At 42.1% G+C, this 71795-nt stretch overlaps 3 protein-coding genes across 6 annotated transcripts; all 3 read left to right on the top strand.

Annotated features, from left to right (window-relative positions):
• The first annotated feature begins 15682 nt into the window (after window positions 1-15682).
• Window positions 15683-51391, top strand: LOC146697657 (uncharacterized). Of its 3 annotated transcripts, none has more exons than XM_085476474.1 (7): window positions 15683-15710; window positions 16004-16051; window positions 45535-46143; window positions 46228-46260; window positions 46367-46423; window positions 47194-48354; window positions 48460-51391. In XM_085476474.1, exons 1-7 carry the CDS (start codon window positions 15698-15700, stop codon window positions 50469-50471), a joined length of 3933 nt encoding a protein of 1310 aa, XP_085332600.1. In that variant the 5' UTR covers window positions 15683-15697; the 3' UTR covers window positions 50472-51391. The 3 variants fall into 3 exon arrangements, with proteins under 3 accessions (XP_085332600.1, XP_085332599.1, XP_085332598.1); XM_085476473.1 differs by lacking the exons at window positions 15683-15710; window positions 16004-16051 and adding exons at window positions 43565-43583; window positions 44444-44497; XM_085476472.1 differs by lacking the exons at window positions 15683-15710; window positions 16004-16051 and adding an exon at window positions 44410-44497.
• Window positions 30881-38069, top strand: LOC146697658 (uncharacterized). Of its 2 annotated transcripts, XM_085476497.1 has the most exons (8): window positions 30881-32363; window positions 33101-33160; window positions 33901-34033; window positions 35274-35491; window positions 35593-36230; window positions 36360-36669; window positions 36782-36950; window positions 37466-38069. In XM_085476497.1, the coding sequence occupies exons 4-8, from the start codon at window positions 35281-35283 to the stop codon at window positions 37590-37592; spliced, it is 1455 nt and encodes a 484-aa protein (XP_085332623.1). In that variant the 5' UTR covers window positions 30881-32363; window positions 33101-33160; window positions 33901-34033; window positions 35274-35280; the 3' UTR covers window positions 37593-38069. The 2 variants fall into 2 exon arrangements, with proteins under 2 accessions (XP_085332623.1, XP_085332622.1); XM_085476496.1 differs by having other exon boundaries at window positions 31124-32363; window positions 35593-36669.
• On the top strand, window positions 32374-33060 carry LOC146697659 (zinc finger protein Rlf-like). Its single transcript, XM_085474038.1, has one exon. The coding sequence runs from the start codon at window positions 32494-32496 to the stop codon at window positions 33058-33060; it is 567 nt and encodes a 188-aa protein (XP_085330164.1). The 5' UTR covers window positions 32374-32493.
• Window positions 51392-71795: the final 20404 nt, after the last annotated feature.

Here is a 71795-nt window from a genome sequence, read left to right as displayed (position 1 = left end):
ATACTGGAGACAAATCTCTGCCTCTTCTATCTGCTGCTCTCCACAAAGGAAATCTTTATCAAAACCATCTTCTTACAGTCTGTCTGTCACGTTTGAAGTAATGAGCAGACAAATAATAATGAAAATATCAAATAATTAGTTGATTTATTTCCCATGAAATATTTGTTAAAGTCAAAATAAAGTGTTAAGAAATTATTTGAAGCGCCTCAACGCTATGCTTTATATTAACTAAAGCGTCATATAATTATATATTATCTCACACTGCAAGCCTACTTGTTGTTCCTAGAGTATTTAAAAGTAGAATGGGAGGCAGAGCCTTCAGTTTTCAGGCCCCTCTTCTGTGGAACCAGCTTCCAGTTTGGATTCAGGAGACAGACACTATCTCTACTTTCAAGATTAGGCTTCAAACTTTCCTTTTTGCTAAAGCATATAGTTAGGGCTGGACCAGGTGACCCTGAATCCTCCCTACGTAGGCTGGGGGGATTTTCCTTTCCAGTCACCTTTCTCACTCACGGGAGCTGTTTCCCAAAACGTTGGCTGCATCCTCCGGAGGCCGCATTTGAAGGCCGATTACGTCACAGCAAGGCGACGAAGGCTGTCCCAATTTGTTGACTCCTTCAAATGCGGCCGACAAATGCGTCCTTCATTTCCCCGAATTTGAAGGATGGGTCGGGTGTGTCCTTCGTGGCCCACCATATCCCAGAATTCATAGCGCGGCCCAGCCAAATTTCAGCTGCCAACAACGGCGGCCGCTACTAAGTTTTAAAATTACTCTTATTAATCTTTCTGGGTCACAAAATAAACTTTTAACATATTTTCAGGCGAGAAAGTAGCCGTGTAAACATCAAATATCTGCTCGGTTTATCAAGATATCGCACATTTGCAAAAGTGCTTCGACGTTTTCGGAGACGTCTGTTAGCCACCCGCTCGATAGCAAGCCGGGGGGTTCAATGGTCACTCAAGCCGGCGAGAGCAGCGGACTCCCGGCTTCATCGTTTTCAGACCCTCGCTCTTTCGCTACTCAGGTTAAACATGATATATATGTCACTCGGATAACTTAAAAATGTAATTGTTTTCCTTTTTTCTGTGTTTTATTTGTTCGTGAGTAAATCAGTTTGGCTGAGATCAAAGTTATTAGATTATTAGATTAAATACAACTTTATTAATCCATTGGGTGGGTTCCTCCGGGATTTTCACACAGCTGAATAAGCGTCAAACAGAAAACTGATTGAACAGAAGTGTGAGACGGTCGAGAATTTATGCCAGTGTCCTGTTATATTTTAGATAGCAAGAAGCAGACGGCCGAGTTTATTAAACTCCACTGACACAGCGGTGACGCTAATCTGAAGACTAGACCGTCCCATTTCACAGCCTTGCACTTCCGGCCTTCTCGGTCTTCGAAGGACCCGGCCCACGTAGACAGCAAAGTCCTCCGAAGGATGCAGCTGCCGTTTTGGGACACAGCTTATGTGTTACTAGACCTCTCTGTAGGGCTGGGCGATATGGCCTAAAAGCTTAAACACTTAAAATCCTTAAAATAAATAACAATCATATAGGAAATAAAATTGTCTTGTGTAAACTGTATGTGGTGTTAAATAGGCCTATACTACTATACTTTAATGTTGGTCAGAAGGGTGGTACTTGAAGAGCCATATATTTTATGAGGTGGTACTCATTGTGAAAAGTTTCAGAACCACTGATCTAGAGCATATTAAACTGAACAAAAATATAAACACAACACTTTTGTTTTTGTTCCCATTTTTATGAGCTGAACTCAAAGATCTGAAACATTTTCTACACACACAAAAGACCCATGACTCTCAAACATTGTTCACAAATTTGTCTAAATCTGTGTTATTGAGCACTTCTGCTTTGCCGAGATAATCCATCCCACCTCCCAGGTGTGGCATATCAAGGTGCTGATTAGACAGCACAAATATTGCACAGGTGTGCCTTAGACAGCCCACAATAAAAGGCCACTCTGAAATCTGCAGTTTGATCACACAGCACAATGCCGCAGATGAAGCAGCTTTTTAAGAAGAGTGCAATTAGCATGCCAACTGCAGGAATGTCTACCAGTGCAGCGTCTGCATTACTGCAGCTGCAGCCCCAATCCGTCTGTCGATCTCCATTAAACTATGGACACCGAATTATCATTAATTAACATCTACACTATTGTGTCTGTTTTCAGCAGCACAAAGCACAGGGCAAACTTCAGAGTGCTGATATTTTCACTACTCTTTACTGTAGCCACCACATTCACCTTTAAAGGCTTACAGACACACACTCACTCGTTCACTTGCACACTTAAATACACAGAAACATGTACAAAAACTTATAAGCCTCTGAGGAAGACAGAGTAAAGGCAACTTTTTTATGCCTTAGTTTAGACTGCATTTATATCTCATGTTATTTGACTTTGACCGTACTTAAATGTGTATATATAAATGTTTGCATTTAAGAAAATGTTTTCTTTAAACATTTATGTTAATATAACATGTGGTGGATAGTCCTTATTTGATTTTTAATACTGATAAAACAAAAAAAAAATAATATTTGACCCTAAAAGCATATGGGTATATGACCTAGTGGTATTTAATAGATGTACAATAGAGCAGGTTAGCTCATAAGTACTTGGGCATTTATATGGATACATGTTTTAAATAGGAGGATTATGTAGATTTTCATGTGAAAATTAGCTCAAAACTTTATTTTCCTTACAGAGTCAGACTGTCTTTAGCATGTCCTAAGGTTATGAGGGGTTTTTTTTTTTGTTTCTTTTTTTGTTTTTACAATGCAGCACCAGAAGGATTGATTAGAAATAAGATTGGGTATTAATGAATTAACTTGCTATTGATTGAACTTGATGATGGTTTTATTATGTGAATACTGCTTTTGAATATTTATGGTAGAGCAATACATTTACCTAAAAAGCTAGAAAGACAAATGTGTGGCACATACAAGAACCAATACTGTCTCTGTCGGAAACCAAAAAAACTAATACAGCTTTAAAAACAGCTGCACTGACAGGTGATGTGTCTGACATATTTTTAATAGAACAAAGGACATGGGGATGACCCTCGATCATTTATTTATATGACCTGAGGTTTATAAATACGCAGCGATATCGAACCATGGGCCTATCTCAGCAGGAGGGATGGTTTATTATTATTTAACGCCTGCTCAAAATATTACCCACTTCTTTGTTTTGCTCATTTATAAAATGAGAGTGAGTTTTTAAATGTTTTTAATAACCCTAGTAATACTAGTAGTCCATTCTAAACATGTATCACAGGGTAAGGTGGATAAGAAAAAAAAGTGGAAGTGAGTGTGCTACGTCCTGTTTTCTTAGGTTATGACACCCCCGAGTGAACATGTCAACCAGGATCTAGCAAGCACACAAGTACGACCATGACATAGTTTCCTCCTCACCGAAATTACGTCTTAACTATAGGTCTAAATGTTGACCTCGCACATAGCTCTTTATTTGCCAAATATATTATAAGATATTTCAGAGATTTTTATAAACACTCACTGTATAGAGGCCTCTCGAGACAAAAATACGCAAAGAACACACAAAGACACTATGTGTTTTATCGCTCACTGGTGCATGACATTTCCGCATCAGTTACATAAAGAGCAGGCCCGGCCCTAACCAATCTGGCGCCCTAGGCAAGATTTTAGGTGGCGCCCCCCTACATCGGCAATGTAGTGTATGTACTCACAAGAAACTGAATAGCTTTGTCTTTGACCTTTTTTTTTTACTTAAAGAAAGCAAATTCACAATCAGAATAATTAACAAGATTAAAAAAATATATGAATAAATAAATGAATACAAAAAATAAAAAATGAATATATGAAATACAATAAATTTTACATACATAAACACAATAAAACGTGTCAACAAGTTGGATAAAATAAATTAAAAATACAATGTAAATAAGGCACTGCACAAAACAAGATATTAAATAAACCAGTATGACTTTAACAACTATATTACAAAAAAGGGGATCCTACAGAGTTCTCTAGTTGTGCTTTTTAATACTGCATTAACTAGAATGACTTACAAATTACTGTACACCACCCCCTCATCAACCTCACATCACCTGCTACTGCCTTACTCTCCTAGTCTTTCTTGCAGCAAAGTCATCTACAACATCATCATATGACAACTGATTTGAGACCACATGATTTATGCTTATGATGTAAAGTCCACTGAGACGTTCTTGCATCATAGTAGATCTCAGGTAGGTTTTAATGAGTTTGAGCTTAGAGAAACTTCTTTCAGCAGCAGCCACTGTAACAGGAAGAGTGGCAAAGATTCTCAGAGCAACCCACATGTTGGGGTAAATTTCTGCCAGCTTCTTCTCATGCAGGAAGGTCAAGAGTTCCATGTTTGTCATGTTCTTTGATGGCAATGGTGGGAAATTCTGCATTTCCATTGCAAGTTCTGTGCCATTAATGTCCGGCTGGCTGTCATGGGTCAGAGTAGTACTCAGTGTTTGGCACTGCTGTAGCAGCTCTTCTTTTTGTAAGTTGTGGAAATCGAGGAGTACTCCAAACTTGTCATTCACCTCTCCAAGGTTCTGAAATCTCTCATCAAGTGAAGAGATGGCTGTATCCACTACCACATTAAAAAATGTGGTTTCCATTTTTTAAGTGCATCTTGTATGGGCTCATCTGGAGACTCATAACCGAAGTGCCTTTTGGTGGTTCTCAATCGCTTTTGTTTGAGTTCAGCCTCCACATTCATTTCTTCACACATCTCCTTTGCCGTTGTCTGTGCATCAGAAAATCCAGTGTTTCTGTAGCTGGTGAGGGAATCTTTGGTTTTCTTCAGCAAGTCGACAGCCACATCTAGCTGCATGGAGGGCGACTGCATGAGTTTACTCACATACTGGATCTTGCTGAGAATGTCATACCAGATGGCTGTACAAATGCAAAAACAATAGGATCCAATCTCCTCAGCCAAAGACTGGGCTTCAACTCTGACCACAGGGTCTGTAGCTGTTTCCCTCACCTCCAGAAGAGCCTCTCTGACTTGCCGAGCCTGATATCTGACTGCCTCAATGCTTTTTATCCTGCTTTCCCATCTGGTCTCAGCCCATGATTTCAAGGTGGTTTTCACATGTTTCAGGAGAACACCCCACCTATGGGTGGAGGCTGAGAAGAGCTTGAATAATTTTGCTAAATGCCCAAAGTAGCCAAGGGCATCTGGTGAGCTTTTTGCAGCATCAGCTACTACCAGGTTTAAAGTGTGGGCACCACATGGGACCAAAAAAGCTCTTGAGTTTAGCTGAAGCAACCTTGCCTGAACACCTTTATTTTTTCCCTTCATGTTGGCCCCATTGTCATAGGACTGTCCTCTGCAGTCTTCAAAAGGAATGTTGAGCTCCTCTATCCGTTTTAGCATGAGAGTTGACAAATGATCTCCTGTTGATTCCTCTGCAACAAGAAAGCCCAGGAAATGCTCTTTAACTTGTGGTATGTCTTCTTGTGACACTATCCTGACTATGACAGAGAGCTGTTCCTTATGACTCAGATCAGGTGTGCAATCTAGTTGCACACCTAGTTGTTCTTGTAACCGAATTATGACGCTTATCAGAAGGTTGCTTTCAGTGTGTAGCGCAGTCACGAATGACTACACGGAATAATTAATGCCTACAGGTTTAGTATGTCTACTCTCGTTGTTCATATTTGTTATAAGACTGTCGAATAGTAATTAAAACAATAAAGACCTATTGTGCCAGTATCACCATGACTCTTTCTTGTTTGTTCAGAATAACGACTGAGAACATGGCATTTTAGCGCTACCAAAAAGTGATTGTGGCCTATAACTTGTCACTGAAACAATATTTCGGCTTCAAACTTGTTGGATATATTCCAGAAGGGTTACATGTGATATATTATATCCCAAACACTCTCCAAGAACTGCTGAATAACTTGTACAGGAACAATAAAACTGATAATATGCCATTTTCAAGCTGCCAAAAGGTGATTATGGACTATAAATTGTCACTGAAACAATATTTCTGCTTTAAACTTGTTGGGTATCATCCAAAAGGATGATATGTGGCACATCATATCCCAAACAGTCTCTAAGAAATGCTGAATAACTTTTAAAGGATCATTAATACCCATAATGTGCCATTTTAAGCCTGCCAAAAAGTGATTGCCACCTAAATCTTGTCACTGAAACAATGTTTCTGCTTCAAACTTGGTGGATGTCATTCAGAAGGGTCCTATGTGATATATTATATCTCAAACACTCTCCAAGAGCTGCTGAATAACTTTTAAAAGAACATTAATACCGATAATATGTCATTTTCAACCTGCCAAAAAGTGATTGTGGCCTATATCTTGTTAATGAAATACTATTTCTGCTTCAAACTTGCTGCATGTCATTCTGAAGGGTCCTAATGACATATCAGTCGTGTCTTATGCAGTGATGCGAATAACAGTGTTACAAGTAACAGCCTTACTAACGCCGTTACTTTTTTCAGTAACGAGTAATCTAACTGATTACTATTCCTATCGTTACAACGCTGTTACAGTTACTAACAAGACAATGTGGTCCGTTACTATTTTTCAACAAACAGACGGTTGAAGCTGTGTTCAGCTTACAGCATCTTATATCAGCTGCAGGAAGTAGCTGTAAGTAATCTGGACGCTACAGCTTTAAGCAGCTGCGCTCCCGCAGACGGTGATCACGATCACTGTCTAGCACAACACCTGGAGCTCAGGGGGCAAAACAATCACATGAGTGCTGCTGTTTGACTGAGGAAGAATAAAGCAGTCGTGGTAAGCCAATCACATGACCACTTAAAGACAAAGCAACAAGGTGATTTATACCAGTTTATAAACTGTGTTGATAGGCCAGTAAAACCAGAGTCATGATAAAAAAGATATACGCGGCGTTTGTTCCTCAATAGTTTCGTCACGTTTACTGTCTAAGGACAGCACAGCGAGACCTCTCTGCTTATGAGAGACAAAAACAAAAGAAAAAACGGGAAGTTTTAGGAGTGACAGCGAGAGAGAGAGAAAGAGAAATAATAATAATGGATTGCATTTATATAGCACTTTTCTAGGCTTTACAATTCCACTATTCATTCACTCTCACATTCACACACTGGTGGAGGCAGCTACAGTTGTAGCTACAGCTGCCCTGGGGCAGACTGACAGAAGCGAGGCTGCCATATCGTGGTGTTGCCTACTGGTGTTGGCCCCTCTGGCCAACACCAGTAGGCGGTAGGTGAAGTGTCTTGGACACAACGACAAAGACTGTCGGAGCCGGGGCTCGAACCAGCAACTTTCTGATTACAAGATGAACTGCCAACTCTTGAGCCACGATTGCTCAAAGACAGCAGAAAAAGAGAGAGAGCGAGTTTTGAGATGTGAGAGATTTGTGACGTTTAGCGTGTTTGCAGTGTGTAGTTAGTGTGTTGTGTTGTGGATAGTTTTGTGTTGTGTGTCAGAACAATGAGGCGACTGCTGTCTCCAGGTAGAAACAGCAGTGATACACCTGCTCTGCTGCTGTCAGACCTGCAGGTATCAGGCTGTGATGTTCTCCTTTATAGTGGACAGCAGTGGCAGTCCTAGCCTGTTTGACGCCCTGGGCGAACACTCCCTCCCCCCCCCCCCTCCTCCTCCCACACACACACACACACACACACACACACACACACACACACACACACACACACACACACACACACACACATATGAAGAGAGAGAGAGTATGCATAGTATGCAAACAGCTACCAAACAGCCATCATAATTCGTCATACAATGAGAACAGGACAAATCAGCAACTGACACTGACTAATTAATATTCAAATCTGTAACATAATGTATTGTTTGCAGTTTAGTCTGTTACTGTTACTTTTTTTTACCATTTCTTCTTGGAGCAACTGTAATCCACATAATTTCCTTAGGAATTAATAAAGTATTCTGAATATGATTCTGAATGTTTTAGGATGACCTGCCATTATCCAATGACACATCTGCTTACCTGCATCTTTTGCTCGTTTCTCCTTGTAGGAGCCATAATTAAATGTATTGAATTTTAATGATCACTGGGTTTTCATTTGTTTGGTTGCCATGGTGATGTGTAACGGGAGTCACATGGGTGCTAGCGGTGACATATAGGCTGTATCCCAATTCAGGGTCTGCAGCCTTAAAGGCCGCATTTTAAGGCCGATTACGTCACAGCGGCGCGACGAAGGCTGTCCCAATTCGAAGGCTGCTCGAAATGCGGCCCTGAAATGCGTCCTTCATTTCCCTGAATTTTAAGGATGTGGCGGTGTAGACTTCGTGGCCCAACATATCCCAGAAAGCATAGCGCGGCGGTGGGTGTGGATAATTTTGCCGGAAAAAAAACGGCGGATGAGGGGCGGCCGAAGAGTAAACTTTAAGTACTGAATATCATGTCACTTATTTATGTGCAAATGTTTAATAACGAAGAACATTAAAACATTACTGTTGGCCACATGTCGGCAAAGTTATGTGACATTAGTGACGTTTGTACTAACTTGGTTTTACAGCCTTTACTTTAAAATATACGTCGTTCAATAGCTGAGCTTAATCTCACAGAGAATGATCAAAGCTCATGTAGAAACAAACAAACACATGAACAAAAGATGTTCTCCTTCATCTCTGTCAAACAAAGCTGTATGACACGTTTCCAGCTGTTAGTATCATGGTTGCTAGGCAACCTGGGCAGCGCAACGGAGGCTAGACCGTCCCATTTCACAAGCCTCGCACTTCCGGCCTTAGCGGTCTTTGAGTGCGCGGCCCTTGAGGATCGTTGAGGCTGCGTACTTTAAGGCTGCAGACCCTGAATTGGGAGACAGCCTAAGAGTCAGTCTGTTTTTCACTGGTTTGGTTTTGACAGAGAGGAGGGCTGGGTAGCCATAGTTTTTGTTGACCGCAGCACAACGAGTTTCCCCTTGTTACATTAGAGATGTGATGTTTTAAGAGTTTGAATCGCGAGCCGATCACATTGCTCTGTCAACTTTTCAAGCACTATAATAAACAAGCAAGCAATTCCACCTCTCACATTATTGCGTAAAGTTGACAGCGCGTCAGGCAAATAGGCAGGCTCAATCCCCGGCCTCTAGCGACTGTGGAAGTCGCTACACTCCTCCTCTTTTCTCTTTTTTTTAAACTGACCACCTGATGGCTTTGAATTTTTCTTGTCCATCTTGGTTTTAATTTTGTACTCCAGTATGAACACAAATCCCCCAACCCGAGGATCACCACAACATAACCTAACAGACCAACACCGTAGTTCACAGATTCGTTTTGTCTAAGGTGTATTTCTGAGATTTAGCATAACCCAGGATTCAAATCATGAATACATGATGGGCTTGGATTTACATCATTATGAATGAAATGTGCTCTATTTCGAAGCAGCTGGCCCCTCCCCTTTCCACGGGTTGTGTGTGAGACTTTAAATCATCAGACTGTAAATTTTAAATTGTTATTGATCCTTTTCCCCGAGTCCTAAAGTGTAGATTTATTTTTTTACTCCTGTTACTTTTAGAATCTTGTAACTCAGTTACTAACTCAGTTACTTTTTTGAAGAAATAACTAGTAACTATAATTAATTACTTTTTCAAAGTAACTTGCCCAACACTGGTCATATGTCACTCCCGTCTCCGTGTTACCTAAATTTAATGTCAAGTCCGCGTCTCTGTGTTAGTCTTCCCGTTTTACTTTACGGTCCCCTGTCTCCCAACAGTGTTCCTAGTTTTGCTTCAACCTGATCTCGTCATGTTTGATTACTCCCAGCTGTGTTCATCTTGAGTCCCGGTCTGAGTGTCTTGCATTTGGGTCCTATATCCTGCCGGCCACACAGCACTAACCATGACAGTAACCAAAAACAGTGCGATCTGTGTACAGTTTATGTGTAACACTAACACATAAATGTAGATTATGAAGGAACATTGAAGGAACCTCACAGCAGAAGCATTACTCCCAGCCTATAATAAGATTGTACTGTATATTATTATATATAATGTTTTTTTCTCTTTTATGTTTACAAATGTCAAGAAGCCAGAAGCAAAGGGAGACCACACGAACAAGGAAGGTTTGTTTATTACATAACAATATTTGTTCACCCCCCAAAAATACACATTCAAAGCACCACAATATTATTGTGATATCACACAGAACTGTCACATGATGTTAAACAGAAGCTGTCAGCTGAGGTCTGTAGGCCGGCCAACCACAATGAAGCAGTTTATTTCAAGTTGTAGATTCAGGTTCTTCATATTTTTGGCCACCAGATGTCACCAGAGAGAACTGTGTTGAAAAGCTTCGAGTAATGAAGCCTTTTTTTGATATAAGCTTCAGATCTTTCAGAGAGCTTTATTTGTCCATCGCTACTCAACAGATTAAAGTCAGAATCACAGCGTTCATTGTGCTGACAGAGGGAGACACAAAGGAGGAGACTAGGCCAGAGTGGACACGCCTGAACAGAATCTAACTGATGAGTAGGGATGGGTATTGATAAGATTTTCACGATTCCGATTCCATTTTCGATTCTGTTTAACGATTCGATTCTTTATCGATTCTCTTATCGATTCTTTTTAAAAAAGGAGAACACTAAGGTCGATTAGCTTAGAACTTTGTTTTATATCTTCTCTTCAGAATCAGAATCAGAATCAGAAAGGGGTTTATTGCCAAATGTTGAGCAGGTTTACAACATCAGGAAATTGCTGCGGTGCTTCAGTGCAAACATAGTGTCATAAGTTGCGCTTAAATAGACATGAAAAAATAAAAGTAAGAATAAGAATTAAAAGTGCTACGTAGAAGATATATACATGAGATATACATGAGTGCAGGTGGTGATCAGTGCCAAACATGGAATGATGCAGTGACACAGCGTAGGGTCATGTGTTAGTGGCGGGAACAGTCATACGGTTATTGTTCATGTGTCCAACAGCAGAGGGGAAGAAACTGTTCTTATGGCGAGAGGTTCTGGTGCGAATGGACCGGAGCCTCCTGCCTGAGGGGAGCAGGTCAAACAGACTGTGTCCAGGGTGAGAAGGGTCAGCTGAGATCCGGGCTGCACGCCGCAATGTCCTGGAGGTGTGCAGGTCCTGCAGAGATGGGAGTCTGCAGCCAATCACCTTCTCAGCAGAGCGCACAACACGCTGCAGTCTCTGTTTGTCCCTGATAGTGGCTCCAGCGTACCACACAGTGATGGAGGAGGTGAGGATGGACTCGATGATTGCGGTGTAGAACTGCATCATCGTCCGTGTTGGCAGGTTGAATTTCTTCAGCTGCCTCAGGAAGTACATCCTCTGCTGGGCTTTCTTGATGACGGAGGTGATGGTGGGCTCCCACTTCAGGTCCTGGGTGATGGTGGTACCCAGGAAGCGGAATGAGTCCACAGAGGTGATGGGGGTGTCAGTCAGGATGATGGGGGGGAGTGGGGCTGTGTGCTTCCTGAAGTCCACAATAATCTCCACTGTCTTCTGGGCATTCAGCACCAGGTTGTTGTGGCTGCACCAGGACACCAGACGTTCAACCTCTCTCCTGTAGGCAGACTCATCCCCGTCAGAGATGAGCCCAATGACGGTGGTGTCATCTGCGAACTTGATTAGCTTGACAGACTGGTGGGTGGAGGTGCAGCAGTTGGTGTACAGGGAGAAGAGCAGAGGAGAAAGAACACAGCCCTGAGGGGAGCCGGTGCTGATGGTCCGGGAGTCCGAGACATTCTTTCCCAGCCTCACATGCTGCTTCCTGTCCGTCAGGAAGTCAGTGATCCACCGGCAGATGGGATCAGGCACATTCATCTGGGAAAGCTTGCCTCGGAGATGGTCTGGAAGGATGGTGTTGAAGGCAGAGCTGAAGTCCACAAACAGGATCCTGGCGTAGGTTCCTGGGGAGTCCAGATGCTGCAGGATGAAGTGTAGGGCCATGTTGATTGCGTCGTCTACAGACCTGTTGGCTCTATATGCAAACTGCAGGGGGTCCAGGAGGGGGGCCGTGAGGGTCTTGAGATGGGAGAGAACTAGGCGCTCAAATGACTTCATGACCACAGATGTCAGAGCCACGGGTCTGTAGTCATTTAGTCCAGTGATCCTAGGTTTCTTGGGGACAGGGATTATGGTAGAGGACTTGAAGCAGGCAGGCACATGACATGCCTGCAGTGAGGAGTTGAAGATGCCAGAAAACACTGGGGCCAGCTCGTTTGCACAGTGTCTGAGGGTGGCAGGAGACACACCGTCTGGGCCGGGAGCTTTTCGAGCATTCAGACTCTTAAACTGCTTCCTCACACCTGCTTCATGAATATGAAGAGTTGTGGTCGGAGGAGGTGGTGTGAAATCCTCTTTTGTGTGGGGTGAGGAGGGGGGTGTTGTAGGTGAACAGTTTGAAGGTGGTGATGGCTCTATGGAGGGGGGAGAGGTGGGGGAATGAGTGTCCAAAGTGTCTCCATTGTTGGGGCCGTTGGAGGTGTGAAGGCTGCCTGATGGCTCGTCAAAACGGCAGTAGAAGTCGTTGAGGGTGTTGGCTAAGAGCAAGTCATCAGTGGAGTGGGGGGTTTTAGGCTTGTAGTTTGTAATATTCCTAAAACCTTTCCACACAGAGGCCGAGTCGTTCTCTGAGATCTGCTGCTGCATCTTCTCAGAGTGCTGATGTTTAGCAACGTCCACTTCTTTAGTGAACCTGTACTTGGCCTCTCTGTAGCAGTCCCTGTCTCCGCTTCTGAACGCCTTTCTCTTTTCCAGCCACAGCTTTTTGAGTTTAGGAGTAAACCAGGGTTTGTCATTGTTATAACTCACCCTGGTGCGTGATGGCACAATGCTGTCCTCACAGAAGTGGATATAGGAGGTGACAGTGTCCGTAAACTCGTCCAAGCTGTTAGAAGCAGCCTTCATTGTGTCCCAGTCTGTGGTCTCCAAACACGTGCGAAGCTCCTCCACAGCCTCGTTGCTCCACAGTTTTTTGGTCCTCACGACAGGTTTGGAGAGCTTCAGCCTCTGTCTGTACGCGGGGATTAGGTGGATCATGACGTGGTCAGAAAACAATCTATTTCTATCTTTGAACAAGATAGAAATTTAGGAGTAACATGGCCTTACAAACCCAGCAGTGAGATCTTAAGAGATCCAGCCTACGGCTCTTCAATGTGGTGTCACAGGGACCCCGGGGAAAAAAATTGTAAATGTAAAATAATAAAATAAATATTCTTCTGTAGCAATAACAAAGTATAACATAAATTATTCAGTAACAATTACACAAGAATATCCAGTAATGTCCCTGCCTACAATTAAACACATTCACTTACCGAAAATCATCTGCTGTGGCAAACGGGTGCAAGCCTTTGACCACAAACTTAGTCACTGCTCGGTAACATTCGTCTATCCTGGCTTGAAAGGAGACGCTACCGGTAGACTGCAGCGAGAACTGCCAGCGAGCGCCAGCCAGACTCTGTCTCTCTCATCATGGTCACCTAAACGCACAGTAATGGCAGATAAGGCAGATCGCGCTAACATAATATGCACTGTTAGCTGATTATTTACCTGCCGCATTAACGGGAGAGGACGTACAAACGTTACCGCTGCTGCTGGGTTGAGATTCACGAGTCCGGAGCGGAATTAAAAACACGACATTCATTTAAGGTCATCGTGTGTTTTGTGAGCAAATGCTTTTGCATATTCGTAGTGTTTCCTCCCTTAAATGAAGTATCTACTTTGCAAGTATTGCAAGTTGCCCTGTTGTCATCCGTTCTTGTAAAGTATAACCAAACTTTCTAGCGTCTGAGCTGCCATGTTTCCTGCCAGGTAAATGACGCTCCGCAACGTGGTGACGTCATTCGGGGCGACTGGAATCGATAAGGGAATCGTTTGCAAAAATGGCAAACGATTCCAAGGAATTGAAACAGTGGGAACCGTTTCTCAACAAGAACCGGTTTTCGATACCCATCCCTACTGATGAGACAGCAGAAGTCAAACAGAACATAATAGGGTAGATGGAAAATTATCATAAAAGATGACAACTTAAATATTACGTAAAATAATGACACAGACTGCAAACAAAGGGAAACTCAGAAAGATAAAGAAACAAAGTACTGAAAGAATTAGAGCCAGAAGCAAAACACAAACTAGATCTGAAAATCCAAATTATGAGCTCAAAACATCCCAAAAAACTCAAAACACTGAGCCGATGACACGATGCTTTCTTCTGATCAAAACACTGTTTGGATTCACTCACACGTTCCCTTCATTAGAGGCAAAATGATGCAACAAGATAAAAAGTGATTTAAAGGAATCCTCACACTGGTCTTGGATATACAGGCCTAAAACAAAACAAACAAACTCAACAAGCTCAGTTACCAAATTTTCTTCACATTACTATTATGATGTCTTTGGTATTTACATTTATCAAAGTTAACACTATTTCTGTAGTACTGCTTGTTGACCACCAGATGGCGGTGGTTTAAAGGGCTTCTGTTTCTGCCACACCTGTTTCACCTGTGGAAACTGTGTGACCACGGAAATATCTCCAGATGTAAATGAGCTACATTTAAGACAGAAAGCTCATTAAAAATAAAACTTTTCACTTTTTCAGCCACGAACTTCTGACTTTTCAAGGTCAAACAAAAATAGATTCACAGATACTTCTATGCAAAATAAAGTAGAACATTACATTTGTGACTTTCTGATTCACAAATTTTTGCATGAATCTGAGTTTTTTAATTAATTAATTAAAATATAATTCATGTAATTAAATGTAATAAATTACATCTTTAAAACCCAGCTGCCCAGCTCTTTATTTCTTTACTTTTACCTCCAGTGACTCTGTTACTCTGTAATGTTTGTCTAAATTAAATTAATAACCGTCAGCTGGTTTTATTAATTTGATCTGTATTTTCTAAACAGCCAGAAATTCCTCTGTTATGTCTCCCGCTGAGGGACAGTGCAGCTGAAACATCTGGTGAGTCCATCAGGCTTCATGTCACAGATGTTAAATACAAATTACTGCAGTTATATTTCTGTCTGTTTCACAGACACATGTGATGCTGAATCTCCAAACAGCAGCAGCTATGACCAAAGGCTTCCTGACAGTGAGTTCGACTAAATGGAGAGAAAGTTCATGTGAGAAAAAGTTCATGTGAGAAAAAGTGTGGAGTCGTCTTTCTGCGACACGAGTCAGACTCCACACCTCGAGTTTCAACCTGCAGGATGATGATGATAAAGGAAAAATGATACTGGAGGCAAACAGAGAGAAGTGTTAGCCTCAGCACTCAGAGGCTCATGTACGCATTTCCAACAAGACAATCTGATATAGTTTTAACTTTAAAGCAACGCAGTAACAGGGAGACTGAGACAAACACACAATGATTCTGTGCTGAAGCAGCTAAGACGACGTCATCATCACAGAATAAATAAATCAGGTCATTCAGACTGGATGTTACTGTATTATTAAAAAGCACATTTATTTTTTTTTATTTTTCGAATTGAAGTTGAACTGAAACAGAAAAATATTCAAGAACAAAATTAATGATTCATCATTTTCTTTTCCTTCATGTGTTTAGCTGCCGTGTTCAGATCTACTCTCTGTGAAATACACTCAGAATGAGGTGAAGCATCATCATGCAAATCACAGAATTCATGAACAAATGATGAAGATGAGTTTGTGTCTCTTTGCAGATGACAAGCATCACTGCAGCCACAGATATGAAGTGATGCAGCATCACAGTGAGTAAAACTGAGAAATGTTCTTTTTCTCTCATTGCTGTGGTTTATTTATAATGTGACAGCTGAACACATGGATGTGTTGAACTACAAACAGAAATCCAAACACTGTACTTACATGAACTCAGCTCTGAAGCTCTGCAAAGTGAAGAAATCACTTTAGTTTCAGGTCAAATCAAAGTAAGTTTTATTTACAGTATAGTGTTTGTGTCTGTTTAACCGGTGAATGTGAGCACTTCCAGGACAAACATGTTTTCAGATGATGACCCTCTGAGATGATCGTTGTGTTTTCACAGATGATCTGCAGCTGCTGAACACCAACAACGATCTGCAGCCACCGGACAGTGAGTCAGACTGAAGTCTGAGTTTTATTAAAAACAGTCGGTACAGTCAGCTGAAACAGTCGTAGACAAACAGACATGAGAAGTGGCTACACTTTAAGTAAGGAAATAAGATCAGTAACGGTCTCATAGATTGGGTTACCCTGACTCAAACCTTTTACGTTTTAAGCAGTAGTTATGAGGAGGGTACATTCTGGTTCCTCTTTTGAGGACTTTAATAAAAACTTAAATAATAAGTAAATCTTTAACTTAATTTTCTACCCTTTGTTGTCTTCATTGCTTTCTTTATGGTTTCTTTGCAGTGTCTGAGATCAGGGTCGTTCTGCTGGTGGTCATCCTGCAGCTTGAACCCTTCACAGATGATCACAAACAGAGACTCTGCAAAGTCCTGAAACTCTTCGGAGAACGAGTGTTTGATCATTCGCTGGTTCTGCTGTCAGCATCCAAAAAGAGGAGTTTCATGAAAAAAAGCCTGGGCTCCATCATCCCTTAAAAGATTTGATCAAAATGTGCAGTTACAGATATTTGTGGAGGATAAACCTCAAACATCAAGAGCTCCTCAGACGCCTGGTCCAGATTTTTAATGCACGTAGTTAGGAAAGCTTCAGTGAGGTCAGGTCTCAAAATGCAGAAATAAGCTGCACTGTGTAACTCGCAGAGGACCACACACCTTTTAAAAGCAGAGTAAAGATCAAAAGGTTGTTTGGTGAGTAATAATAATGGATTGGATTTATATAGCGCTTTTCAAGGCACCCAAAGCGCTTTACAATGCCACTATTCATTCACTCTCACATTCACACACTGGTGGAGGCAGCTACGGTTGTAGCCACAGCTGCCCTGGGGCAGACTGACAGAAGCCAGGCTGCCATATCGCGCCATCGGCCCCTCTGGCCAACACCAGTAGGCGGTAGGGTAAAGTGTCTTGCCCAAGGACACAACAACCAGGAAAGAGAGCCCAGGGATCGAACCGGCGACCTCCCGGTTACAGATACGCTTCCCACTTTCCCACTACTTTTTTTTTTTTACCTTTTTTGTGTCTGACTGAGACGTGGCAGCAAAATAAGGATTATGTCCACTTGAATGAAATCTGCCCGGCTGGCTGCTCTGTCATTGGAACTCCATGTCTTTCGGGTGGAGGACTTGCTGGGACAGCCTCACATGCAGACTGATGAACCCAGACTCCTTTTACTCATTTCAGTCACAGATGACTAAGGTCGGTTCTCTGAACACCTTTTACTGTATTTTAATCTATCGACCTCCTGGACCTGCTGGGGTCTTTTTAACTGAATTTAACAACCTTCTGACATCGATCATTAAACTGCAGAAGGTTGTAATATTGAGAGACTTAAACCTTCATATTGCTGCTGAGCTCAGTGTTATCACTGAGTCTTTTAACTTTAAGCAGCAGTTTCTGGCCCCACACATACAAAGGGCCACACACTGATCTTGTTTTCTCCCTGGGTTTAAATATACATGATGTATGTGTGGAGGATGTCCATGTGAGTGACCATAGCTGCATATTTTTTAATTTATCATTTTATGTGGATCCTTCACTTCCTAAACTGATGATTCAAAGGCGGATTGAAGGTTCTCTGCCATGTTTGACTGTCGCATGGCTCATAATGATGTGGATTCACTAATTTTGTCTTTTAACAATCAATGTAAATCTATTTTAGATACAGCGGCACCTCTGAAACAAAGTGTTGTCCATTGTTCAAAGTTCTGTCCCTGGATAAATAAAGATATTCGAAATTTTAGGAGATATTGTCGCAAATTAGAACGTTTATGGAAGGCTTCCAAGCTTGAGGTTCACAGGGTACATCTCAAGGAATCAATTTCCTCACTTAACGACATGATAAAAAATGCCAGAAGCGAATATTTTGGAAATCAAAGGTTTGTTTGATACAATTAAGAATGTTGTCTCTCCTGATATTCCTCATGTACCAGTCTACACTAAATCTGATTGTAATGAATTTTTTAACTATTTTGTTAATAAAGTCGCTGCCATCACGTCAGATATTTCTCCATCATCCTCTCAGTATCACACTGACACGCTGCTTACCTCTGATATCTGCTCGTCTTTTACTCCTGTTACCTTACAGCACATCAGTGCTCTGCTTGGTGAATGAAACTGACTTCAAGCCCCCTTGATGTACTTTCTCCATCATTTTTCTTTAGTGTGTTTGACTCTATTGGCCCCTTTATTCTGAAAATAATTAATACTTCTCTTTATACTGGCTCAGCTCCCAGCTATTGTAAACAAGCTATTGTTGAACCAATATTAAAGAAACCAAATGTGGACCCATCTCTTCCAAACTGTTACAGGCCAGTATGGTAAATGGCCTGTATTTGTATAGCGCTTTACACTACATTCAGTCATTCACCCATTCACACACTGGTGATGGCATCTACATTGTACAAATTACACTCTACTGAAACCGCTTTACTGAAAGTGTCTAGTGACACTCTGATGGCAGCAGAGTCAGGAGAGTACACCGTTCTGCTTCTGTTATCACCTCTGCTTTTTATACTGTTGATCACAGCATCATGATAAATAGGCTGAAGGACTTGTTTGGGATTACTGATGTTGTTTTGAAATGGTTTATGTCGTATCTATCTGACAGATTCTTTACTGACTGTATGAATCGTGTTGTCTGAAACATCAGTTTTTTATCTCAAGGATCAGTTTTAGGTCCGATTCTCTTTTTGCTGTATATCCTCCCTTTAGGCCACATTATCAGACGTTACAATAACATTTCTTATCACCTCTATGCTGATGACACTCAGTTGTACTGTTCTTTCAAAGCTTCTGAGTTTTATAAATTGTCGTGTTTAAATAATTGTCTGTCAGAAATCAAACAATGGTTAAATGACAATTTCCTCCATTTAAATGCAGATAAAATAGAAACTTTGATTGTTGCACCTGATCACATGCTCTCAGAAATTAGGCAGCATATCAGTTTTTTAGACCCTTCATTTCAGTCGAGTCTCAGAAACTTAGGTGTTATATTTGACAGTTCAATGTCTCTTGAGAAACAACTTGTCCGGAACTGTTTTTATCATCTAAGAAACATTTCTAAACTCAGACTAGTGTCAAAGGCAGAACTTGAGGTGATTCATGCTTTTATCTCTTCTCGTTTGGATTATTGTAACGGTCTTTTTACGTGTCTTAACAAATCAGCTCCGGATCGCCTTCAGTCTGTACAGAATGCAGCGGCAAGACTTTAACTGGTACAAACAAGAGGTCACACATTACTCCAGTTTTGGCTTCTCTTCATTGGTTGCCTGTAAATTTTAGGGTTCATTTTAAAATTTCAGTCGTAACTTTTAGAGCTCTGCACGGTGAAGCTCCCCAGTATATCTCTGACCTGTTGAAACCTCATGCTTCATCCCGAGCACTTAGGTCTTCAGGTCAGAGGCTACTGGTGGTCCCACGTACTGGGTTTAAAACATGTGGGGATCGAGCTTTTCAGGCACCGAGGCTGTGGAACTCTCTGCTGTTGTCTTTACGCTGTCTAGACTCTACCGACTCTTTTAAAAAGCAGCTGAAGACATTTTTATACAAACAAGCTTTTAATTAATTTTTTTCATTGTTTTATATTATTTTATTTATATGTCTGTTTTTATTGTGAAGCACTTTGTGATTTTTATCTGTGAAATGTGCTGTATAAATAAATTTTACTTACTTACTTTTTATTTTGTTGTACTAATGTAAGGTGACCTTGAGGGTCTTTAAAGGTGTCTATAAATAAAATGTGTCATTATTATTATTACTATTAACAACAACAACAACAACAATAATAATCATAATAATATAAACATGCATAAAGTCAGTAATGATTTTAGATGGTAGTCTTCTACTTTAATATCAATTCAGAATTTGAAACAATACGTTTTCATGTACAGGCTTTTGTTAAATGTCAACACTTCACTCTTTTGATTCCTCAGAGGCATCCGATGGAAGACAAAACACTGCTCAGTAGACCATTTCACACTTTATCTTCTTACAAAAGTCTTCTAGAAGGGAGATGCGTCCTGCATGACACGCTGCCGCGAATCTCGAAATGACAGTTTTATTACAGGCTGTCCCCACTCTACTCTAAACAACAGTATTACAAAAGCATACAGTAGTCACGTTGCATAGCGTACTGATAGGTTATTGTCTATTAGCTCAACACATCTTTTCTCTCAAACGTGACAGACAGACTGTAAGAAGATGGTTTTGATAAAGATTTCCTTAGAGAGCAGCAGATAGAAGAGGCAGAGATTTGTCTCCAGTTTGCCCAGAATATGTTTTATTATTGAACGTGAACATAACGTAAGTATTCTCTGTAAACACCACATGGAGACAGACTCACTCTGAGGCTCAGTCTGCAGGAGGCTGCAGGTCAGACTGTTAAGTCTTCTCCACTAATCACACTTAAATTTAAATAGATCACAACTTCTGTGACAAAATATAAATGAAATAAAACTCACACAAGTTCCATTTTAAAATCGAAACTACCTCGTTCACACTGTTACATCTTTAAGGGGGGGAGGGGGACGCAGCAGTCTCCACCTTTTTGGGGTGGAACATTTTAAACGCTTTCGTTTTTATTCGGTTGGGCGTTTTGCAGCAAAACAAACTCGGGCGATGATGAAATATTTTCAGATCCTTTAACAATCTGCTGCTGAGCTGCTCATTAAACCACACGAAGCTTCGGTGTTGACATTACTGACTGATCAATCAGCGACCACTGATAAATTACTGATCGTCATTAGGTGAGTCAAATTTATATCGACACACTGATGTCACGGTAATTTGGCTGACGGCGCTGGAAACAGCTTCCTGTTCGTTCAGACACACACCGTCAACTTTAAATAACTCGGGAAAAGTATTTTAACCGTTTGAAGCAGAAATACAGGAAAAAGCCCGAAAACAACGGATTTGTACAGTTTAATGTAAAATTTGATCCTCTGATTGCCAGCCCTAACTATATGCTTTAGCAAAAAGGAAAGTTTGAAGCCTAATCTTGAAAGTAGAGATAGTGTCTGTCTCCTGAATCCAAACTGGAAGCTGGTTCCACAGAAGAGGGGCCTGAAAACTAAAGGCTCTGCCTCCCATTCTACTTTTAAATACTCTAGGAACAACAAGTAGGCCTGCAGAGCGAGAGCGAAGTGCTCTAATAGGGTGATATGGTACTACAAGGTCATTAAGATAAGATGGGGCCTGATTATTGATAATGCATTAAAACAATAAGATGGCCAGTGAAAGAACTTACAGCCAGATGCTAAAATTATTATTTACTTATTTAACTTAGTTAAGATGTAAAACAGAGGTAGAAAAAGGTGCATAGCGCCATTGGCTGTACGCTCACAGTTATAACACCTTTATTTTTCTTTCTTAACAGGTACCAACTGAGGTACTAATGTGTTGTTGGCCCATGTGCAACTGAAAGTCTCTACACGGTCTGGTTTATCTGTTGGAACATGTCATAAATGTCCCCATTCTCCTAGACTACCTGAGTAATCCTTGACAATGTCCAAATGTTTATTTACTGGCAAACTGTTCCAACTACATTCAGTTTCTATTTCTGGACTTGAGCCAGTCAGACCTGAATTTCTGGAACATGTTCAAACATGTAGGTCTGAATAAAACAGTTCCAAGCACTCTATCTCACTGAGAGGTGAAGGTTATAGTCACACCACAGGTCAAAGGGAGTGGTAACATCTTCAGAAAGGTAACATATTAAGATATTTCTGGCTGGTATTAAAGATAAATATCACTATCTAATTTCATGCTTTTTTAACCTTTCAGCCACTACTTCTTATTGCCTTAAGTTTGAAACTCTTCTTGCCTTTTGTGCAAACAAATCATGTCTGTTTATTAAGCCTCCATATTAATAGTTGAAGTGTGGTTTCTTTTAGGTAACCGAACATGTGAAACAATTACTACTGCAGTCACAATAACATAACTACCAAGTTTGTCCTAAACCAGGGTACATCATTAGCCACTGTTGGGCCCCTCTGACATAAACCGAACGTTTACTGAGAAGAATCAGAATCACGACCAGAATATTTAACTAATCCCTAATTATGTAGTTACAGTTGCTCTAAGATAATAAGAACAGTAACAGACTGTCCATCCATTTTCTTCTGCTTATCTGGGGCTGGATCGCAGGGGCAGCAGCCAAAGCAGGGAAGCCCAGACCTCCCTCTCCCAAGCTACCTCCTCCAGCTTCTATCTGTGTTAGTCAAAATTATTACAACTTTTTGACTAACAATTTTCGATCTGCATTTTTAGTAATTTTAATTTTGTAATAATTAAAAATCTGTCACACATGCCTACATAGTTGTCCCTTCACCAATTCTCTATTCAGCACTATGCACTAAAAGCACAATGAGCAGCATGGTCCTTAGAACTGTGAATTATTAATTATAAGGAAAATTGCTATTGGTTGTCCTAAAAGTTGCTAGAAGTCGCTAAATGACGTCATTGCCTAATTTGCATAATTGGTAATGCTAATCTAATTGTAACCTATGTTGTTGGAGAGAGAAATAACATCGTGGAAGACACATAAAGTGAGTAAAAAACGTACTAAATGCATTTAGAGTTTATTTACAGTGTTGGGAAGGTTACTTTTAAAATGTATTCCATTACAGATTACAGAATACATGCCCCAAAATGTATTCTGTAATGTATTCCGTTACGTTACTCAATGACAGTAACGTATTCTGAATACTTTGGATTACTTAATATATTATCATGCTTTTTACAACAACGTGAATGTACTATTGCTGTGTGATTTATTACTATTACTGAAGGTCTGCGACTCCGAACTGTAGTAAAGGGACCTCTGACTAATACGGCGGGGTCCCTGTCGGCTCGTAGCCGAAAAATAGCTTTACTTTGTTGTGTGGGTCAACTTTTCTTGCGAGAGACAGAGAGAGGCGTTGAAAGGCTGCTCCAACGGAACTTATTGTTTTCGGAGGAAAACACGAACACAGTGTACAGTCGAGTCTTAATAGCTTACTTACAACTGGGCTCGTCAGGCACTCTTCTTGGCTGAAGTGGTTATTATTATATTTACATGCTTCCAGCTCCCGTTTTTCCTCGATGACAACTCGTACCTTTCCACTCCCCTTTTTCTCCCTCCTCGCGCTCACAGACCCATAACGTGTATGGCAGTCCATTCTCCCTGCAACACGGACTACACTGCCCATGATGCTACATTCTTTAGAGCTATGCTTGTAGCATTCTGCCTGTTAGCTTAGCACAACAACAACGACAACAACAACAACGAAAAGGCGCTCTCTCACCCAGGAAACACACAGTCGCAGAGAGAGAGAGCGTCGCCCTGTAACCATGGCAACCGTAACGCTGCCGCCTGGAACAACAGAACGTAGCTGTCAAACAAAACCCAAACAGTCCTGACCCGCGACAAAATGAAACAGGAAAGTACCGCAGTGTAATCCATTTATTTCAACAAAGTAACTGTATTCTAAATACCACCCTTTTAAACGGTAACTGTAACGGAATACAGTTACTCATATTTTGTATTTTAAATACGTAACGGCGGTACATGTATTCCGTTACTCCCCAACACTGTTCATTTAGAACTACAAATTAAATTTCTTTTAGCGATTATTGTTTTTTTTAATGTCACAATTCCAACCCTGCTCCTTTACCCGGGCTTGTACCGGCAAAAGCGACCCGAAATAGGTGCTCTGGTGGAGTTATTTTGTGTGTGTGTTTATAAGTAGTTTTAAACCTTGTGATCCACAAAACAGCATAAGAGTAAAAGAGTAAAAGAAGAACTGACTGCGTTACAGCACCCGCTGCTTGTTGAGAGTAAAAGCGATATGCGCTTTCACGTCTTTTTTTGGCGACTTTTTTTAGAAAAAAAGTCGCTAAGGGGTCTGAAAACTTGCTAAATATAGCGACAAAGTCGCTAAGTTGGCAACACTGTCGGCCGGACCACAACATAAAGGGTGATCCATCCCCGTCCAACCCCAAGCAGCACGTCACACACTTAATACTTTGTGACAGTGATTTATTTACAATGAGTACAGTTAAACAAAGGAAGGGAGCGAATTATAACTTCAGGGTGAACCCAAGGCCAAAACAACAAACAAAAGGTAGCCTATCTCAGGAATAAATACAACTTACCTACTCAAAAGAACTAACTCAAACGACAATCACTTTCCTCCTGTCAGGATTTGTGTCGTGGATGAGAGGAGAAGGACCCAAACGCTGGACTCACAGGTAGGTAGGTGAAGGTGGGTGTTTATTGCCGATGGAGTGAACAAACAGAACAGAGGTAGGGAATGGCTGGCTGTACGGCTGACTGAATGACCAAAGGACTGACTGAATGGCTGGCTGACTGAACGCAGGCAGGAACGACAGCATAACATCAACATCAATGACACGACAGTGAATGAGTAGAAACAGAGGGCTTAAATACACAGACTGATGAGGATGATAATGAGAGACCGGTGAGTACACAGCTGAACATAATCTGGCTAATGACACGAGACGAGCTGACACAGGAAAAGCAGGAAGTGAGAACATGGAAGTGGCAAAATAAACTGAACATGAACAAAGTTGAAAACACTGGGTCACCGACCCGGAACCCTGACAGTACCCCCCCCTCCAACGGCCGGCACCCGACGGCCAAAAGAGAAAAAGACCAGAACAGGGCGGGCGGAGGGGGCCCAGGACGGAGGGACGGAGTCCACACCGAGACAGTTCAGGTGGGCGTCCACGTGGCCTGTGGCCGAGACGAGACAGTTCAGGTGGGCGTCCACGCGGCCCGTGGCCGAGACGAGACAGTTCAGGTGGGCGGCCGTGAGGAAGGCGGCGGCGGCCACTGAGCCGGTCCGGCGGGCGGCCACGAGGAAGACGGCAGCAGCCGCTGAGCAGGTCCGGTGGGCGGCCACGCCGGCGATGTCGTCCAGAACGTGGCTGGCGCGACGACGTGGCAGCCGCAGGACCAGGCGAAGCAGAAGCTGAAGCTGAGGCTGGACCAGGCGAAGCTGAGGCCGGACCAGGCAAAGCAGAAGCCGAGGCCGGACCAGGTGAAGCAGAAGCCGAGGCTGGACCAGGCGAAGCTGAAGCTGGACCAGGCGAAGCAGAAGCCGAGGCCGGACCAGGCGAAGCTGAAGCTGAGGCTCAGGCTGGACCAGGCGAAGCTGAAGCAGAGGCCGAGGCCGGACCAGGCGAAGCTGAAGCAGAGGCCGAGGCTGGACCAGGCGAAGCTGAGGCCGGAACAGGTGAAGCAGAAGCCGAGACCGGACCAGGCGAAGCTGAGGCTGGACCAGGCGAAGCTGATGCCGGACCCGGCGGCGCGGAAGCCTCTAGCTGGAGACAGGCGGGGCCAGTAGGCGCGGAAGCCTCTGGCTGGAGACAGGCGGGGCCAGTAGGCGCGGAAGCCTCTGGCTGGAGACAGGCAGGGCCAGTAGGCGCGGAAGCCTCTGGCTGGAGACAGGCAGGGCCAGTAGGCGCGGAAGCCTCTGCCTGGAGACAGGCAGGGCCAGTAGGCGCGGAAGCCTCTGGCTGAGGAGCGGCCGGGCCAGCGGGTGCGGGAACCCCTGGCTGAGGAGCAGGAGAGCTCACAGCTGGCTCTGGGTGCTGTGGCTGCAGGTCCGGGAACTGAACGGGATGGTGGACAGGCGACTGGGAAACAGGAGGCGACTGGACTACAGACTGGACAGGAGCAGACTGGACTGGAGTAGACTGGAGGGCAGGAGGAGACTGAACTGCAGGTGAGTGAACTGACTGGAGGGCAGCAGGAGACTGGACAGCAGGTGAGTGAACTGACTGGAGGGCAGGAGACTGGACAGCAGGTGAGGGAACTGACTGGAGGGCAGGAGCCTGGACAGCAGGTGAGGGAACTGACTGGAGTGGAGATGCTAAGGGATGAACAGGGGTAGGTGAGGCTGATGACGGAGCTGAGATTGGTGTGGCTAATGGCTGAGCTACAGATTGAGCTAATGAGGGAGATAAAGCTACAGCCTGGGCTAGTAAGGCTGGTGCCTGAGCAGGGGACAGGTCAGCTAGCCTAACTAGAGACAGTGCTAGGGCGTGGAAAGCTGAGTGAGGAGATAGATGGGGTGGTCAAAGGAGCTTGCAAAGAAAAGCGTCTGGACTTCTTTAAGTTACTTGAAGACGTTTCACCTCTCATCCGAGAAGCTTCTTCAGTTCTAAGGTCAAATGGTGGAGAGTCCCAGATATAAACCTAGTGGGAGTAACCCCCCACAGAGGGACAAAAGGACCCCTGATGATCCTCTAATCGCCTGAGCCAAGGTGTGAAACTGGGTGTGGGTCACAATCAGCCAGAGTTTCGGGTGAGTTCATTGTGAAACCTGGCCCCACCTTATCATGCGAATTCCTGAGGTCAGATGGCCCAGGATGTGAGTGGGCATTAAGGCGTCTGGGAAGGGATCTCAAAACTGGATTATAGATGGCAGAGAGTTGGTGTCGTAAACCCCCGCCTCTGTTCAAAGATGGTCGCTCACAGTGGACATAGATACTTCTTTCACTCCTCTTTCAAACCATCTGTCCTCTCTGTCCAAAATGTGAACATTGGCATCCTCGAAAGAGTGTCCTTTATCCTTAAGATGCAGATGGACTGCTGAGTCTTGTCCTGTGGAGGTGGCTCTTCTGTGTTGTGCCATGCGCTTGTGAAGTGGCTGTTTGGTCTCTCCAATGTAGAGGTCTGGGCATTCCTTGCTGCACTGTACAGCATACACCACATTGTTAAGTCTGTGTTTTGGCGTTTTATCTTTCGGGTGAACCAGTTTTTGTCTGAGCGTGTTGCTGGGTCTGAAATACACTGGGATGTCATGCTTGGAGAAAACTCTCCTGAGTTTTTCTGATACACCGGCTACATAGGGGATGACAATGTTGTTGCGTCTGTCCTTCTTATCCTCCCTCGCTGCTGTCTGGTCTTCTTTTCTGTGCCTCTTTGCTGACTTTAAGAACGCCCATTTAGGATAGCCGCACGTTTTGAGTGCTTCCTTTACATGTGTGTGTTCCTTCTTTTTTCCTTCAGGCTTAGAGGGAACATGTTCTGCCCGGTGGTGTAGGGTCCTGATTACTCCAAGTTTGTGTTCCAGAGGGTGATGGGAGTCAAACAGGAGGTACTGGTCCGTGTGTGTGGGCTTCCGGTAAACTTCGATGTTGAGGTTGCCGTTCTCTTCAATGTGCACAGCGCAGTCCAGGAAAGGCAAACAGTTGTCCTTTGTGTCTTCCCTGGTGAACTTGATGATTTTATCCACAGCGTTAATGTGCGCAGTGAAGGATTCCACTTCTTGTGTCTTGATTTTGACCCAGGTGTCGTCCACATATCTGTACCAGTGGCTGGGTACTCTTCCTTTGAAAGAGCCAAGAGCCTTTCTTTCCACTTCCTCCATGTAAAGGTTGGCTACAATAGGTGACACGGGGGAGCCCATGGCACAGCCATGTTTTTGTCTGTAAAAGCCTTCGTTGTATTTGAAATATGTAGTGGTGAGGCAGAGCTCTAACAGTGTGCAAATCTGATCGGGTGTGAAGTTGGTCCTGTCCTCCAAGGAGCTGTCTTCTTGTAGTCGTTTTCTGACGGTCTCCACGGCCTCCGTGGTGGGTATGCAAGTGAAGAGAGAGACTACATCAAAGGACACCATGGTTTCATCTGGATCCAGGGTAAGTTTCTGGACCTTGTCGGTGAAGTCGGTGGAGTTCTTGATGTGGTGTGGGGTGTTCCCCACGAGAGGAGCAAGGATGGTAGCAAGGTGTTTAGCAATGTTATAAGTGGCTGAGTTTATGCTACTGACTATGGGTCTGAGTGGGACAGCTTCCTTGTGGATTTTAGGAAGTCCGTAAATGCAGGGTATGGCATCCCCTGGGTAAAGGCGGTGATATGTAAGGCGGTCAATAATTTTGTCCTTTTCAAAGTCTTGAAGGCAAGCTATAACTTTCTTTTTGTAGCTGCTTGTGGGGTCTCACTTTAAGGCTTCGTAGGTATTGTTGTCACTGAGGAGAGTAGTGATCTTTGTATGGTAATCTGTAGTGTTTAGGACCACGGTGCATCTTCCCTTATCAGCTGGTAAAACAGTGATGTTGTGGTCTTTGCTCAGGGAAGCGACGGTCTTCTGAGCAAAAGACCACAACATCACTGTTTTCAACAACAGTCATAACACCCCCTTTCCCAAGAATTACCCCCAAAATGTTTAATTCAAGGAGAAAGTGCTCTAGACAAAGTATCAGCCAACACTTTCTTTCCCTTTCTTGTAGTTGCAGGTGCGTTTCGCAACCCGAAGGGCATTACAGTGTATTAGAGGAAATGATCTGGAGTTACAAACGCGGAGACTTCAGAAGCTCTGGGGGTTAATGGGACTTGCCAATGCCCTTTTAACAGGTCTAATTTAGTGACGAATGTAGCTGAGCCGACACGATCAATGCAGTCCTCCATTCTGGGGAGAGGAAAAGAATCAGGTTTTGTGACTGCATTAACCCTTCTGAAATCGGTACAGAAACGTGGGGTGTTATCTGGTTTAGGCACCAAAATACAGGGTGAACTCCACGCACTGTTACTGGGCTCAGCTAACCCATGTTTAACCAGGTATTCGACTTCCTGTTGCATTAAAATCCGCTTGGTTGGATTTACTCTATAAGCATGTTGTTTTATTGGCTTATCAACTTCCACAACGATATCATGAAACAGCACAGACGTCTGCCGAGGATGGTCAGAGAAAAGCAGCAAATTAGCTTCAATCAGATCAAGGATATCTTTGCGGGCGGAATCTGACAGATGCGACAGAAAAGATTCTAAGTTCTCTAACACTTCTGAGTTTCGCAAACGGGCCACAGGCATACAACTGCTCTTCTCAATCAAGTCATCATCTTGCAAAACATACAATGGTGGTGCCGAACACACAGAGACAGGTGCTATGGGAAAGGCTTTTTCAGCTGCCGTGTCCTCTCTGGAAACATATCGTTTAAGCATGTTAACGTGGCAAACCCTCAATTTTCTCTTTCATCAGGAGTTTTTACTGCATAGCTAGTGTCACTTATCTTTTTGTCCACCTCATAGGGTCCGGAAAACTGAGCATGGAGGCTAGACCCAACTAAAGGAAGCAACACCAGAACTTTTCCACCTGGAGCAAAGTGTCGGACCGCCGTCTTTTTGTCATACCGGGCTTTCATGTTGCCTTGAGTTTGTTCCAAATTTTCATGGGCCAGCTGACATGCACGGAAAAGACGCTCTCTAAAACTGCAAACATAATCTAACACATTATGTTCGGCTTGATGCGACTCAGATAACCACTTTTCTTTAAGCAGTCGCAGGGGACTGCTCACAGTGAGTCCAAAAACTAAGTCAGCCGGACTAAATCCAAGGGATTCCTGAGTGGTTTCTCTAACAGCAAAAGTGGAAGTCCCTCATCCCAGTCTTTACCTGATTCAAGACAGTATTTGCGCAACATGGTTTTTAGGGTTTGATGAAATCGTTCCAGTGCACCCTGACTCTCTGGGTGATAAGGGCTGGACGTTTGATGTTTAATTTTTAACTCCTTCAAAACCTTGGCAAACACCTTTGACATAAAGTTTGCTCCCTGATCAGTTTGAACAACTCTGGGTAACCCAAAAGTTGAAAAGAATTTTGTGAGGGCTTTCGCAACGTTCCTTGCCTTTAATGTACGTAATGGAATTGCCTCTGGAAAACGAGTGGCAGCGCACATTACCATTAATATGTACCGGTGGCCTGATTTTGGTTTTGGCAACGGGCCCACATAGTCCAACAGAACTCTCTCAAACGGCTCACCCGGCGCTGGAATCGGGTGAAGAGGCGCTGGCTGAATCGGTTTATTTGGCTTTCCCACTACCTGGCATGTATGACATGAGCGACAATATTTCACCACATCCGATTTTAGTCCAGGCCAAAAGAAGTTACGTAGTACACGGTGATACGTCTTTTTGACCCCAAGATGTCCAGCTAAGCAGGCATCATGCGCGAGACTGAGAATCTGGAGTCTATATTCCTTTGGCACCAGAACCTGATTTACCCTATGTAAATCAGTTGAGTCAGGAGACCAAGATTGCAACAGCACACCGTTCTCAAGGAAATATTTCACTGGAGCTTTAGATCCCTCTCTGTCCACAACAGAGGAAAAACAAGGCACCAGTGAATGGATCACCCTGCTGTGCTTTGATCAACATTTCTCTGGTCACGTTCAAGCTCTGATTAATGTCCTCAGGAATCATTTCAGGAACGTCACATGTTGAGATTTTTACAGAATCAATGGGTGACACGAAAGAGTCGTCTTCATCAAGCGTAGCCATAAACGACCCCGACAAATCCACAATCTCACCCATTTTACGAGCCTGCGCACGAGTAATTGCGCATGCAGCAAACCTCTCTGAAGCAGGGGAGCCTGAATCAGCAGCAAGGGCAGGAACACCAACAACTTCTGGCGGGGGAAAAACATGCCCACCAGCTAGATCATTAGCAAGAATGAAGGAAACTCCTTCGATTGGTAATCGCTGGCGCACGGCGACTTTAACGTAGCCCGACACTAACGGCGAGTGCAGGTGCACCATATGCAGAGGGGCTTTGGTGACTCTCATTAGTATGTCGGAACCACAGGATGTTTTTTCAGACAAAGGCAGCACAGACTCTAGTAAAAACGAGTGGTACGCACCCGTATATCTAAGAATCGTGACTGGCACTTTATCATTTTCTTCACCCGTCAACGAAACAAAGCCGCGTGACACAAATGGTAGAAACTGCGGATCAATGTCAGTTTTCGGGTTTTGTTCAGATTCCACGTGCACCTTTGGCGAGCAAGCGGTTTTAATCAAACCCAGTGCCCCTCGCTTCTTTTCTTTTTAATACTTGATACGCAGCAATCAAATGTCCTGAGTCGTGACAATAAAAACATTCTCAACCGTTTGATTTAGCAATGAACGCTGACATTTTTACGCACTGCTTTTGGTGAGTTTTTTCGTTCAGAGAAATTTTCCTGAAACGAATTCTGTGCACAGAACACACTTTTGTGCGTTAAAACAAACTCGTCAGCCAGGAGAGCCGCGTTAGTGAGAGACGACACCTTTTGTTCGTTTAAATAAGTCACGATGCATTCCGGCAAACACTTTTTAAACTCCTCCAGCAAAATAAGAGTTTTCAACTCTTCCACGGTTTTAACTTTACATGAAAAACATTATTTCTCAAACAACACATTCTTTTCTCGCGCAAACTCAACAGAAGTCTGGTTAGCAGTTTTATTAAGATTCCTAAATTTCTGCCGATATGCTTCAGGGACAAGTTCATATGCCTGCAACACAGTTTTCTTAAGACTTTCATAATCTAAACTCTGCTCAATACACTGTAAAAAAAGGGCAGTGAAATTGACATAAAAACCATGTAAAACCCCTACAGAAATGTATAGTAAACCCCAAAACACAACTTTCCTGTTTCGATCACAGTGAATTATTGTAAACCTTTAAACAGAATGTTCCTGTTATATTTACAACATGAATGTGTGATTATAATCAAATTTATTGGTTAAAACTACAAATACTGTGAATAAAAACAGTGAAACACCGTAATACTCATAACCAAACAATCATGTTAATTTGACATGCAAATACTGTAAAAATCACAGTTTTAGTCAGTTTTTCTTAAAAACACATGACCTATAAGTCACTTTACAACTGCATGGATGTACTGGGCCTAATTTTAACATGATTCATGAAATGATGCAAAGTCATGGATAGGACTAATAAAAATGTTTTCACAGAAGATGTCATTGTGAACCTGAGAGGTTGCCTCTCCATTTATAGGCTATATAAAAATATACAATTAAAATTGTTTACATCATGTTTTTTTCTTAAATCATTCGGGCTATTTGCAGCCTATTGTAGGGTAACCAATAAGAAATTATTTAACGACTAAGTAATGCTTCTGTCATAATGCTTGTATTCTTTATGTTTCTTTTAATTGCAATGTGATACTTAGACTAGAATACCTTTTTGGGTTAGGTCAGCAATGTCTCATTATTACAGGCTAAACAAACTTATAGTGCCTCCCATAGGATCTCTATGGTGCCTCATCTCCACAGAGCTGTAAACTACTTCAGGCCACTCACCGTTGCACTGAGCGCGCCTAATTTTGAATGTGCATCTGAAGCTCGTCTCTGATTGGATAATGACGTGAGGGCGGGAGGAGAAGAGCGCCTAGTTCACGACGGGAGAAGAAAACGTCGAACTTTCAGCAACTACGTTGTTAGGACAAATTACAAACATACGATTTCAAGTGTTTCTTGAGGATCTGTGTTTGTTCGTCAGAAAGTCTGCACGGTAAGTTCAATATCCTCGCAATGTTTTTTCGAGATAAAAGCACCAGTTGATATTTAGACCAATGCTCATAACCTAGCGCTAGCATGCTAGTTCAGCTGAAAAGCACAGGCAAACTTTTGAAATACTAAAAATGATCATCTGCGTCTTTTGTAAAAAGGTATTGGTCACATTAAGAGGCTATGTACTACATTGCAGAGTGCATAAGAATGAGCCTTGTTGTATTTTTAAATGTGTTGGCGCCAATTGCAGCCAAACATTCACCACGTACTCTGCTTTCAAGGGGCATTTTTATCGTGTGCACAATGCACCTGCACTTCAAGCTACTCCTAAAGCTCTTGTTGCAGATTTAATATGTGCGGTTTCATTATGTGCCCGCCATTTTCAAACAGTGAAAGAGCTAGTGTCTCACTTAAACGATCATATTGCAGAGGGCAGGTCTGTGTCATGTCCAGTAAGTGGTTGTAAGCATATGTTTACAAAAAAGTCATCATTTACTTCTCACATGTGTAGGAAGCATAAAGCTTGTTCCCCAGATGATATTGATGACATGTACAAGGAATCTCGTCCTCAGCCCCCAAATGACAGTACAGAATATTCAGAAAACACACATGAAACCATGGCATCTGCTAGTTCAGCCAGTGATATGCCAGAGAAGGATTGTCATTCTTATCTCAGAAACATGTCTCTTTTACCTTAAACTGCAAGGACAGCTGCTAATTCCTGCCTCTACTATACAGAGTATTGCTGAGGAAATGCAGAATGTGCACGAATTGGGTCAAGCCTACACAATTAATAAGGTAAGTTGTTTACTAAAAAATGAAATGAACCTATCAGATGAAGCAGTCACTAAAATCTGTGACTGCATTAAAGAGTCAGATTTGTTCTCTGCTTGCCATCAGGGACAACTAGGAACAACACACACCAGAAATCAAACATTCAAAAAAATGTTTAAATACACAGAACCCAAGAAAGTGCCATTGGAAATGGATGAAAACATGACAGAAAAATGTGCTTACTATATACCAGTTGGAGAAACCCTGAAGAGCTTTTTAGAGTCACAGTTATGGAGGAATACACAGTCACAACAGTTTGGGGGTCCTGATGTAGAAATTTTTAAGGATTTATATGATGGCAAAATTTTCAAATGTCACCAGTTCTTTAATGAAAACCCTGAAAGCCTCAAACTGATTTTGTACCAAGATTCATTTGAGGTAGTGAATCCCCTGGGTTCTGCTAAAAAGACGCACAAACTTCTTGCAGTCTATCTGTCATTAGCAAATTTACCCATTCATTTGCGTTCAAATACAGATAACATGTTTTTAGTCTTGTTGTGTGTTGAGAATGACTTCAAGCATTTTGGAATAGCCAAAGTTTTCTCAGAGTTGTTGGCAGATCTGAAATCTTTGGAGACAGATGGAATAGATGTAGATGGAGAAACAGTAAAAGGGGGTCTTTACTGTATTGCTGGGGACAACTTGGGTTCTCATTGCATAGGAGGGTTTACAGAAAACTTCAGCTGCTCTCAATATTTTTGCAGGTACTGTGAAGTAACACGAAGTGAGTTTTATGCTGATCCGAATGCCTGTGGTCCTCCACGCACTCCAGAGACATATGACGCGGCTGTTGCTGATCTCCAGTCTGAAACTATCCAAGACGTCAGAGGAATAAAGGTAAACTCCATCTTCAATACCCTTCAGTCTTTTCACGTATCCCAGCCTGGTCTCCCACCTTGTCTAGGTCATGACCTCTTTGAAGGAGTTGTGTCATATGATCTAGCACTGTACCTGAAGAACATTATAAAAAATAAAAAATGGTTCACATACTCCCTTTTAAACAGACGCATTAAACAGTTTAAATATAAAGGATCCGAAGCACTTACAAAGCCATGTACTGTCAAACCTGACGGATCCAAATTATCAGGGCAAGCCGTTCAAAACTGGAACCTTTTGAGATTGCTGCCAGTTTTGATTGGTGACAAAGTACAAAACCATGAGGATGAAGTATGGCAGTTAGCTCTCCATTTGAAAGACATTGTGGATCTTATTTGTGCTCAGAGCATTTCCTTGTCCCAGATAGCATTCGCTGACATTTTGATCCAAGAATATTTGGAGATGAGAGAGATGTTGTTTCCTGGAATTAAACTAAAACCCAAGCACCACTATTTGCGCCATTATTCAGCACTGTTGTTGAAATTTGGTCCATTGATGAGGTTATGGACGCTTAGGTTTGAATGTAAACACAGTTACTTCAAAAGATGTGCCAGACACTTGAAAAGCTTCAAAAATATTTGTCAAACTTTGTCAACACGTCATCAGATGTATCAGGCTTATCTTTTAGCAGGGCAAGAATGCCGTGAACTGCTGCAAGTCAAGGAGAGCTGTGCGTTTTATCCCAACCTCTACAGTGACACTATTCAGCATACGGTCAGGGAGTTAGCTTTTTCAGAAAGCAATACCACAGTTACCACAGACATTCAGTACAAGGGCACTGCATATAAAAAGGGACAGTTTCTTGTGTACAGAAATGGCGAATGTATGGAGTTTGGTGAACTTCTACTCATCTTGATTCAAAATGACACATCTGTGTATGTTCTAATGGATATCCACAAAGGCATCTTCCTCCCAGAATACCATCTGTATTCTGTGACAAAGGACAGTCTTGGGTTACAGTGTACTCAACATTAATGACCTGCCTGATTTCTATCCTTTGGTATCATACATTCTTCAAGAATACCAAGTCATTCCACTAAAGCATAGTATTGTGGCAAAATAATGTCCAACTAATAGCTCACTTCTCACTGTAAATAGTTTAACATTAATATAAGTGTCACCTGATCCACACCCTGCTCCGTCAAGTGTATGAACTGTATGTGATTTTCTATTTTGTTTGGATGTGGCATTTCTTCTTCAGTGCAAGTATGAGTGACTCAGAGCGAACCTTCCTAGATGTCGCCATCACGGAAGTCCTACGAGAACTTCAAGCTGTGAACAAAAACATCCTGGAGGAGCACTTGCAGTCCATTGGAGTTGAGACAAGTGATGATCTATGCTTCGTAACGGAGGCAGATTTGATGACAGCATTAAGACCTGTACAAGCAAGAAAGCTTCTTTCTGCTTGGAAACAGAAATGTAAGTAAAAACAACAAACAACTATTCAAACTCAAAAGCAGAGATGGTCATGAACAGACATACAGTGTGAATCATAATTGTATTTGTTTTGTAATTTAAAGACCAAACTCCAGAGAACAGCTCGCTATCATCTGTGGAAGCCTCATCAACCCAGTCGCTGTCATTGCTCTCACTTTCACCCCAAAGTCTATCGTCGACCTCCTCCAGCAGCCCAGGATGTGACACACAATGGGATGACAACTTTGAAATTCCATGGAGTAAACTTCCTGCAGAAGTGATGCATTTTCTTGAGAGGGGGAAAAGGCCTCGCCCAAAACTGAGGAGGCAAATGGTCCGAATTGTTGTGACTGAGATGATGGAAAAATGCCCACATGTAGGTAGAAAACATTCAATTGACGTTGCAAGAAAAATGGTGGCAAAATATCCCAATTCTCTGCAAGATTTAATAGAGGGTGAGATTGTTGGCGCAGGCTACCTTTCACTTGTCAAACAGTTGCAGAACAGAATTGAAAATGTAAGGCGAACTTCAACACCCAAAATAAGAAAAAGAAAACATCAGACTGACTCAGACCACACAGACGAGATCCCTTTAGAAGAAAGAGCAGCCATGCAGGATACATACGGGTGCATTAAATGGAATGTAGAATTTCTGCCTCTTGAAGAAACTCCAGAGAGCCAACAGCAAAAGATGGAAAAACTCAAGGTGATGTTCCAGCAAGCTGACACCAATCCAGAAGAGGTAAAAAGTCTAATGAAGTCCACTTACTACACACAACGTCAACCTGTCAATCAGGGGAAAAGTATCAAATGCCTTAGGGAGGAGTGGCCGTTTTGGTTTGATGAACTTGGCATGTCTGTCCACTTCAAGGAACTTACTGGGATTGACCTCAAAGAGACATTCACACGTAATTTGGATTTGAAGGGGAAAAGGCTTCTGGACTACTTGACCACAGTTGCTGTCAGCAAAAGCAAGGTGTTCCTTCAGACTTATGCAAGGCTTCAGAGGATGCGGGGACCGCAGAGTGGCTGCTCAGATGATGTGAAAGAGATGGTCCTGCTTCTGCTCAGCTACTTTGAAGAGAAGGAGGAGTCCATGCTTCTCTGTGTTGAAGATACATGTCTGGCAGATGAGGTACAACTGGAGCAAGTGCCTCTGACACCCACTATTATCGTGCGTGGTAAGTCTGTTTCATAGCTCTCTCTCTCTCTTTTTTTTTAAGTGCACTTTTTATAGAATGTCATGTGACTGCCGTGTTCATTGAAATAACCTGTTAAATAATTTGTTCACAGGACAGTCCTGCTATTCCTCAAGAAGATACATGCTGAGTGTTGATCGGAACCTCGTCAGCACAAACATATCCTCCTTCATTTCTGCACTGTGCCTCATGTTCGGGAGCTACTACAATTTCAACATCCATTATCCATCTGAGCTGGCTTCCACTTTAGAGTTTCTTCAGAGGTGAACAAATATGGCTTTGTTATTTCTCATAACTGAGGCTCTGGGATCTGGAGTCTGGCTTTGATGTGGTTCGAGTCCAGGTCTGGCTCTGAGTCTCGGTCGGCTTTGGAGCCGGTTTCAGTTGTTTTTTTTCTGTTTTTTGTTGTTGTTTTTTTTTGTTTGTTTTTTTTTTAAAATACATTAACAGTCTGAATCTGGGTCCAAGCCTGGCCGAGACTCAGGGCTAGACCAAGCGTCAACTGACGTCTGACTACCTATAACCTTTGCTTTGGATTTTAACAATGCTAAAGTGTGACATATCACTGCAGAAGACACTCGTGAAGGGTGCCAATACTTTTGACCATGCATTGTTCACTTCCCCACAGCATTTTGGTTATACTTTGTCTTGAACGTGGTCATGGCCATGACTGTGTATATATATGTATATACTTAATTTTTACTTACTTTGTACGTGTATTTTAACTGATCAATTATAAAAATGCTTAATAAACTTTTATATGATTGTTATTCTACAGGTGTTTCTTCTCCATAAACCCAGAAAAAGGAACCAAAGTAGAGAACAAAAACTCAAAGCGTCGTCTCAGTGTGAACCCTCGAGTCCTCACCCTGATTCAGGATCTCGCCGACCACGAGTGGCGCTAAGCCTAAATCTTGACTCTCTGTGGACTGTTAGTTTTACTTTGTTAATTTTGTTCCACAATGTGTACTGGAACCTTTTACTGGTCGAATGCATGAAGCCAATTCATGAAGATGTTCTTTCTTTGTAGGAATGTTCTTTATTTACATAAGAAAAGAAAAAAACAACATGCTGCTACTGCAGTGTTTCTAGACCACATGTGTAGGTTTGTTTCACCACGTGGTTTTGCTGATGTTTTCTGACCAAGTCCATGGTTGTGGTGACAGCAGGGTGCGTGTTGCGTTGCACGGTGATTATGATTATTTTTGGCACAATATGTGTTTTTTGTTTTAAAGTCTTAACAGGTTATTTAACTTTTTCTGGTGGAGGGTCTAACAAATGCTTGTTTCATGAACATGGTTCTTGCTTTGCAGGAATGTTCCACAGCTTTTATAGCCTATATTTTGATTGAATTGTGTAGTTGCTGTGTGCCTTGCATATTGTGTTAGTTGGAAAAAATGGATCCATTTGCTGTCATTTTGCTAATGTGTCTGCAAAATAAATTTCCCAAAAGTGATATTTTCCTCTCTTGTGTTTTCTCAAGATGTATTTTTGCATGTTTGGGTGTAGGCGTAGCAGTAAGAAATTTGCTGGGTTATGGTTTTATGTATAATTTACAGAGCAGCTCCATTTAATATGCACAGTTTCACCGTAGTTCTACCATTTTAAATTAGTTCTTTGTACGATATTTCCCTGTTAATTTTGCAGTTTATGGATCCACAAAAAGCATTTATTACTTGTAAAAGATACAGGAAATAGTGTATTTATATATCACATCTATGTGTGAAATTAACTTCTTTTTCCTGTAGATTTAACAGTTTTAATCTGAGATTCATTCACTGTAAATCAATTTACAAGTTGCATCTGTAAAGCGTTTTTACAGGAAGTCCCTGGTAACCCCAGCTGCCAGGGTTTTCCTGTAAAAACAGCACGTGTTTTTTTTTTTTTGTTTTTTTTTTACAGTGTAGACAGGCTTGAACACACTTCTTGGGCTTTTCCCACAAGCTTACATTGGAGTAAGAGGGACCAAAACTCTTTCGGCCACTTCAAAGCAGCAGCTATGCGCTCGAATGCACTAAAATAGGAGTCTACCTCAGACTTGCGAAACGGGGGAACCAATTTGATGTGCTTACTTATATCAAAACTAGCAGAAGAAGAAACACTTGTGCTTGATGACGTTGGGGAACCATTAGCTGAGCCAGGGGCGATTTTAGCCCATTTTTGGGGGTGCTGAAATGAATCAAAGCACCCCCAAAGATTTCTTACTTTTTTTTTTTGACAATATTTGCTGTTTGTGTGACACACTACTAAAAATATAAAAAGCATACAGTACTGTACTTGTTTGAGACGTAACATTTTAACAACAAAAGTATAAATAACCCCCCCTCCCAAAATGGTTTGTTCCAGCTCTCTAGCACCGTTGCTGCCAGAGCGATGGTGGCTGAGACACAGCGGAGCTGAGGTGTAAGTGCCTGGCTTAAAACAGGACATATTAGCTGCATTTAACCTTCAGTTACTCTTTATATAGTTGGTAGGAGTCAGACCATGTTTCTTTTTGGCTGAAAAACATTACACCAGGTAACCTGCGGTGGTGGAAACGTGTTTTCTGACAATGTTTGCTACCCTACAATCCGTCCTGCTCTGTAGTAAAATCAGCGATATTTGACTGTCCTGTTGCTCCCATTGAAATGTATACACCCTATTTAAAATCTAAAACTTATAATTGTCTGTAGCCTGCTGTTGTTACCACTGTCCTGTTTGAAATGGATACTAACTAGCTGACTGACTGAATGCCCATTAACCTTATAACCCCTGTTTTGTGTGTGTGTGTGTTTGTGTGTGTGTGTGTGTGTGTGTGTGTGTGTGTGTGTGTGTGTGTACAGAGACAGCCAGGTTCATAATGGATATGAGGAAGTTTTTTCAAAAAAAGGAGCCACATTCAGGTAAAAGTGTAAAATCAAATGATCCGTCAATCAAGAATAATGTTGGATCAGTGTTTCAATATTTATCTTTTATTAGATGTTCGTGTGGTTTGGTTATTTGCCTTTTGGTTGAAAGTACACTGAGAGGACTTTTTGTTAGTGATCTTAATAGAATTTTTTTCATATTAATGTAATTGTTCATCTAATTGAATACAATCTATTTGTGTATGATTGTCAGTCCAAAGAGGGAGAGAGGAAAGAGGAGAACTTGAGGAGAAAGTACAAGGTCAGGAAGAACCAGGTAAGCAAACAGACAGGGAGCAGTGACAGACACAACAGAAACTGTTAAACTGACAAAGAGAAAAAACCTGATTTTACTCACAATCTGGAAGTTGTGTTCTCCCTATATTAAAGCTGCTGTACAGAATCTGCTAAACAAACTGGGTTGAAACATTTTGACCCTCTTTAACAACATTCCAACATAACATTATCATTGATCGGGGAGATTAAAATTAATGATATATTTTTATGTGGTTCAGCCACAACTCTACTAAAACCTCAGCCAGTAATAGGTCGGCCAACGTTTGCACCGTCCAGTTGTCTGTATGACTGCCGCAGTACGTGCATCACATTTGCACACTATCAGAAAGAGCCAAACAGCCCTGGTGGAGTGAGGAGCTGTAAAGAGAAGCAGATGCTCTGTTTCTATAAATGCTTTAAGCTTGTTTCAAAGATTCTGTACAGCAGCTTTAAATGTTTTCCAAAAGCACACACACACTTATCAGTGCTTCTCACACTTGTTACAGTGTGGACCACCTGATAAAATGTCAAGCTCTCCCAAGGACCACCATGAAAGCATGAAAGTCATAAATCTTACAACACAAAATTAGTATCTGCAGTAAAGATTTTTTCATGCATTCTATACATTCTACCACAGGCAAAGTTGCCTCCATTTTTATAGTTTTTATTAATATTTTGTAATAATTTATTAGTAATAATTTATTCTGTTTTGGGAATATTTTGTTTCTGTATTATATTATACACACACATTAAAAGTGAATCTCCATGGAAGCCCGTTTCCGCCACTAAAAAAAAAAAAAAGGATCCATAACTCAAAATTTCGAGTTATTTTCTCAAAATTTCGAGTTATTTTCTCGAAATTTCGAGTTATTTTCTCGAAATTTCATGTTAGTTTCTCGAAATTTCGACATATTAACTCGAAATTTCGATTTATTAACTCAAAATTTTGAGAAAAGCAACTCGAAATTTCGAGTTAGCGCTGCCAATCAGTAATCTACGTGAATGACGTCATTTCCATGTTACCCGGAAGCTGAAGCCCTCAGCTACAAATGCTACAGCTAAGCTACCGGTATTACATCCAGTCGTGAATGCACAGATTGCTGAGTGTTTTCAGCCTGGCTTCACAAATGATGAAATCCCTGTGTTATTAGCTGAATCACATGGTGTTACTATCAGCAAACGTACTCGCGAAAGCGCCAATTTGTTGGGATCCGTTTTTGATTGCGCGTTCCTCTGCGCCATATGCTTCCGGGTAACAAGAAAGCGACCTCATTCATGTATATTTTTGATTGGCAGAGCTAACTCAAAATTTTGAGAAAAGTAACTCAAAATTGTGAGTTATATTTCTTGAAATTTCGAGTTACTTTTCTCGAAATTTCAAGTTATTAACTCGAGTTAATAACTCGAAATTTCGAGAAAAGTAACTCGAAATTTCAAGTTATGGATACTAGCTGTTTTGTTTTTATTTAGTGGCGGAAACGGGCTTCCATAAATCTCTGTCCAAAAAATGCACTCAGTTTACTTTTTACTCACTATGAGCATCATTCATTATTCTCCCACAGTAATTAAGGTTAGGATATGTATTTTTTTATTCCAATCCATTCTTCATTTGCAGCATTTAAATAACCTTGATCAGATTTGAGGGTTTTGTTACAGACTTTTCAAAGAAATGTTTTTCTTTTCTTTCACAAATGTGGGATTAAATTGTGTTAAAATGTACAAAGCAGTGATGTCATGTTTTGTGACGAGGACCCAGGCACAGAGAGACTTGATGAATTTAAGAATCTTATGATTTAATAAAGAAATTTGCAGACTTGCACAGAGATGGTAAAATTATGATGACTGATAATGGAGATGAATACAACAGACGACAAGGACAGGGAGGAACAGAGGTTTAAATGCACCGAGGAGACAGTCAGAGAGAACTCAGGACAACTGGAGACATTTAAGGATACAGGGACTGATAGAGACAGGTTTATCTTGCCTGGCTGGGCAGCTCTCTGGGTGCTCAGCACCCTCAAAGTTCTGATCCTAGAATCGCCCTTGAGCTGAGCCCTTTTCAAGCTCAAGAGCTCTGATATGGAGATGCATAGCTTGCACTTCCAGCTCCTTGTTGCGGGTCTCCACCACTCTTATGCAGAGCGTGAGGCGCAGATCCTCAGTTGACGTACCTTCACTGGATTCAGAAATCCGATCAGCCTCCGTGGCAGCAGCAGACGCATCAGCTGCGTTAGCATCCGCTTTAGATGCAGTGCCATCTGCCCCTTTCATTGGCTTGTTTTCAGCATCCCCCCGTGGTAGAAGCACATGTTTCTTCACTAGCTTTTCAGCCAGTGTTTCCTTCAACTCTGCCTTGCGAGCACTGTAAGACAGCGGTCCCCAACCCCCGGGCCTCGGACTGGTACCGGTCCGTGAGTCGTTTGGTACCGGGCCGCGAAAGTTGAGGCTCAGGTGTGAAATGTCTGGTTTTCAGGGTTTTTATCGGTTTTCAGCGTTATTTTGTTATCGTTTTTATCGTTTACTCTGTTTTCCTGGGTCTTTTCACGTGTGTTATGAATAAATTTTCTTTTTTTCGGTACCGGTACTAGTTTTATTTTGTTGTATTTATCTGCGACACCTTAAAGGCCGGTCCGTGAAAATATTGTCGGGCACAATAAAGGTTGGAGACCGCTGCTGTAAGACACTTCCACATCATAAGAGTTAGCCACAATGAGCAGGTCCGCTTTCTTACATTTGTCAATTTTTCCCATGAAGCCGCCTCCACAAAACCTTCAAGTGAAAAATCCATTCTTACACACCCCCCACACAAAAAAAAATAAAACTGCCAACCAGAACAAGACACGCCAACCCAACTCACCAAAAAGCGAGAAAAGACACGGAATGAGCCCCCAATTATGTTATGGCCCGTCTAGGCACGGCCAGACCACAACATAAAGGGTGATCCATCCCCGTCCAACCCCAAGCAGCACGTCACACACTTAATACTTTGTGACAGTGATTTATTTACAATGAGTGCATTTAAACAAAGGAAGGGAGCATATCATAACTTCAGGGTGAACCCAAGGCCAAAACAACAAACAAAAGGTAGCCTATCTCAGGAATAAATGCAACTTACCTACTCAAAAGAACTAACTCAAACGACAATCACTTTCCTCCCTGCCTAACAAAACAGGAGAAAACTGATCAAACAAAAAGGCGGTCCACCCCTACATGCTCTTACGTTAACCAACATAGTGACACAGTGAACGGTCTGCCGGTTGGGTTGGGCCGAGGTTGAATGACCTGGCAGTCCCTGGTGGTTTCTTCTTATCCGCTGCCTCCCGGTCCTTAGCCAATCGGTGCGATCCATCCACCCTGGATGCACCAATCACGGAGGAGCACCTGCACACTCAAATTTACATATAATAATTACGACAACAGTCGTAACATCCAGATATATTGAAGAAGAGTTACATAAACATCTGTCATTGTCCTAAACTTGGTGCTTTTCAGCAGCGCTGTTGCAGCTTCTCTGCAATCTCCTTAAATCATGTTTTTCTTTTTCTTATTTCTTGTGTTTTCTGCACATCTGTCCTGGAAACATCAGTGTTGAAACTAACTTGAAGTTTTTCCTGAAAAAGAAGATGACTTCAGTTATAAGTGTAGATATCATTCTGAGGTTTGTTTTTTCTACAGAGGACGGTGTTGCAAAACCTAAGCAGCGCAGGAGGAGCCCAGATATTCTGCGGCCTGACTGTGAGTCAGTAAATCAGTTAAAATATTGAAATATATTTGTGAAAAAACTCAGCATGAAGGACGTGATTCTTCAGTATCTATGTAAACAGTAACTTTGCTCAGATTAACAGCAATGATATTGTGAGTTTTAGAGGAACTACAACTGAGCAAAGCCGAAAGGTGAGTGGTCAGTCTGAGGATGAGATACTTAAGAAGCTGTTACTCCAGACAATCAATACAAATTTGGAAGCTTTTTTTAACTGCCTTGCTAACATTGGTGCTTGTGTATTTTAAAGTAAGTAAGCTTCCATTATTCTTTTCTTAGTGTTTTGGTGATGGGCCCTTTTACCCATGGTTTGTGTAATTTTGAACTTTCTAGTGTTCATTCAAATATTCTGTGTTGGTTTTTTAATGTTTATATTTGTTTCATGTACTCTTGGTGTCTTTGGTTTTGTTGTTGATGACTACCAAAAGTATTGGTTGAGATCCAACTTGCTAAGGGATGTTTAACTAAATATTACTGGGGGTCTATGTGTATTTTTGAGCCTGTATGGATTAGAACAAATTCAAAAGAATTAATTTGTGCACCTAATTCTTGTTTTTAAAAGTTATTTAAAATGTGTGCTGTACAATCATTCTGCCCTGGAAAAAGAACAGTTCAAAGAAATCATTAAAAGACTCAAATTACCATGGAATCCATGCCCATGATGAGTGGATGTAAACGTCTGACAACGCCTACACTTTCTGGTTATAAGCAAACACAAAATATCAAAGACCAAAAACCCACAACTCTGTGAAAATATGACATATTCAAAATGAGGGAATGTCTGATTTAGAGAGCACATGTGAAAAAAGAGACTTAATGTTTCTTTATCTTACAGTCAACAGGAGTGAGCAGATGCAAGGAAACAGTACTGGATACATGTCACCTTTAAGTAAGTCTATCTATCAATCCCTGTTGAGCAGTTTATTGAAATGTGTCATTGCATGGTGTAGAGATGGCACGATACCACTTTTTTTATGTCTGATACCCATACCTGATATCATAAATTTGGATATCTGCCGATACCGATATGAATCCGATATAGTGTATTTTATAATCGATAAAACTGTTGTTTTTGGTATATATATATATATATATATATAATTATTATTATTATTATTTTTTTATTTATTTATTTTGCGTCATTTCATGTAAGTTCATACTCAGGTTTTTAAAAACAAAACACCAAAAAATAATACGAAAACTGAACTGAAATGAATGTAAAAGTAGTCGATGTCTGAAGAAGAACTTTGAGAAGAGCTTCAGAAAGCCTGGAGAAAAAAATGACAAGAAAGCCTGACTTGTCCTGGAGCTCTGGTGTAGGCCGCTGGGACTGACCCACATTCTGTAAGGCTGAGGCCAGGATTCATATCTGCACTGTGCTATTTGCTGTGTGTCTTCCTTCTGTTCTCTCTCCCAGAACAGAGGGAAGACACACATTATGAGAGGCTTTTATTATGTCCTCTCATTTCCTCATGTCCTCGCATTTGTATTCTATTTTTATCCTATTGTATATTTTATTCTATTTTATTCTACTGTATATAGTATTTTATTTCATTCTATTCTGTACAGTTCTGTATTATATTAAATTATTATTATATAATATTATATATTATTCGTATTGTATTCTAATTTTTGCTATATAACTTTTGCACTGTCCACTTTCTGCTGTGACAAAACTAATTTCCCACGTGTGGGACTAATAAAGCTTATCTTATCTTATCTTAATAAATAGCAAGAAGCCCCCCAAAATGCTGCATCCTTGGGCACAAAATACAAAGAAATCAGGGTGACTTGAGACTCATGTGTGTTTGAAATAGCATTGGTTTATTATTTATTATTTGACAGTAGAAAATATAGTTTATAAAGAAACGGGTATGATACAATATACAACAGACAGTAATTTTAAATAAAGTATTTTCTTTTCAGTGTCTGAGCTGAGGGTTGTTCTGCTGGGGAACAGCTGGTCTTTGAGGAGAGACGTGGGGAACTTCATCCTGGGAGAGACCGTGTTCGGCACTGAGGATGTGTTAGACAAATGCTTGAAACACAGTAGACCGATTAAGGAGAAAGTAATAACTCTCATCAACACTCCGGACCTGCTCCGGGTCTCTGAACCAACACTGACAGAGCTGGTAGAAAACTTTGTGAGTCTCTCTGATCCTGGACCTCATGTGTTCCTGCTGGTTCTACAGCCTGAAGACTTCACTGAGGAGCAAAGACTGAGGCTTCAGTCGATCCTTGAAATCTTCAGTGGTCAGTCCTTTCACCATTCACTGGTACTGATATCAGCACCCAGAGAGGAGAATACTGGTCTTACAGACAAACATCCACCATTAGGCAAAATTATCAGAAAATGTAAACACCACTTATGGTGGCAGAAGAACACTGAACTTTCAAAGTTGTTAAGTTTGTTTGACCAAATTGTTAAGACAAATGGTGGAGATCACATGAGCTGTGATGCATTTAAGAACACAACGTCTGAGTTACTAAGCAGGCAGGGGGGAGCAGTCAATCCGGATCCTGCTGGAGCTGCAGGTAGGTTTCAGGAATATTTTCATTGGTTAAGTTTGAAAATAATTAACAGTTATTGAAGTTGACAGTTGATTTTGCATTTTACAGGAGGCAAGTCTTTCTGGAATTCAGCAAAAAACTGTGAGTAAATGGAAAAATCATCACACTCATTAAGGCAGCCACATAAAGTTGATTTATTTTTTTTATTTATGATTTGCTTGTTTGTTTGTTTGTTTGTTTTTTACAGTGGTCACATCTATCATTCCACTAAGGCAATCACCAGCAGGAAGTGCATCCAAACAATGTAAGTAAATGAAATAAAATCAGATCAAATATGATGAATACTGAAAAATACAAAGGAGTGCATAAACCACGCAGCAAGAATCTTTTAGGGTTTTGTGTGTGTGTGTTTTTTTTTTTTTGTTTTTTGTTTTTTAGATTTAAAAGAAAAAAATATATAATAGTAAGTATTCTGGCAATTAGCAAGGGAAATCTGAAAGGTTATCAGAGGTCAACTCTAGGAATAAGAAGGAACCAACAGTCTGGCAACTGACTGAGTACAGACAGCTGACATACTGACAATGGTCAGTGGAGACAGGATAGATGTGAAATCAAGATTAGTTGACTAATGAATGAAAAAATGACAGTATTGGTTTTAAAAATTTAAAAAAAGAATTTTTCTGGTGGCTGGTTGTCCCAAGCTGTATTTTACACACTACATGCTGTCAAATACTCAAGCATGTAAACAGATCAGGATGTTTCAAGATGTTACAAATGGCTGTTCACACTGAAAGTGTAAGACAAATTGAGGGGGAAAAAATCTGTACTTGAGAAATGCATTTTTAATTTCTTTAAGTTATGTCTTACTTTGTGTATACATATATAAACTTTAATCAGTGTGTCCAGAAACTAAATAATGACAGTCAGTATTTATCATTTTACAAGTGTTTTTAAGATATTTTATGTCATGATTAAGGCCCTGCTGTGTAAGAGTGGCTGAATTTAGGTCACTTGCTTTTTATTGCTGACACTTCACTCTGATAAACTGTCTCCCTTTCTGTCTTTGTATTGCAGCTGCTATACTCAGGATTGTGCTGGTAGGAAAAAGTGAAGAAAAAAAGAATAAACTTGGCAACTTCATCATTAATGGTCTAGGTTTTAATTCAGAAGAACAAAAACCATTGAACCACTGTGTGGCCTCCTGTGGAGAGTGGAACGGGAAGTCTTTAACAGTGGTAAAAACACCAAACCTTTTCAGTTTTACTGAGCAGACAGTAAGAAGACAGGTGAAGGGGTGCACAGATCTGTGCTTCCCTGGACCAAATGTTCTGCTGCTGCTGGTGAAGCCTTCTGACTTTAATGAAAATGACAAAGACAAACTTAATTTTATCCTGAACTTGTTTGGTCAAACTGTTTTTAGACACACAATGATCGTCAAAACACACAAGGAAACATGTGCAAGTCCTGCTGTGAAACAGCTGCTGAAAGATTGTGGAAGTAAATCGTACAACATGGTTAAGAGTGATCGTAAACAATTAATGGGAAGCATTGACAAAATTGTGCATGAGAACAAAGAAAAGTTCCTCACCTTCACTGAAGACATCACAAGACCAGAGTGTGAACAGATGAAACCGCCTCTGAACCTGGTTCTGTGTGGGAGGAGAGGAGCAGGGAAGACGTCAGCAGCCAAGGCCATTTTAGGTCAGACTGAGCTTCATTCAGCCTCCAACTCATCAGAGTGTGTTAAACATCAGGGAGAGGTGTGTGGACGTTGGGTTTCCCTGGTGGAGCTGCCTGCCTTGTATGGAAAACCTCAGGAGGCAGTGATGGAGGAATCACTCAGGTGTATCTCCCTCTGTGATCCTGAGGGTGTCCATGCCTTCATCCTGGTCCTACCTGTGGCTCCCCTCACTGATGAAGACAAGGGAGAGTTAAAGATCATCCAGGATGCATTCGGCTCTCGAGTCAATGACTTCACCATGATTCTGTTCACTGTGGACTCAGATCCTACAGATCCAGCTGTTGTTAACTTTGTAAGCAAAGACCCAAATATCCAGGAGGTCTGTCAACGTTATGGACAAAGGCCTGTTATTGTTAACATCAAGGATAAAGAGCAGATCCACACGTTGTTGGACACTGTGGATCAGATGAGATGTACAAACAAACCATGCTGCTACACAGCTGTAACATTTGCTCGAGCCCAGATTGATCTGATAACTAAAAATATGGTCACTCGTAAGTAATTTAATGTTTTTTTTTAATCATTAATCATGTTCGACATTATATTCTAACATCTACTTTATAAACTGTTCACATTTAAAGAAAATCATGTTTTTACAGGTGATGAAGAGAAGCAGAACACGGAGCCTCTCAGGATTGTGCTGATAGGAAAGACCGGCAGTGGAAAGAGCTCCTCAGGAAACACCATCCTAGGAAGCAGAGAGTTTAAAGCCATGCCAAATCAAACATCAGTCACCAAATACTGTCAGAAAGCACAGGGTGAGGTGGACGGCCGTCCTGTTGTTGTGGTCGACACTCCTGGTCTGTTTGACACAACTCTGTCACATGAAGAAGTTCATGAGGAGATGGTGAAATGTGTCAGTCTTCTGGCTCCAGGACCACATGTCTTCCTGCTGGTGTTAAAAATTGGTCGTCTCACACCAGAGGAGAAGGAGACATTAAAACTTATAAAGGAAGGTTTTGGGCCGAATTCAGAAAAGTTCACCATCATTCTTTTTACTGAAGGAGATTCACTACAACGTGACGAAATATCCACTAAAGATTATATTGAAAGCGGATGTGATGATTCCTTTAAGAAGCTGATTGCTGACTGTGGAGGAAGATACCATGTGTTCAATAATGTAGACAAAGAGAACCGCCAACAAGTCAGTGAGCTGATAACAAAGATTGACACCATGGTGAAGGACAATGGAGGAAACTGCTTCACCAATGAGATGCTGGAAGAAGCTGAAGCAGCGATAAAGAAGGAAATGAAGAGAATCCTGAAGGAGAAGGAAGAAGAGATGAAGAGAGAGAGAGAGGAGCTGGAAAGAAAACATGAGGAAGAAAAGGAAGCCATCAAAACAAGAATGGAAGAAGAAAAAGAAAAAATACAGCAGGAAAGAGACCAGAAACTCAAGGAGATGCAGGAATATCTAAATAAGGAGCGTGAGGAGAGAAAGAAAGAACAGGAAGCGAGAGAAGAAGAGAACAGGAAACGGGAAGAGGAGGAAGAAAAACGTAGGCAGGAGTTTAAAATGCAGCTTGAAATGTTGGACAAACAAATTCAGTCAGAAAAAGAGGAAAAGAAAAATGTGGATCAAAAGCTGGAAGAGAGCAGAGAAGAGATGAAGAGAAAACAAGAAGCCTGGGAGAAAGAACGAAGAGAAGAACGAGAGAAACAAAGAGAAGAAGATGAACAGAGACGACAGGAGGAGGAAAGACGACTGAAAGAAGAGAAGGAAAAAATACAGCAGGAAGCAGAGCTGAAAATCAAAGAGATGGAAGAAAATATGAAAAAGGAGCGTGAAGAGAAGAGAAAGAAAGAACAGGAAACAAGAGAAAAAGAGAACAGGAAACGGGAAGAGAAAGAAGAAAAACGTAGGCAGGAGTTTAAAATGCAGCTTGAAAAGCTGGACAAACAAATTCAGTCAGAAAAAGAGGAAAAGAAAAGGATTGACGAAAAGCTGGAAGAGAACAGAGAAGAGATGAAGAGAAAACAGGAAGCCTGGGAGAAAGAACGAAGAGAAGAAAGAGAGAAACAAAGACAAGAAGATGAACAGAGACGACAGGAAGAGGAAAAACGACTGAAAGAAGAGAAAGAAAAAATACAGCAGGAAATAGAAAAACATGAAAAGAAAAGAAAAGAAGAAGACGAAATGAGGAGAGAAGAGGAGAAGAAACAACGAAATCAGCTGGAGGAAAACTATAAAATACATGTGGAAAAGCTGAAGAAGATGCATGAAGATGAGGCCAGAAAGAGAGCTGAAGAGTTCAATGATTTCAAAGAGAAACACAACAAAGAGTTTGCAGCTCAGAAGGAGGAGCACGAGAAGAAGATTAAAGACAAAGATGAGAAGTATGACCTGTTAAAGGCTCTGGCTGAGCTCAAGGAAAAACAAAAGAGAGAAAAACATCTTGGACAAATCAGTGCTGTGGTGAAGTGTCTGTCTAAGAAGAGAGGGAATGTGAAAAAAATCCAAGAGTTGCTGATAAAACATGAGGATCAAATGAAGATTGTAAAAAATGAGGAAGAAAAAGAAAAACTGCAGAAAATCCATGAAACAGAAATAAGTGAACTAATACAAAAACTTCTGGATGAAGTTGAAACATCTTACTGCAGCATTTTATGAGATTTTTTTCTACTTTTTGTGACAGAGCTCAGCTGGATAAAATATTTTCTGTACATTAAATGTTGAGATAAAGAGATATATTTTATGGTCAGTTTGTAAACATTTTACAATTACAGATGGAATTCTTGATTTATCTTTTATATTTTCAGGATTGTGTTTCATTTTGTACCTTATATGATGTCAATGATGCATGCAGGATGAATTGCTGCCGTGTAACTTAAGGTTTTAGAAAATATTTGAAACACTGTTTAATATTTTGGTATATTTTATTTAGTTTATTGCAGGCACCAGCGTATTAAACAATAGAAGAAGATTATTAGATATTTGCATGCTTGCTGTAATTAGAAATATTTAGTATTAAATAAGTATGTCTGTCTAAGAAGAGAGGAAATCTGACAAAAATCAGAGATTTGCTGACAAAACACAAGGACCAAATGAAGATTGCAAACATCAAGGATGAAAAATAAAACCTGCAGAAAATTCTTGAAAAGGAGATCACAGAGTTCATAGAAAACTTCTGAATGACTCGTCCTGCAGCATTTCATGAGGTGATTAAAATTATTGTCAGATTTCAGCTACATGGAGAAATGATTTTCGGTGCATTTAATACAATTTGTAATATTTCAGCACAAAATACTACGTTTGGAGTACGAGAATGCAGATGTAGCTGCTGGTGCATTAAAGGAGAGTCTGTACTACATTATTTTTACATACGAGCACAACAGACTCTTTGGTTCGTCTGACTGATTTTAAGGTTGATTCATAAACAATTTACAATCAGCAGATATTTGATTTAAATTTAAATTCTTATTTTCAGGATCATGTTTAACCTTGTATTTTTATTTTCTAAAGGAAACATCTTTGTGGGGTTTTTTCTTTAATGTTCACTTTTATCAGTTGTTATAAAATCTTCTATATGATGTTTTTATCCTGTCATTTTTTTTAAGTAATTCTTGCAGGTGGCATCTTATTAAAAAACTTTTTTTTAAATTCCATGGTTAATATGGAGGATTTTTAGTAAACATGGAAGAATGCAGTTTCTAAATAAAAAAAAATCACAGAAAATGTAAAAATGACTCAATGAATTAATTCATCACATGGAGAATAAGAATTGTTCATCAAGAAAACTGATTTTAAGACACTGTTCTTTGGTTTATTCAGAGTTATACTAAAGAAAATTAAGCAAAACAGAAATATCTTAAATACAAAAATACAGACATATACACACACAAACCCCCCAAAAACAAAAACAAACAAAAAAACCACACTTCACACTAACATGAAAACAGAAGCAGGGAATAGATGAGACAGGAGTGTTCATCTCTCCATCTCTGAGACCGAGCAGCTTTCCAGCATCCTGTGGTTCCTGCTTGCTTGCAATGTTTAGTAGATGTTTCTTTTCTTATGAGATGAATGTCCTCGTGGTATTTTTTGGCAACTTTTCTTTGTTCTTTTCCTTGTTATACTAGCTTGTCACGTTTTGCCATATTGTGAATTTAATTGAAAGAAGTTATGACCATAGGGCTTTGGAGCGTGATGCCACCTCCCGCCATGACAGTAGGCCAAACAAAGCACACGGAAGCGTCAGCTATGGTTCGTACGAGCTGTGTTGTCGGTTGCAACGTTAGATCACATGATAGGGAAGGCAAGAAGCTGGAAAATGGGCTCTCTTTTCATCGTTTCCCCTCCTGGAGGCAACGTGAGGGATGTATCCGTCATGTATCCGATATTACTAAACGAAGACGTCAGGCTTGGATTGCAGGGGTGAGATGAGCGGATATTGAGTTCTCTGCCATCCCCAATTTTTTGTTGGTTTGTGCACATTTTCTTTCCGGTGAGTTCTAAATAAATTCATATCTCGCTTAATAGGCTTTTGGTTTTGTTTTGAATGCGCTGCGGTCATAGATAATTAGATAAAACATCCTAATGTGTGATGCTGCAGAACCACGTCATGTTGACGGAGTAGCTTATTATTTGGCATTATTGCAGGCAAACCAGCATATGAAATATGAAACAGGAAAGAAAAGTATGTTTATTTATTTTTTATTCCAGATCTGTTCACATGTACTTAGCAAGTACATATACATGAAAAGCAAACTATTTACATGGCAACGCACAGCTGGCAACCTGGCTGTATCTTGGCCATATGGTCAACGTACTCACAACGTGCAGGCTTAAAAACGGCCAAATCTTGTACCCAACCATTTCTGAACTAGATGTGTGTCTCCAGGAATTTATGATTCCGAAAATGATTCGCCGTGTATGCGCTGACTCCACAGACAGGGTATGCGAAGATATCGGCATAGGACAACGGCGGTAGGCTGTCTGGGTTTCCACTCCGCTGCCTTTTTTCATACGGGTCCACATTACCGATGCACGCTATTTTTTCCAAGTACTGTCTCTTGGCGTCTGGGAGCAATCGGTCGCGATACAGCCCTTTGTCTTTTGCGCTGATTTTAAGCATGGTTCTGGCAGTCCTGCTTTCAACACAGTGTGTTTGTTTTGATTTGTGGCCTTCTGACATGGCGCCGCGATCCCACAATGCACTGCGGCATGACGTCAACTCCAAAGCCCTATATATTAAACACGCCATGAGCATCTGCCCTTTTCCTGATGGGTGCACCAAGTGCCTTTTTGCTGAGGCATTTTTATTTTTTTTAATGTGTGTGCGTGTGGAGTTCTGCTTGTGCCTCTCAATAATAACATTTAACATTTGTTAATGACAATTGTTGGCAGAGGTATGAAAATGCGCAGGAAAATCTGACGTGCATGGCAAACTTCACCGATGATATTTAGGGAGGAATAAACACACATCAGCCTTCGGCCATTTTGATGAACGCATACGCCCCCTAGAGCGCACTAACTTTATTAACAGCCACACAAATGTAAAGCACACATCAAACATAAATGAACCATTTGACTGTCTCCATAATTGAGAGCATTTTCTCTTCTTATGTCAACACCCCCACTTGCTCTCATATTATGATGCTCTTAAGTAAACAAAAAACAAACAACAAACAAAAGGTTTCTTCCTCAGTACTGTATACATGTCCGTATACCTGGTTAATGTCCAAACATAAACTTCTCAAACTTGAACAACTTAACTTTTGTTGCAGGTTTTGTCATTACATCTGCAACCAGCTACAAGTGAAAAACCTGGGTGTTATTTTTGACTCTGAGCTTGGTTTTATCCCACATGTTAAACATGTAACCAAAATTGGATTTTATCATCTAAAAAATATAGCCAGAGTCCGCCCTATTCTCTCTCGGGCCAACACGGAGATGCTGATGCATGCTTTTATTACCAGTCGTATTGATTACTGTAATGCCCTGCTCTCTGGTCTTCCTAAGAAGAATATTTCAACTTTACAACTTTTGCAAAACTCGGCAGCTCGTGTGCTGACGAAGACCAGAGGGCGGGCCCACATTACACCGGTTTTAGAATCGCTGCACTGGCTCCCCGTGTGTTTCAGGATCGATTTTAAAGTTCTTTTATTGGTTTTTAAATGTCTTAATGGTCTTGGGCCTTCTTATCTCTCAGATCTGCTTTTACCATACGAACCCTCGCGGACCCTGAGGTCCTCTGGTACTGGCCTTTTGATTGTCCCTAAAGTCAGGACACATACTCACGGAGAGGCAGCTTTTCAGTGGTATGGTCCTCGTCTGTGGAACAGCCTGCCGGAGGAGCTCAGGGCCGCAGAGAACGTACATGTTTTTAAGAACAGGCTCAAGACCCACCTTTTTAATTTAGCTTTTACTTAGCGTTTATTTATTTTATGCTTATTTATTTTGATTTTATTCTTATTCATTTTTTTTTAATCTTCTTACTCTATTTATATTTATATTGTATCCTGTTCTTATTTATTTTATCATTTTACCCTGTATATAGCCTATTGTGTCTTATCTCCAGTGTTTCCTCGGAGGGCGCTCTCTGCACCGGGGCTGTGATTGACCGTGGCTGCTGGGTCTCTGGGGGTCCTCTCAGCCTGGCTGGGGGGCTCCTTTGCCTCCCTCCTGCTGTGTGCCCAGCCTGGAGGCTGCGGTCTGTGACCGGCTCCCGGTGCAGACGGCTCCCTGTTATAGACTTTCCTCACTTGGCTCATGCGAGCCCAGCCCAATTTTTACTCTTTAAGTGTGCGCGTGTGTGTATGTGTGTGTGTGTGTGTGTGGGGGGGTGGGGGGGTGGGGGTGGGGGGGGGGGGGATATGTGTGTTAATGAGAGTGTGGGGAGTGAATTGGAGGGTGGGGTGGGCTGCTTTTAACTATGTAAAGCACTTTGTGCTACATTTTTTTTGTATGAAAAGTGCTTTATAAATAAAGATTGATTGATTGATTGATCTCTTCTGTTGAACAATAATCCAGAGTTATTTTTCCTGCACTCACAGTTGACCTCACAAAGTGGTACTTTATGTCAACATGTTTACATCTCTGTCTCATCACAGGATTCTTCGCCAACACAATTGCACCCTGATTATCTTCATGAACTTTTGGCGGTGCATATTTTTGTCCATCAATACCTTGTAACAGTTGCATTAGGTACAAAACTTCTTGTAGGGTTGCAGCTAAAGCCATGTACTCCGCTTCACAGTAGATAATGCAACAGTAGGTTGTCTTTTGGTTTTCCATAAGATTAAAGGACCATCTACAGACAAGCTTATGCAATAACCGGTTGTACTCCGTCTGTCTGTTACATCAGCTGCCCAATCAGCATCGCTGTATGCCCACAACCTCAGTTCTTTGTTGTCACATTTCCTGTAACACAGTTACTTTCTCGGTTGTCCCTTTCAGATACCTCAGTACATGTTTTACTGTAGTCCATTGGTCTTCAGTTGGCTCAGTAAAGTACTGTGAAAGTTTACTGACTATAAAACTCAAGTCTGGTCTTGTGCATGTAGCCAAATAGATCAGACTACCAACTGCCTCTCTGTACCTTTTGACATCACTCATCCTTTCTGCATCATCAGCATAGTTCAGTTTTTGCTCACAAGGTGTCTGTCTTTCTTTACAATCCTGCATGTTGAATCTTTCAAGTATTTTTTCCACATATTGTTTTTGTGACATTTTTACACAGTTATCACTCTGGTCAACATCTATACCAATGAAATGTCTCAGTTTACCCAAATCCTTCATTTTGAATTTTGCTACAAGCATTTTCTTCACAACAGTTAGTTCACTTTCATCACTAGCAGCAATGATCAGGTCATCCACCCATACTGTCAGAATCACCTTCTTATTTTCTGTCATTTTTGTGTAAACACAATGGTCAGCGGGGTTTTGCACAAAGTTGTTCTCACTCAGATATTCATGCAACAACTTGTTCCAATTTCGGCCTGATTGTTTTAGCCCATATAGCGACTTTTTCAACTTGCACACCAGTTTTTCATTTGTGTCGGATTTTACCTCATAACCCTCAGGTTGTTCCATGAATACCTCACAATCTATTGGTGCGTGAAGATAGGCAGCTTTAACATCCATCTGATGTAAAAGCATGTTTTCTTGTGCTGCCTTTTGCATCAACACTCTGATACTAGTCAGGTTAGCAGTAGGGGAAAATGTTTCTTCATAATCCACACCTATCCTCTGACTGTATCCTTTAGCAACATAACGTGCCTTGTACTTCTCAGATCCATCAACATTGTTTTTGACTGCGTACACCCATCTACCCCCCACTGTCTTCTTGCCCTCAGGCAAAGTGGTTAAGGTAAATGTGTCATTTTCACTTAGTGATTGCATCTCTTCATCCATTGCACTGACCCATTTCTCTGAGTTAGATGAAGTTATTGCTTCCTTGAATGTTTGGGGAATGTTACACATTGCTCTGTTACAATAATCCATGTTTGTGAGTACTTGATCACAATCCTCCTTATCAGTAACATATTCACTTAAATACCCAGGCCTCTTTCTCACTCTGGAAGGATACCTTGCAGCCTTGCAGTCGAGTTCATTCTCCTGTGACTGGCTGCTCATCTCAGACATGCTTACTGGGATCTGTTCCTGAGTATCTGTGTGTTCTGTACTCACATCAGTCTGTTCTCTGGTCTTGGTGAACCTGTTTGGTGTCTCAAAGTCACCCTCATCATCTGGCACCTTGTCAGTCTGTGTTTGTCTCTCTACTCTTGTTTTAGTCTCAAACTTCACCAGTCTATGCTTCTGTACTTCCTCACTGTCTGGGTAGTAGACCATATAAGCTGGACTGTTCTTGTCATATCCAACAAAAATTCCTTTCTCACACCTTGAGTCTAGTTTTCTCTTGTTCTGCCTGTAGGCATAACACACTGACCCAAATGTCTGCATCCTGGAAAGGTTTGGCCTTCTTCCTGTCAGCATTAAATATGGTGTCTGTTCTGTGCGTCTGTTAAAACATCTATTCCTCACTACAGCTGCTGTTTGTACTGCGTAAGTCCACAACTCTTTAGGTAACTGTTTCTCTATTAACATACACCTGGCCATATCAAAAAGAGTACGCCAATTGCGTTCTGCAGTACCATTTTGGTGTGGTGAGTATGGTGCTGAGGTCTCATGCCTGATTCCATTTTTGCTAAGGAGTGCCTGATACTCATTTCCCATAAACTCCGTTCCATTGTCAGACCTGATACAGTGGGGCAAAAAAGTATTTAGTCAGCCACCGATTGTGCAAGTTCCCCCACCTAAAATGATGACAGAGGTCAGTAATTTGCACCAGAGGTACACTTCAACTGTGAGAGACAGAATGTGAAAAAAAAATCCATGAATCCACATGGTAGGATTTGTAAAGAATTTATTGGTAAATCAGGGTGGAAAATAAGTATTTGGTCAATAACAAAAATACAACTCAATACTTTGTAACATAACCTTTGTTGGCAATAACAGAGGTCAAACGTTTACTATAGGTCTTTACCAGGTTTGCACACACAGTAGCTGGTATTTTGGCCCATTCCTCCATGCAGATCTTCTCGAGAGCAGTGATGTTTTGGGGCTGTCGCCGAGCAACACGGACTTTCAACTCCCGCCACAGATTTTCTATGGGGTTGAGGTCTGGAGACTGGCTAGGCCACTCCAGGACTTTCAAATGCTTCTTACGGAGCCACTCCTTTGTTGCCCGGGCGGTGTGTTTTGGATCATTGTCATGTTGGAAGACCCAGCCTCGTTTCATCTTCAAAGTTCTCACTGATGGAAGGAGGTTTTGGCTCAAAATCTCACGATACATGGCCCCATTCATTCTGTCCTTAACACGGATCAGTCGTCCTGTCCCCTTGGCAGAAAAACAGCCCCATAGCATGATGTTTCCACCCCCATGCTTCACAGTAGGTATGGTGTTCTTGGGATGCAACTCAGTATTCTTCTTCCTCCAAACACGACGAGTTGAGTTTATACCAAAAAGTTCTACTTTGGTTTCATCTGACCACATGACATTCTCCCAATCCTCTGCTGTATCATCCATGTGCTCTCTGGCAAACTTCAGACGGGCCTGGACATGCACTGGCTTCAGCAGCGGAACACGTCTGGCACTGCGGGATTTGATTCCCTGCCGTTGTAGTGTGTTACTGATGGTGACCTTTGTTACTTTGGTCCCAGCTCTCTGCAGGTCATTCACCAGGTCCCCCCGTGTGGTTCTGGGATCTTTGCTCACCGTTCTCATGATCATTTTGACCCCACGGGATGAGATCTTGCGTGGAGCCCCAGATCGAGGGAGATTATCAGTGGTCTTGTATGTCTTCCATTTTCTGATGATTGCTCCCACAGTTGATTTTTTCACACCAAGCTGCTTGCCTATTGTAGATTCACTCTTCCCAGTCTGGTGCAGGTCTACAATACTTTTCCTGGTGTCCTTCGAAAGCTCTTTGGTCTTGGCCATGGCGGAGTTTGGAGTCTGACTGTTTGAGGCTGTGGACAGGTGTCTTTTATACAGATGATGAGTTCAAACAGGTGCCATTCATACAGGTAACGAGTGGGGGACAGAAAAGCTTCTTACAGAAGACGTTACAGGTCTGTGAGAGCCAGAGATTTTCCATGTTTGAGGTGACCAAATACTTATTTTCCACCCTGATTTACCAATAAATTCTTTACAAATGTGGATTCATGGATTTTTTTTCACATTCTGTCTCTCACAGTTGAAGTGTACCTCTGGTGCAAATTACTGACCTCTGTCATCATTTTAAGTGGGGGAACTTGCACAATCGGTGGCTGACTAAATACTTTTTTGCCCCACTGTACATTTAACTTGCCCATACAGGGCTGTATCAGCCAAAAACTTCTGTGTCGCTTTTGCTGTGTCACTCTTATTTTTCAGAAAATACACAAACACTGCACTGGAATAGTCATCAGTGAATGATAGTGCAAATCTACATCCATCTCTGGACTCTGGGTCTACTGGACCAGCTAGATCTGTGTGTACCAGCTCTAAGGCGGTTTTGGCTCGTGCATCAGGGTCCCTGTTTCTAGTTTGAACAAACTTTCCCTGTGTGCACACTTCACAATGTAAGACAGATTTATCTGTTTTCCCTTTGATTGCCATACCATCAACAACACCCTGTAATCTCTGAATGTCATCATAATTACAGTGACCAAGAATTTCATGCCATGTTTGCATGTCATGGCAACCCTTACACTGGTCTTTACCTTCAGTGTTTACTGTTTGCAGGTAGTACAGTCTGTTGTACTCATATATTGGGAACCTTGTACCGTCTTTGTGTCGCAAGGTGTCTTTTCCTTGCTTGAAGATCATAGTTGCCCCATTTGAGGTAGCTGCTTTCACAGAGAAGATGTCTTGTGGATACGATGGGATGTACAGTGCCTGTCTCAAGGTTGTTTTGTGGCACTGCCCCCTGCTGTCCATCAAGCAAAACTCTGCCTCCCCTCTTTGCTCTGAAACTCCAGTGCACTTTGTGCCATCAGCCAACTCTACGTAGTGTGTCTTGGGCTGGAAACTGTCGTCGAATCTCCTGAACTTCGTTATATCTGTAACAATATGCGAAGTTGCCCCTGTGTCCACCATCAGACCCTTTTTGTTGATGCCATGCTCTGACTGGAACGCTGCATCCTCGCTGCTCACCCGGAATGCGTAGTCTTTGTGTCACAGTCTGGCGAGGGCAGACTGTAGGGGTTGACAAAAAGACCCAAAACGCAGACTCCAAGGAACAGGAAACAGAACTTGAAATGTTAACAAAAGGCGAGCCATTTAATATGGCTGGTAGAAAAGGTACAAACAAAGGGCAAGGCAAACTGAAGCAAAATTAACACAAACCTAAACTGGGGAATCTAAACAAACAATAAGAAAAACCTAGACAAGAAACTTGGAAGGGAAGCGAAGGGAAGCGAAGCGAAGCATGGCATGGCATGGCATGGCATGGGAAACATGGCGTGGACAACAGACGACCTAACAATCACACACTGAAAACAGAGGACTTAAATACACAGGAGGTGATTAGGGGAAGTGGGAACACATGGAGGAACAGCTGACTGACATGAGCCTAATGACAGGACAAGGGAAGTGAAACTAAATACAATGAACAAAGAACACACGACTCCTTCAAAATAAAACAGGAAACATGAGACAGACATGATAATACAAACTTGATAACATAAGACACGCAGCATGAAACATAAAGGGTGAGGGGAAACTTAAATACAGGGGACGAAAACACAAGGAGTCTAATAACCAAATGAACTTAGATAACCTAATGAACAAAATAAACTTAAAACGCTGGGTCAGAAGACCCAGGATCATGACACTTTGCTACCCGACTCCTCGGAAACTTTCCGTGCGTTGTCTTGCCGCCGTTTGCATGTTGAGTCCCGATGGGTGGAGCTTTTACACTCGCTACACCACTGCTTGCGCTGACACGTTCTGGCTTTGTGTCCCTTTAGTCTGCATCTGAAACACACTATGTCTGTGTTGCCGGCCCCACGGTCATTTGATTTTTCAAACGTGGGATTGTCGCTCGGTCGTGCACGTGCTTTCATGATGTTGTCATCTGATGCTGCGGCGCGCATTTCTCTGTGTCTTCAAAGCTTCGCAGTTTAGTTTTAAATTCAGCAAAAGTCACTTCAACTTCACGTTGTGTGACATGGATAGCAAACAGTTTGAACGATTCTGGCAGTCCCTTCAAAACCATTGCTACCAATAGCCCATCACTCAAAGTTTCTCCAGCATTCCTCAGGGCTGTGATTATTGTCTCTGCTCGTATCACATACTCAGTCACACTCTCACTGCTGGACTTTTGGAGCGAAGTGAGTTCTGTATACAGGCTAATTATACGAGGCTTTCCTTTACCTGCATAATAGTTTCTTAGAATCCCCAGCGCCTTCCGTCCATCATCCGCTGCTTCTCGCATAACAAGAGACAAACTTTTGTCATCCAGAAACTGGATCAGCTCCGCGTAGGCCTCTGCATTCTTTGCTCTGTCTTCTTCTCCCTCCGCGTCGGTAGGCTGCTTCAAAATAATGTCTCTTAAACCTTGCAAACGAAGGTGGCCCAAAAATTTCGTCTCCCATAGTTCGTAATTCTTTTCGTCTCCATCAAAAACTAGCCGAGCCCAACGGCTATTTGACTCAGCGGCTCGTCGGCTCATGGCATGCTAATCTTCACCGAGTGCGCAGTACGTCGCGGCGTTTCTCTCGGTGGCAAAACCACATGGACTCTATCGGAAAACTTCTTAGCTTCCTGGGCCCATAACCTGTTGGCAGAGGTATGAAAATGCGCAGGAAAATCTGACATGCATGGCAAACTTCACCGACGATATTTAAGAAGGAATAAACACACATCAGCCTTCGGCCAATTTAATGAACGCATACGCCCCCTAGAGCGCACTAACTTTATTAACAGCCACACAAATGTAAAGCACACATCAAACATAAATGAACCATTTGACTGTCTCCATAATTGAGAGCATTTTCTCTTCTTATGTCAACAGTCTCGAAAGGAAAAATTACCTCATAATTAACAAACTCATTTTCCTCCCTTCTTTAACTTCAGTCTTTAAATGTCTGTGGCCTGATGTGAGCAGCAGCTGGACTTTGGGAGAGGAATTTTTTCCCATTCTTGTCTGATAGAGGATTCTGGTTGCTCAGCACTGCTGGCTCTTCTTTGACGTGTTTTTAAATACATGATGCTCCAGATGTTCCCAGCTGGTGAAAGATCTGGACTGCAGGCAGACCAGTTCAACACCTAGACCCTTCTAGCTGTGCTGCTGGGCTACCTGCAGAATGTGGTTTAGCATCTTCCTGCAGGAATGTGAAAGCCCTCCCTGAAAAAGAAACCTGTAGATACCTTTCAGCACTGATGGAGCTTTTCCAGATGTGCCAGTTCAGTCAGTTCTGACGATATTATGTTCTGTAGATGATGAGTGTGTTCAATGTAGCTCTTCCTTTTTCAGTATCACTTCTTTCTCCATCCTTTTGTTTTTGAGACATATTGCTGCCATCAAATTCAAAATGTGCTCATATTTTTTATAAAACAGCAAAATGTGTAATTTTAACCATCTGATATGTTTTCTATGCTCTATCATGAATAAAATATGGGTTTATACAATCATTGCATTCATTTTTTAATTACATTTTATTCAGTGTTACATTTTTGAAAAATGTATTGACAGCAATGTTGAATATTATTACACAGGAAAAACAACTACAGTAAAATAATGACACCGTGACGCCTCTGCCTTTGTAAATGGAGGGACAGTAACTGCATGTAAAACCTGCAGACAGTCAGATTAACAGTATTTCGTCTCTATCTGCCATTCTGCAGCTCATCTCATGTAAACAATAACGTGGCCACAGTGTGACGTGGAAAAAGGCACATACCTTTGATGTTGCGTGAGAAACTCTTTATTCCTCGTCCACACGTAAACGCAAAAAAGAAGTTTTAAAAAATCTCAGTTTTCGGTGATTCGAAACATCGTTTACGTGGACAAAACAGCTGTGTTTTCAAAAATACCCGTGTAGGTGCGGACGCAGCCTAAAAGAGTTAGTAGTTTATTTTATTACTACCTGCAGATTACTTGTATTTGCTTAACTGTTTACTTTTTTTTTTTTTTTTTTTTCTAAATGACATCAGAAACAGCAGTATGCGACATTACGTGATGGCAGAGCTTCAGTTCATCCTTTGTCATTTTTTTTTTTTTTTTTTTAAATAAATAGGACAGGGGGAATGAATGAGAGAGAGAGGGGGAGAGAAAGAAAGAAAACCAAAGGGGAGAAGAGACGGTGAGAAGGGGGGGGAAGAGAGAGAAAAAAAAAGAACTCCTGGGTCACCTGTATAGAGAAAAAACAAAAAAACAAACAAAAACAAACAAAAACAAACAAACAGAGGAGACAGCAAACAACAAAGAGCAACATAATAATAGAGAAAACAAAGCACCATCACAATAAACTAGCTAGTCATAGATATCAGTATTTACTAAATAATAAACGATATTGTGCAGCACGCAAGATAGACAGCGCACAGTGTGCTTTGAGGCAGCAGCCAAGAAAGCTTTAGTCCACGTCTGTGAATACCCATGTGTACACCTGTGTGCATACCTGTGTGGATCAGCATGCTTGCATTCCAAAGGTTTCTCCATGTAATGATCTGCTAGGGAGTGTGGGGGGGCCACAGCCCCGTCCTCCAGGGTGTGAAGCGGGTATGGAGGAGATCAAAACTCCAGACATCCAGAGGCCCCCAGAACACAAGAGACCATGGAAGACCAACAGAGGGGCAGCTGCGCCACTGTTCCAGTAAGAGCTGAGGAGAGTCCCAGATGAGGGCTCGCCCAGCAGCCGCGGAGCAGAAGTCAGGGGGAGTTGCAGTGACGCGCCCGTGAGCTCCGCCGGCCCCCAGCTGCGCCTGAGTGACCGAGCCCTAGGCCGAGAGGCCGGGGGCACCCCACCTCCAAAGGGGCCCGAGCGAGCCCCAGGCCCCAGGCCCCGACAAGCGGCCGCCAAGGAGTGAGCCGGTGTGTACCTGGACGCCCATCCCCAGACACAAAGAACCACCAACACACCGACACCTGAGGGAGTCCGCCACCGGCAGGGGAAGTGGTGGTGGGTGGAGATAGGCCTCCAAATCTTGGAGGGCCTGAGGTGTCCCCAGAGAGGTGGCGTCTGATACCCAACCTGACATATAGACACAGACATACAGGCACACACAGACACAAACATCCATTCCCACCCTCATGCTCTCATATGCACTTACTCCACACTCAACCAACGTGGAGACAGACATAAAGAGACGCTGTACACACAATCACACTCCCCAAGCGTACTCTACAAACCGGGTCTAGGTACCCTTGCCCCTGGAGGGGGGAATTGCACCCAGACCCAGGTGGTGTTACCCTTTTCCCTGCGGTGGGGGGAGGCAGACCACCCCGACTCCGCAGCAGCAGGGAGGCCCCACACCCCAGACCGCAGTCGGACGGCCAACTCCTCCTCCTAGCCCTCCCGCTCCAGCAGGTCGCAGAGAATGGGGGTGAGAGAAGACTCCAAACCTCCCTCCACCCGCTCATTGTAATGTTGATGCATGTGTGTTCTAAGGTGCAATTAAAACCCAGGAGGGCATAGAGCTACCTGCCAGAGAGCAGCAGGTAAGCGCATGGTCCCTCCTGCTAACCCTCAATGACTAAGTGTATTTAAAATTGAGAGGTGGGCAACGACGTCAGGGGTGAGGTATACACCCTGATGGTGATTTGGACTCCGTGATTGTGCCCACCCCCAAGATCCTATATGTATGTGTAATGAGAGTGTGAATAATGTGAATGTCTAAGTTGTGGGATAAAATTGAGGCAGAGGCAGCCAGAAGGGGGGGGGGGGGGGTAGCCTCCTCTGCACCCTGGTGACATACCCCCACTCCAAGGCCCTGCATGTGTGGGTGGTTGTGGAGGAGCGGGAAGAGGGAGGCAGCTGGAGATGGGGAGGGAAGGAAGGGAGGGGCAGGTAACCCCTCCCTGGGGCCAGCTCCCCCGCTGACCCCAGTAGGCACTCCCACCCTCCGCGACCCGCCAGGGAAGGGGGGCCCAGGCCCATCAGACCGGGGCCCAGTGCAGTAGCGCCCCCCGGCTCCACAGAGCCCTGGACAGTCCACCCAACCCCACCACAGAGAAAACTGCACCCACCCCACCATCCACACATCTTCCAGACTACATAAGACGGTAAACGCCCAGGCTGAGATCTTCCTCCACCTCTCCTGTATCTCCCCCTCCTGCAGAGAGTTCCTGAAGAGAAGAAAGCTCCTGCAAGATGTGACCATCCCCCCCACCAGTTGAAGAGCCCCCCAGGCGGCTCGACGCACCGGCGGCACCCTGCTCCAGGGCCGGGCCCCCATGCACCCACCCGCCCACAACCCCGGCAACACACCAACCAGGACCCAAGCCCCCGAGGCCCGGCCCGGGCCCCCGCCCAGAGACGGAGCGCCCCCAGAACCTCACGCCCATCCCGGACCCACCCAGGGGCAGCCAGGTTGCCAGGTCAGTAACCCACGTCCGTCAGCACAGACCCTCCCCTAGCCCCGCTGCACGCAGCCGCGAGGAAACAGTCACCTGAGAGCCAACAGAGCCCCCAACCGGACGTGACCGCTACCCCGGGTTGAGCCCCCCAAGGAAGATGCCTCCGGGGAACCCCCCGACGCCCTAAGCCTGTCCCTACCCCCTCACCAATCACAACAGTGAAGGCGGGACCAAACTATGACCCCCCACCCCCACTAGGTGGTGGAGCTGATAAAAGGGGCCCAGAGCAATTGATCTAATGTGGTGGCAGAGGCTGTGTCAAGACTAATGTAATCTAATAGATAATTTCTATATTGGTTAGAATTAAGATTATTTTTATTTTTCCAGTTCATGAGGACTGTTTTCTTGGCTATGCATAGGGCAGTGAAGATCATATGGGCGATATTCTTTTCTGAAGTGACATTATCTAAGCTGCCCAGTAGACACACTAAGGGGGAAGTTGGAATGTTACATTTCAGACACTTCGATAAGTCTTCACATATCTCGCGCCAAAACTTTTGCACTGGTGGACAGAACCAAAGAGCGTGGATGTAATTGTCTGGTGTATTGCCTTGACAGTGTGAGCAGTTGTTGGAAGATGTAAAGCCCATCTTGAACATCCGATGACCTGTATAGTGCACTCTATGAAGTATTTTGTATTGTATTAATTGCAGACTGGGATTTTTAATTAATTTAAAAGTTTTTAAGCAAATCTGAGACCAGAAGTTTTGGTCTAGGTTGACTGATAAATCTGCTTCCCACTTTGCGGTAGGAAGGGATATTGATTCATCTAATTTAGAAAGTGTTCTGTATATTTTAGATAATAATTTGGGGGATTTAAGAGTAAGAAAATGTGCCGCACTTAGTGGTGTTTGTAATTCAACTTGACTGAGGTTAAATTTCTTTTTTACTATGGATTTAATTTGTTGATATTCTAAAAACCTTGTCTTGTTGATCCCATATTGTTCAACTAGTCTGTCAAATGGAATAAATTCTGTTCCCTCTAATATATGTTCTAAGTATTTAATTCCTTTACAACTCCATTCTGGGAAATTAATCATATTATTGTTTTGTAATATGTCAGGGTTATTCCAGATAGGTGTACCTTTGCATGGGATTAATGAAGACTCCGTTATTTTTAGAAACTCCCACCATGCTGTTAGAGAAAAGCTGATGTTGATACTTTTAAAGCATTCATGTCTTTTGATGTTTGAGCTAATAAATGGTAGGTCTGAAATCTCTAGATCCTTGCATAGTGCCTGTTCAACATCTAGCCAGGGCTCAACTAAGAAGGTATGTTTTAACCATTCTGAGATGAACTGAAGCCTGTTGGCTAAGAAGTATTGGTGAAAATTAGGCAGATCTAATCCTCCTCTATCCTTGGTTCTTTGTAGCGTTTTTAAGCTAATACGCGGGGGTTTATCTTTCCAAAGGAATTTGGAAATATATGAATCCAGAGATCTGAACCAATCTTGTGATGGTTTGTTAGGGATCATCAAAAATAAGTAATTTATTTTTGGCAAGATCATCATTTTTATAGTGGCGACCCTTCCCATGAGTGATATGGGTAAAGATTTCCATCTAGTCAGATCGCCTTCTACTTTCTTTAGAAGTGGGATGTGGTTTAGTTTAATTAAGTCTGAAAGCTTAGGAGAGATATTAATACCTAAATATTTAATATTTCCGGATTGCAGTGGGGCAGAGGAAGAATTATGGAAGGAGCAGTTAATGGGGAGAACTGTAGATTTTGGCCAGTTAATTGAATAATCTGAAACTCTTGAAAACCAGTTTATTAAAGTAATTACCTCAGAGAGGTTGGTTTGTGTGTTTTGCAGAAAAAGCAACACATCATCCGCATAGAGACTGATTTTATGTTCTATGTTCTTACATTTTATGCCCTTAATTGTTGTAGCCTGTCTAAATGCTGCTGCTAGAGGTTCGATAAAAATTGCAAAAAGTGAGGGGGAGAGTGGGCATCCCTGTCTGGTGCCCCTCAGGAGACAGAAGCTGGGGGATGTCTGGTCATTTGTTCTGATACGAGCCGTTGGGGAATTGTATAATATTCTTATCCAGTTTATGAAAGAGTTTCCAAAACCAAATTTGTGTAAAGTTGCGAATAAAAATTTCCAATTAACTCTGTCAAATGCTTTTTCTGCATCTAGAGATAATATTATGGCTTCGATGTTTTTATCGTATGAGTAGTCTACTAAATTAAGTAATCTACGAGTGTTTGTTGAGGAGTGCCGACCTTTTATGAAACCAGTTTGGTCAGGATGAATTAAGAGGGGGGTCATTTTCTCTAATCTCTTTGAGAGAGCTTTGCAGATTATTTTAAGGTCTACATTTAAAAGAGAAATTGGACGATAGCTTGAGGGAAATAAAGGGTCTTTGCCTGGTTTTAGCAGGAGACTAATGTTGGCAGAATTCATATTTGGTGGTAGTCTGCCCTTTTCCTCGATTTCCTGCAACATGCTGTGGAATACTGGTGCCAGAATTGTCCAGAATTCTTTGTAGAATTCTGCAGGGAAGCCGTCTGGACCTGGAGCCTTATTATTGGGCATACTTATCAGGGCTTCCTGGAGTTCACTTGGCGTCAGTGGCGAATCCAGTTCCATTGCTTGACTGTCTAGTAATTTTGGAAGAGTTACGTTGTCAAGAAACAGATCAATTTCATTTTTAGATGGGTTTATTTGTGGTGAGTATAAAGTTTCATAGAAATCCCTAAAAATGTTGTTTATTCTTCCAGGATCATATATTGTGTTCCCCGATAAATCTTTAGCAGCACATATAGTTATTTTTTCTTTATTTATTTTTAGCTGGTTAGCTAGAAAGCGACCTGATTTGTTACTGTGTTCAAAATTCTGCAAGCGAAGTCTTTGTATAAGGAATTGTGTTTTTTTATTAATAGTTTCATTTAATTCTAGTTTTGTTTTGCATATTTTGTTCAATGTTTCCTGATCTTGGTGGGACGCGTAGGCTTCTTCTAGTGATTTGATGTTTTTTTCTAATTCCTGAATATTTTTGTTTTCTTCTTTCTTTTTGTGTGATGAGAAAGAAATTATTTTACCTCTCATCACAGCTTTCCCTGCTTCCCATAGAACAGAAGCAGATATTCCGGGAGTGTCATTAAAGTCTAAATATGAAGTCCATTCCTTTTTAAAGTATTTAATAAAGTCTTCATCTTTAAGTAGTGATATATTAAATCTCCAGTTTTTACTTGCTACTCCCCGTTGTCTAGAATTATAACCGGCTGCAAACACGTTAGGAAACTCAGGTGTTTTAAGTTCGTTTAAACCTGTGACAGGTTTGTGAGTTTCTTGTAATAAAACAACATCTGCCTGTAGTTTTTTAAGCTGGTTAAATATTTTTAACCTCTTTCCTCTGGTGCCAGCTCCATTTACATTCCATGTGACAAACCTCAGCATGCCCTTAATTGTGCGTGTATGTCTAATGATGTATGCTGGGTGTTTCGTTTAGACAGGTGGAGAGAGTGTGGAAACATCACTTGTTTGTAAATAGAAAGAGAAAAAGAAGTGTGGTGAGAGACTCCATAAGTCTGACTATGTGTGTGAATATTCACTAATATGAACAAGCGTGGCTTGCTTATGTGTCCTGCAAGTCTGTGCGTGCTGTGAGGCTGTTGTGAATGTGCTGCCGTTGAGCTGATGTGTTTGCGTGATCGTGTTGTGAAAATATGGAGAAATAGAGGGTGTTGTTTGTAGGTGAGTGGGGAAGTAGGTGACCACAGCAGTGAAAGACAAGAGAAAGAAAGAAACCACATGAACTGTGAGTGACAACAAAAAAAAAGAAACGAAACGGAAACATTCCAATTAAAGCAATGACGGAGGGTGACGGTGTTATATCTGCTATGACATCATATTGATATTACTAGCTTAAACTCATGTTAAAGGAGAGAGTGTGAATGAGTAAGAAAAGAGTGTAGCGGGTTCTTATCTGGAGTGCAGTTAATATAACCACGGTGTGGTGCCGGGGTCGCGGTAAAGCTGTCCGTCCACGTAGAGCCGGTCCACGGCGATGACAGCACGGGAGCCTTTCTGGATGAAGCTACGTCGAACTGGGAACAGGACCTTGCGTCGTTCCAGGATCTCTTTGGGGAACTGGTCGTTCACGCTGAAGTCCGTTCCTTTCAGCTCTCTGCCGCGACTCTTCACCTGTTCCTTCTGTTTGAATTGACTGAATTTGGCCACAATAGGCCGTGGTCTCCCGGTCCGCGACCGCGCGCCCCCCAAGCGATGTACTCTATCGAAGTCGATGTTCTTTACGGTGTCCTCCGGCAGCTTCAGGTGGATTTTAATGAAGCTTTTCACCGTTGCCTCTGCGTCCTCTCCGGCAGTTTCTGGAATACCAGAAAACACAAGATTATCTCTCATGCTACGGGCTTGTAGATCGATAACGGACTCTTTTATTTTTTTATTTTCAATGTTTAGCTGGGTCACGTTATCGGTGAGAGATTTAACCGACTCCCGTAGCGTGGCATTTTCAGCGGCAAGCGTTTCCACCTGCCGCTGGCTGAATTCCAGGGATTCTCTCAGAGATTTAAATTCCCGGTGTAAGATCTCCACCAGGGACAGCCTCGCATCGAAACTGGACAATCGCTTGTCGATTGACTCCAGGATTTCTGCGATGTCTTTGCCGGCAGGCGATGTTGTACCGGGGGAGTCTGCCTGGCGACTTCTCTTCGATGACGGCGTCTCGATTTTGGCCGGGGAAGATGCACTCTGGGCCTTATGCATTACTAAATCTTGAAAACAGCGGTCGATGTAATCTTGGAGAGCGTCTAAACTCTCCCCGTTGTCCTCCAGGGTGTTAGAGATGATAAAACAGATGTTGTTAGTTATATGACAATTGATTAGTATATTTGGTAATACTGAAGCTTGGAAAACCTTTGTTAAACTCTATGCTACCATTTGCTTTTTCTCCGCCAAAATCTCCGGCGTCTGACGTCACCTACAACATCACTTCCGTCACTTACCGTTCCCTTCCGTCACTTACCTCACCCCAGTCTCCCTGCTTAACTGTTTACTAAATGTTTGATGTGTGAAATAAACCGCAATGGAGACACTAAGAGAGGAGATGAAGAGATGTGTGAGTCTCTGTCCTCCTAGACCAAATCTTCTGCTGCTGTTAGTGAAACCTTCTGGTTTCACTGAGGGGAACAGGAAAACTCTGAAGTTCATCCTGAGTTTGTTTGGAGAAGATTCCTTTAAACTGGCAACCCTGGGCACATTAGCAAGTGGTGGAGGCCAGCAGGTGGATGAGGGAAGGGGAGGCAGGAGCAGAGACCTGAGGCGGTGAACTGAACTTCAGGTAAGAAGTTATGACCTGCAGTCTATCTGGGTCAGATATAAACCAAGTTTAGGTGGAGTTTATTTTCGTTATGCTGACTTTTTACAGTCAGTTACAATAACTCGTACTGCGTGCTAGCTAGCATGACGGAGTTTCTATACAGCTGGGTGGGTGCTATGATGTTACTGATAGTGAACTTTATTTTATTCATAAGGTTAGTAGTAGAGTTTCCAACCGTCCCGTAAAAAACTGAATCGTCTGGTATTCAGAGAAAATATTACGCGTTTTGTATTGAGGTGAAAAGAAACACAGTTTGTCCCGAACTTCAGCTACAATGAAAAAGGCACAAAGCTGGATTTATTTTGTGTTTACGCTGCACAGCTGCCTCTTCTCCTCTCATTCTCCCCCCTCCCTCTCCTGTTTCTACTTCAATCATGAAACTGATCAATGATCAGCTGATCGGCTTTTCTCTCTTGTTTGTTTATCGCCCACTTTGCACCAGAAAGAGGAAACCAGCGGATGTCGCGCTAAACAACAGCAGCACGTTTAAGCTTGATCAGCTGTTGTTAGAATTTATTTAATATTAATTTCTAGTATCAGCTGATGTTTGCTGGAGCCACAGCTGCAAAAAAGCTGCTGGTCATGATGTCGGTTTGGATATGTGGTGAGAGGGAAACATGAAGATGAAACCAGGAGATGTCCTTACTGAATCATCAGAGCTGTGATGGAGAAACAGGTTTACCTTTTAGGTGACATGGATGAGTTGAAGTTATGAACTGTTTCTGAGAGACAAATAACACCAGGATCCTTTTCTAAGTAGCTGACAGCTGGTAACTGTGCAGGGGCGGGTCTAGCAAAGTGTTGCCAGGGGGGCAGGCAGGGCATTAACAGGGAAAGGGGGGCACAAAGAAATACTTTCTTATTCTGATTTAAAATGTCTCGCTTTTAATAAATAATTATCTGAATCTTACAACAAACAATTGATAGATTAATGCATATATACCATCAGAACAGTGTACATCACTGTCACAACAGTGTTTGTTTTCATTCAAAGACTTTATGATTTTTCCTATAATGGTGGGCCGGTCTCCAGTCAAAATGCCCGGGACGATTTTTTGTCCCAGTCCAGCCCTGTATGCAGCTCATCTGCAGTCTGGTGTTGCCTACATCTTTCTATTAAAAAGGCAGAATTTCCGAGTTCTGAGTACAATCGAAAGCACCACGACTGCAGTTTTTGTGTTGGGTGTAAAAAGTGCACATGACGCTGTGACGTAGGCTAGAATCATACGGCGGTCAGCGACGGTCCAGGCGTGGGATTTCTCTCGTGGAAATGTGCACATTACTTTTTCCTTTCTATTGGTAGGTAGCACAGTGCACTGTGGCAAGTAAGCAAGCTAGAAGACTGGTAAAGTTATGGAAGCAACACATTAACAAGAGAAATCTGAGTAAGACCAAAGTTACTTTCCCTAGTAACTACAGGGAGTGCAGAATTATTAGGCAAGTTGTATTTTTGAGGAATAATGTTATTATTGAACAACAACCATGTTCTCAATGAACCCAAAAAACTCATTAATATCAAAGC

Source organism: Copadichromis virginalis, linkage group LG12, assembly GCF_057382275.1.
Source record: "Copadichromis virginalis isolate Kocher_CV1m ecotype Utaka linkage group LG12, C_Virginalis_male_GT1.1, whole genome shotgun sequence".
Classification (NCBI taxonomy): domain Eukaryota; kingdom Metazoa; phylum Chordata; class Actinopteri; order Cichliformes; family Cichlidae; genus Copadichromis; species Copadichromis virginalis.
This window is presented reverse-complemented; position numbering and strand designations above follow the sequence as displayed.

Excerpts from the sequence above, each read along its gene's own strand:
- LOC146697658 (XM_085476496.1), top strand. The coding sequence starts at position 35,281 with ATGAGTGACTCAGAGCGAACCTTCCTAGATGTCGCCATCACGGAAGTC. Across the intron at positions 35,492-35,592 it reads TTCTGCTTGGAAACAGAAAT|ACCAAACTCCAGAGAACAGC; the intron begins GTAAGTAAAAAC and ends TGTAATTTAAAG. Across the intron at positions 36,670-36,781 it reads ACCCACTATTATCGTGCGTG|GACAGTCCTGCTATTCCTCA; the intron begins GTAAGTCTGTTT and ends ATTTGTTCACAG.
- LOC146697659 (XM_085474038.1), top strand. The coding sequence starts at position 32,494 with ATGATCATCTGCGTCTTTTGTAAAAAGGTATTGGTCACATTAAGAGGC.
- LOC146697657 (XM_085476472.1), top strand. The coding sequence starts at position 44,425 with ATGTTTCTTTATCTTACAGTCAACAGGAGTGAGCAGATGCAAGGAAAC. Across the intron at positions 46,261-46,366 it reads CTGGAATTCAGCAAAAAACT|TGGTCACATCTATCATTCCA; the intron begins GTGAGTAAATGG and ends TGTTTTTTACAG. Across the intron at positions 48,355-48,459 it reads AACTAAAAATATGGTCACTC|GTGATGAAGAGAAGCAGAAC; the intron begins GTAAGTAATTTA and ends ATGTTTTTACAG.